Here is a 72089-nt window from a genome sequence, read left to right as displayed (position 1 = left end):
CAAACAAAAATACGATTTGCGAAAAGACAACTGCACTAAAAATAGTAATTCATTTGTGAAAATGGTAAAAAGAAATAACCAATTATAATCTATTGATCTTTGTTTTTCGGTGGATACACGGCGCTTTAAAGTTTAGGTGATCGTGATTATAACTATGACATTGGCAATGATGATAAAAATGATAATGGCGATGATTATGGTGTTGATTATTATTAAAATTAGTTATTATTATTATTATTAGTGGTATTATTATTATTATTATTATTATTATTATTATTATTATTATTATCAACATGTTTATAATGATTATGATTATGATGAAAATAGCAATTATAGGGTTCAAATATTCTAAAGCGCACACATTCATGGCCATGCATTAGATAGACAATATGATGTTAGAGAAAACGATGCATCGACTTTTATTTTGGTTATGAAATTAAATTACTCTAATGCAACTAGTTTGGTCAATGCTTTCTGATTCTATTTCACGATATTTTGTGTGTATTGTTAACTTTTAACATGTTTTATTGTAAGGCGTTAACATTTTGTTTGTTTCCACTAGCCAATTATGATCTTTTTGTGTGATTACTCTGAACGTTTTTTGTTATATCATGTTGAGTTTTCGATCGTTATGCTACACCCGATAGAATTGCTTATTTATTGTCCACATGAAGAAATATTATCGCTGATATCTTTCGAATATTTATGTCATAAAACATTCTTATCAAAGTTAAAAAACAACTCGTGTTTAAGAACATTGTTGACGACAAAACAGTTTGGTTATTCAACCTTCCTTATTTTTGCGATGTAAATGGAATCAAACTACATTTAGGGTTTTAGTCTATCGAAAAATATGTTTCATGCTTGAATTGTTTGTTCACCCCTTCAGCAACTGTTCACGACACTATATCGTACATCGGACAAGATTCGTTGGTGCAAAACTACGATCCGACGTCATCTAGCACACCCGTGGCATCATCCGCGGTTACTTCAGAGTTTGTGACGTCACAAGTTACGTCTGAATCTTACATTGGCGTTGTTTCAACAACTAGCTCACCAAACACCACGTTTTATTTGGACGTTTCAACCAGCGACCCTAACAGTAAATACCGTTAGATTTCTTTAGGCGGATTTAGTCATTCATACCCCCTCCAAAACCCTTAGGCCATACCCCAATAACAAGTTCTATAATAAATAAATCGGTACTTATTAAACAGTTAACACGAAATACGAACTAAAGGCAATGCATTCTATTTTGTATTTTTATTTTTTTATATTTATTTTGGTCAAATGTCCATATATTTAATAGACAGTTTATTTTAAGTTGGTGTCGTAAACACTTATAAAGTCTATAGACGATATAGTTTATGCATTATGTAGATATAAAATGAATATTTATTCAGAACATGTCATTTCATGCACCGTTGCTTCTTTAAGCACATGAAGTGCTTATGGTTTGACTTAAGGATATTGCGATATCCGTCCTACACCACTGTGTGTGTGCATGTTGGCGTCCATTTTTTTGCTCATTTAACGACATTTGCTCTTTAACCGATGAGCAGATTTGAACGAAACTTCACCGTTGTAATCAAAAGGCGACATCCTGTCACATTAATCAAAATCATTCCGGTCTGCTAGGTATGTAGGTACCGGAGCTAAACAATATTTTTATAATTAAACTTTAAAGGCTCAGGGATACAATTTTTAGTGTTCAACAATACGGATTGTTCAATTTATATCCATCGGGTGTAACAAAGTCTTCCCCAGGGACAGCCCTAATATATATAATCGTAAATATTAAAAAAGTTACTATAAAGTACGTTCCACTGAAACCCTAAAGCTCGGATGTTTTAAATTTGAATGTAACACGGTCAAGTGAAACTCTGGAAAGATTGTTCTTATAATGCCGATGGAATTGAAACTGGCTCCGAATGTCACATCATTATTATTAAGTAATGTAGTAAATATCTTTAACAATTGCCTTTAAAACCGCACAAATCAGTGGTTTAGTAGTTGTTCTTCAACATCGAGTTGTGGACTTATACTATCTTTTGATATCATGTATCTTTTGATATTGTTCAACATCGTCTTATGGACTTCTACTATCTTTTGATATCATGCCCAAAGGGTCTGTACAAAATATATTTTAACCGTGCCCCTGTGACTAAAACTGAAAACGCGGATTATTGTCATAGATTTTTGTGAAGGTTTTTTTGCAAATGAACCATATCTTTACCATCTGACTCATCGGGCGTGGCCAGGTTTCACCCCACACGTTGTTGATAGAAAGTATACATCATACTCCTGAATTACTTTCTATCGAAAAAACGTTTCTGTCGACCAGAATTTCCAATTGGAACGTATATTATTAGAAGATGACGTTTTTGTGGTATTTACACCTAATTAAATTGTTAAAATGTATGTAACATATATGTACGCATATCCAGAACAAGAGGAATCAACGGTTTGTCTTTCACAAAATTGCATTCGTTTTGCATTAAATAACACACATATATATATGTATACGAATATATTCAAAATTGACATATCCAATACGTTAAAATATTTATGAAATAGCCGAAGAAGAGGCAGAGGCGTCGTCTATTGTTACAGGGGTTGTATCAGCGCTTAGCTCATGTGTGGTCGTACTGATCTTCATCATCGCTGGTATGTGCATCAAGAGGAAACAAGGTTAGTAACATTTCATACTTGTTTATATGCAGATCTTTTACTAAAAATATCTTATAAAACATGCTGCCAACACAATATGATTCGATGGGATCAACTATTTTAATTTACAAAGAGACTTCTTCATTACAAAGAATCCTTATAATTAATATGTTTAATGATGTTCAAACTATGTATGTTATTTCGTTTGGTCTAGTAACGACACATGTTTTTTCTCCAAATACAGGGAACAACACTAGAATTATCTTTCAACAGTAAGTATATGCGTATTATACGTATTATAAATATTCCATTTAGCAACATTTAGACTTTTAATTTAATAAGTCTCACCATAAACTGGTTTAAATGATTTGAAATCAACTTTATTAATACCATTGTGCATATCAAATGATATTGTTTCTTTTCAGGAACGAGCTTGTACAGCCCTCGATAGTTCCGCAGGGTGTGTTTTTTTATATAATTTCATTTATACTGTATATGCTGTAAACAGAAACAAAGACGGCATGTCTTAAATACATAATACTAAAACGTTATGTATGTCCGTATTTTGCAGTAATGTGCAGTTTATTCGCATACAAAACACGAAATAAATCCAACTTTATTCACACTGTTTTTAAATAAACCAAACGTATTAACACGTGTAACGTGTTGTAAACTGTTTAAGGCATTCACAATCATTGTAGTAGATTGTTGTCTGTTTGCAGAAGTTAATGACGACAACAGCGTTCATGTTGATGTAATTTCCGACAATATAGCGGGACGTGAGGCAACACCGTACACCTCGCTCCAGGTTTGTTGAGATTCTTCTAGTTTGCTGGCTTTATGTAAGAATGTACCTATGGCGCCATTCAAGTTTGATACAATACATGTCTGGTTGAATATTTGAACTGCAAATGTCACGAATAACTGAAGATGATATTTGACCTAGACAGACAGAACTTGCAACCACAAGTTGATTTGATCTTTCTTTTATTAACAAATGTATATTATAACTACAAATATTGAACATGTCACGCCCGGTAACCGGGTTTGACCCTTGTTATGATAAATGCATTTGCTCGTAATTCAAAGCAGTGTTTCATCTAATCACGCTTCTGTATTAATGTTTGTTTCGATCGCTGCTTAATACCGCAGTTGAATGTATCATAACATTACAGCTAAAGCAATGTTTTACAACAATGTGAAAAGCAATCAATTTTAAACTTACAAACATACAGTTGTAACTTAGCTTGAGAAATGTATGCTGTGTAATCTGTTTTCAGCCTCAACTGATTCAATTGCTGTGACAAAGGCATCTTAGCAAGTTGTAATCAATTTATTTGTTGTGTTTTGTTTTTGTTACTTTTATGTGTGGTTCAGGCAAATTATAATTTGCCATGAATAGGTGAACAAAATGTTTCCTCTAGTGGCGCCTCTGGAGTATTAATATTCCGATAATTCCTTTGAATTAATCCACAGATGACAGAAAAGCATCTGTACACTGCCTTGGTGGGACCCAGCTTCATGTCAACAGAAACGTCTTCTGTAATTGGTCGAATAGCCAATAGGGACTTTCACGTTGAGACAGAGTTTGAAATGTCAGAACGACAAGAGAACAATTACGACGAACCTGAAAATGACGATCCAGGGGACACAAACTACGATGATGTCGAAGTGTTCGAAAAAGACATACCAGGACAGACAAACACCGAATCCGAGGCCACAACGTCGTATTCGTTTGTTAAATAAGGTACACATTTAATCAATTCTTCCAAACAGGCATAAATTGTTTTTAGTTAAAGCTTAAACTATGTAGGAATAATATTTTGAAATGCACAACACCAAATTAAACATATATTTGAAAATATCAAAATATATAAGGCAATTTGATTCTAAACAATATTGTTAAACTCGTTCACAAAGTTTGTAACTACAGTTTAATTTCCCCAGACGTGTTTAATGTAGAGTGCGTGCAACCAGCAGCTCGGATAGCTCAATTGTTGTATCGTCACTGTTGGGTCCCGGCGTTAAGTAGATAGAAACCGCATCGGAATAGTCAATTGTTATATTTCATTTAATAATAATTAAATGATTACATATTGCGAACGCTTTGACACTGCGTATAAATTGTTTTTAGACTTGGTGTTTAAATTTGTAGTTTATGCAGCTTCTTTCTACCAGTAAAATGAAACATTTATTTTTAAAATGTAATCAATAATATTTACCCCATCTAGTTAAAAAAATAAATGGTACATACAAACTATTTTGGTTCAAGCATATGATTTATATTTATTCTTTCCAAACGTGTATGTAGAACGAATGACGTGTGTAACAAATAAAACCGGTTTAAACCCCCAATGTTTTGCATAGACCGTTCCAAGGCGGTGTCCCCAGCTTTATTCTTCTATGTGTGTATGTTGTTTTGTATTGTGCTGTTTCGTACTGTTCTGGCAATCGGTCACTTGCCTTAAATAAAGGACCAACCGATTGTTTCTTATGAGAATGCAATACTGCTCCAGAAGCTGGAGTTTAACTTCTTTATATTTCATCGCATGCAACGATCTAATTTTTCGTTTTCAAATATGATGAACTACTAATGTGTACTCATGTATCGGTGTAATCATGACCACATGACATGTTTTATAGCTGGTTCAGTATCACATAACGTTTTGTTTTCGTGATAGGTTGGAACGAACTACGCTAAGAAAGGTCAAACTTACCCGGATGTAATCCAGCGCAGCTCATTCCCGATTACGGTGACTCATCCTCTTAAGATTCGACCTCCTCAATCCCTAAAAACAAATCTGAAATCGATCACATAACGGAAATACGACACACACACGCATTGGCAAAATGATAACGCAGGTTTGAATAGTCGTGAGATTTATGCTACACACTACCTACTCCTACGTTAAATATTAACTTAGAACCAAAAATGGAAATGAGTATAGTGTACTAAGAATTTAATTTCGAATAAAACGTCAACAAATTAAAAAAAATGTTTTAACAACATGTGTGAAATAACTATGTAAATATGTGAACAATGTAACTTAAAAACACAAATTCCATGTAATAATGTACGTAAATTATGATATAACAAACGTGTTGAGCTATTAAAATCACACAAATTGTAATTTTCTAATTGGTGTAGTTGTGTTTTTTGTTTTGTTTTTTTCCTTTGTTTTTCCCTCATTAAATTATCCTAAATAGTTAATTGTTGCATATACAAACCTTAAGTATGTGTTTTGTAAATATAACTAAAAGATATCTTTGGGTTTATTTTCTAATACAGATTTCTTTGTTACATTGTAGTGTCACTGCCATGTTTCACCCTAAACATCATAATAATGTAAATAATAAATAAACATTTTGAAACAGGCATTATACGAAAATGGTATATTATTCATTTTCTTGATCATGTAAAACCTAATTTTTTTTTACCTAAAATATTTACTTCATTAATATATGTGATATGTAACATGTATAAATCATTATTAGTCAGTCATATAATGTGTGTGTTTTGTAAATATTCAAAATATATATATGTTTGTTTTCATTTCCTCATACTTATTTTTGTATTCTATTTTAATAGCCAAGTTCCTCCTGAAACATGATAAAAAAGTAAATAAAATAAAAATTCTGAAACGAGCATTATACGTAAATGCTATATTATTTATTCACTTGACCATGTTATCTTAAATACTTACTCCATCAATACATGTGATATATAACATGTATTAATTATTATTAGCCGGGTATATAATGTATGTGTTATGTGTATATTGAAAGCATGGGAAAATATTGCCTTTTGTTCCTCACATAAGATCTATCTATCTTTCATGCTGTCGACAACAAACAACTTTCCGACTTAGTTCATACTATGATTAAGATCAGTTGAAACTTAGACAAAGACCATATAATGTAGTGTCTAAAATAGGGGAAAATACAGGTTTCCTCCGTGCATATAAACATTAGCTTGTATGTACGCTTATTTTATAACTACAATTAAGTTGGAAAATTAAAACTATTTTACTAAGTTTTTTTTCTAAAATTACTTGGACGGCTTTGATTTCAAGTAATCAGCACCGTTTATAATGTAATCGAGAAGCATTTTGACAAAAAAATAGGTAAGGCTTTCGAAACGTTTAACATTGAAATTATTATCATAATTGAGAAATACGTCAACGCTATTGTATTACTTCTTCTTTAATTAAAGATCCACTAGATTAGTAAACTATCCTTATTTTATCTGTTTACTAGTATGGTGCATGCACATTTTTATCAAGAGTTCGTTTCTGTTGTTAGTTTTAATTTGTAAATACTATTAATGATTTTTCACCTGCAATTGCAAATTAGATTGTTACTATTTATTTTGAAATTATAACCTTAAACTTAAAGTTTAACCTTAAATACCTACAAAGACTATTTTAATACTTTGCGTATTTGTTGTTCACAGATTCCAACAATGAAAATATGATATTTATAATAACGATCTAATGGACACTGCAATAGAACATTATATACACACTAAGTGCATTCTTTTTAATTATTTTTTTATATTATTTGTTGAATTTGAATTATTGTCACATCTTAATATCATTTTACAGACATTGTGTTTTTTTCATCCAATGATTAGTTAACAAGAAACATTTTATTTATTGTCTTATAAATAAAGTCACAAGTTTTGTGTATTTGTGTAATGTCATTTTTAACGTTGTCCAGATTTGGCAAATTGTAATTTGCACCACAGTTCTAGTTTAGTCCCTAATACTTAATTTATCTATGTTCTGTCTGATTGCACTGGTCGAAATCCAGTAGTTTTATCGTCAAATGTTACCATTGGAGTTCATTTCGTTTGATCTTTATCGCTTTTTGGAATTTCGAAAGGTTTACTAAAAATCTTTATGAAGCTTCGGAGGTCATAAAAATGTTTTTGAAAAAAGAAAAAAAATACCCATATTAAGAGCAAATTATGCATTCACTCCCAAGCCAGTCGTCGTCACGGTTATGCTTAAAAGAATAATTGTGTCCAACACAAAGACCAAACGCTAAAAAATAACAATAAACACAAACTGTATATTAAGTAATCTTACACGTCAGCATGTTTACGTCCCAAATGTGTATATGAGTATAATTAAGTAATGCTTATAATCCAGGTGTCTGTTGATTTATAATTTAATGAACGTATTTCTGAAAATATGACTATTTAATTAAAGGTTTAACATCAAACATGTATTTTGTTTAGATTACTTTGTTTGCATGTGTTTGTTGTTGTTGTTGATTTCAAAACACTTTGTCAGCGTTATATTCTGATATGAAAGTAAAAATACAATGTGTCATATGTTATTTCTTTCAATCTTTGATATATACATTTAAAAAAAACATACTTGTGCTGTTTTTGCAATTGGTCACTTGCAAATAAAGGACCAACTAACTGTGTACAATGAGAATTCAATACTGCTCCAGCAGCTGGAGTTTCACTTCTTTATATTGTAAATACAAAAATCTACGGAGGAGATATTTGTTGTAAACAACGAGGAATGTAGCGAACAGGACACGTGTTATGCTTATAATTTTATGATTGTTTCTTTTAATAGAAACGTCCTTTCGCTGCACAAAGGATATATCAACACATTGTGTTAAGCAAGATATGTGAATAACATACTGTGTTAAATGTGTTTACAGGCATACGTATAACCCGACTTTAATTGTCTTTTTACCGGTGATAAATGTTTTCAGTTGGTGTTTAGATCTGTGAAACTTGTAAATACATATATGATATTCTTAATTTATTGTTTTCTTTGGTTTGTGTTTTAAAAATAGATTGTTCTAAATTTTTTTCAAGCTGTAGTTCAATCAACGACAACGTTAGTTTCCGACGTAATTAGTGATGGCACAAACTCTAAGATACTCGCTGATGATTTCACGGGTGTGGATGGTGTCACGGGTGTGCTCGGTAACGTCGGCTCTTAGTTTGGCCTATTCGATTCGTGTCTGCCGTATTGTATAGTGACGTGAACAGTTGCTGTAAGGGTGAACGAACAAATTGAACATCATATTCGCTGATCTTCATCAACAAAAACAACAACAACATGATTATCATCTTATGCCCATTCTTCATCTTCAAAATCATAAGCGTCGACAGCAGAAACAACAGCAGCAGTATCAGACGCAAAATAAGCATCACTATCATCATAATCATAATCATAATCAAAATTACACGCATAATCATCTTTGAAATCATTATTACAAAATGCATAACCTATGATTCCAGTCATTAAAAAATCTCCATTCAAAAACGCGATTAAACTGTAATTCCTATCTCAACTCAAACTCGTTGTGGTTAATTCGATAAACACCGTTTAATCAAACATTATGTGTTATTTCTACTTTCAGTTTACGCACACGGACGTATAGTGTTTGGTTCAGTTGTCTTTTCGCAACACGCCATGTAGGTTGAGCACAATGAGGTATATCCCTAGCAAAACGAAGGGACAATATAAACAATATAGCTTGAAGGGACCTTTCACAGATCGTGTCATGCATTGAAGTTTGTCATTTAATGCTTTAAATTGATAAATGTAAACATTTGAAATAAATAGCTACAGTGAAAAACCAAGACTAAAATTTAAACAACAAAAAAATCCTCAACTGGGATCAAACCACAGACCCTTGGAATAAAAGTCTAATATGTAAACCACTCTGTCATCCGTGCTCATACAGTGAGAGGTGTGTTTTATACTTTATTAAACATCGTAGTATCAAACAATATAACGATAACATCTGAACTCTCCAAATGATTCAATCGTTTTGAGTCTGTAACACTTTATTATTTTCATGTTTTTAAATTATCAAATCGTCAAATGATATTCATTGTAGACAATTGATAGTTTAGGTTTGGTAAATGTTCAGTTTTACTGTTTCTTCGCAACTATCATAACTGCAACGATAATGTGCGAATCTGAAACATTTTCTTTTAGTTTTTCAATTGACCAAAACATGAAAAGGCCCCTTTTAAGTGGTTGATGCGTATACATAGAATGGTACAATTATGTGAAGTGCAACTCACGATCTCCATTCTATACACATTCTTAGAGCGGTTTATGACCATTTTATTTAAATGCCCCATCGGAAATATGCGCTCGGAATTTCGTGTACTGTCTTAAGTTAAGAGTTTCAAAAATGACTGCATAACATTGATTGCTTATTTGAAAACAGTTTACTTGCGTTCTCTATATTTATCCGTTATGCCATGATATAGATAAAAACAATCTGTCTTACATGTTCAACATGACAACTGTCAAAATGTCTCCTCAAATGTTCCAAACATAAATTGTCGCATATAATATACATATGTATTTATGTTTTCACATGAGCTCTTTACGTGTACATGTTATAAATTATAACAAATAGTTGGAAACAAAAATGTCGAAAACACATATAATATAGTAAGTATAGAAATGTACAAGCACTCAAATGAACAAAAGACAAAGAAAAGAAACACCTCATATTTAAAACTGCTTTTAAGGGACATGTGCGCGTTTTCGTCAATTGACACAATTAAAAATAAAATAATTAATGCTTAACAGTTATCATGCTCTAAAATATCCATTATATGCATATTTTGACGATTTAAAAACCTGAAAATTATTAACCGTTGCAACGCGAAACGATTGAAATCATTGGGCGAGTTCTGTTGCTGTCGTTATATGTTGTGACACTACGAGGATTGCTTATAAAAAGTATAAAACACATCACTAATTGTATTAGCACGGATGGCCGATTGGTCGAAGCGTTATACGTTTACTCCAGGAGCCAGTGGTTCGAGCCCAGATAAGGGCTACTTTTTTCTTTCTTTAATTTAATTCTTGTTTTCTAACTGGAGCTTTTCAGATCCAATGTTTACATTTATCAATATAAAGTATTTAATGACACACTTCAATATCTGCCAAAATCTGTGAAAAGGTCCCTTGAAAGTGATAGGGGAGGTAAATAAGATGTTAACCTCGTGATAATTTTATAACAATATAATGTAATAATGTGATATCTGAAACGTGTTTTAAGACGCTGTTAAAACTTGCTTAAAATGATGTGCTGAAATTAATCAACCAATAAGTTTTAGAATTTCAGAATGTGCCAACAATGTTACTTCACGAATTTATATTCAATACTATATTGTGTTCATGGACCAGAAACATTTTCGTCGTTTTTGTCATGTTCTCAATAGCTGAAGTAGCAATTTTAAAAGGTGCAAATGAGGATGACAAGAAAATTAGCCATGTTTTTCAGTGCATGTATAAACGCATATAAAATAGGCAGCGAATCAATACCAAGGATATATGTTAGTATCGATTAGTTATTTTTGACTCGGGTACTACTTAAATGTACCCCGGCTACCCTTAAGTATACCTAAATGTCTTGGGTACGGAAAATATACTAAAACGTACCGATATAGACTGTACCCGAGTTTTATTCCCGGTCAAAATCCGATGTCACGGGATATGAAACAAACATTGCTTTGAACAAAATCGACCTCAATATTCGTTTTAATTAAGAGTTTCGATGACATAGAAGCCCTTTTACAAAATTATAAAATTGATTTGAACATAATTAGTTTGGAAACAAATCCGACAACGACCAATTAAGCTTAAGAATTCCCGGGGACGCTTTACTAAATTTTCCGTTCCCGGGGTACAGTCAAGTAAACTTAAACGTACACGGGGTACATTAAGGTCGCCGTGGCTTAGCGGATATGGTGTCCGCCTAGCGATCGGGATGTCAAGGGTTCGAATGGCAACGTTCTTTAGATCTCCCAAAAAATGCACCAAGTACTGGTAAGGGAAACGGACTCGAGAGCGTTTCAAATCGAGTTTAAATTATTATGTTTAAACTTAACTAAATGAAGTAGTACCTGCGCCGACAATGGCCACTCGAGCCCTTCGTGCAATGTATACAAAGATACATGCAATATGGAAATTAGTTAAATGTTGATGATCAGTATTCATTTACACAACGATATTCACAACAATAAAAATGTCTAAACCAGTGATTACAATATAGTTTACCTTTATGATTGCGTGCTTTTCGATGAGTATTAGAAAGAAAATGTAGATCTTTAATTGCGTATTTTTGTTTACAAGTTCCGAAGTTTGTAGTATGTATATATGTGGACTTTCCTGTGATTAAACCCTGAACCTGTCGCACCCAACGAGCCTGGCTTATGACAACGCCTACAAATTTACTAAATAATAAATATATCAAAGGCATAGCTTGTCATTATTTTACTAAATGAACTTATGCAAATACAATATTGGGCTCGTCCGGGATTTGAACCCGGGACATCTCGCACCCTAAGAAAGACATCTCGCACCCTAAGCGAGAATCATACCCCTAGACAAACTAGCCATACATATGTATCTACCTCTCTATATTCTACCCCGCCGCGGTTTTTTTATATTTCTTAAAACGGTCCCAAACATGCTCGGCTTAGACCGATGTATCATTTTCGTTTTTCAAAAATATTTTTTGGCAAGTGTGGTAGATGTGTCGGTTCAATTTATCAGCCAAATTTATCAATGGTTGAATAAAATGCACATACATTATTGTTGAACTTTGTTATGCCATATTTTCATAATATAATATATAATATTATAATATAATATTACGATCATTAACATCTTTAACACATGAATATGCTCTGGCGTATCGTACCAACTGCGAAATGTAAATAACATAGGAAGGACCTTTAGGGATGTTACCATCTAGGAAAGGAAAATTCACAATTTTAAAGTTAAAGACGTCCCGTTTGTCGTATAAACTTGTTTTGGTCATATTTTTTTATTAAAAGTAAGATGTAAGTCTTAATATGCAGCATCTGTATCGGATTGACACGATTTATTCAAGACTAGTTCTTTTGGTAGTTTTTTGTGAATATATTGTTCAAAGTATGGGTTATCTAAGTTCTGTTTGTAACCAACGTATATACTTGTAAGGTAAAAACGTTGATTCAAATATAGTTATTTACTTTTCAATTATTCTATCATAAAATCCCTTTCATACTAATATAAAAATAGATCAGATAAAAGCGGCGAACAATTAGCTCCCATTGGAACACCGATAATATGTTTAAATAGTATACCATTAAATATAACAAACAAGTTATCCAGAAGAAAAGTTAGTGCTGCATAAAAGTCAAGACGAGTCCAGATGATGTATTTATCCAGCCCTTAAAGAATAATACCGTTCAATAAATAGCGGTAAGGCTGTATGGGTACTGTATGGATTGTGCAAAGATTGTTAGGCAGTCACACAATCTTATAGCATTTTGCCTACAATAATTGCTTTCCTGAGAACGTGTCTGGAGTGTTATCTTCCATATAAAGTACATTCAATAGCGAGAACCAACTGGATTTTAAATGTAAGATTCACTACTTAGTTCCAGCCATGTTAAGTTCAATTTACCAAGACCAAAAATATAATGTATTTTCATATGAAACGAATATATGATTGTTGTTACATATGTATGCTTAATCATTGAATGGTATAAATGTTGTTTTTTGTTGATCGTAGTTTGTGTTATTTTAATTTGTATTGTAAGTAAAATGAGTTACGTACGTGCAAAGACATGAAACCAAACCTACCGTATGGTTATTTAATAAGTGCACATAATTTAGTCAATTGAACACATGAGCTATGCATTTCGTTTGCGTGCAGTTATGCATTCTCTCTACATGCATGCCATTAGTTGTTCGGATAAATCAAACTTTAACCAACTTTATTTGTTCTGAAACAATTTATTGGAATGATTACAACACAAAGACAACTTTTGTGTAATAGTTGCCGTGTTAAGAGACAATTTGTCTGTTTTGTTATGGTGTCAAATAATTTAGATGAAAATTAGATGACAATTATTTAAGTGTTTACAAAATACGACTGTACACTAATAACCAATCTTTTCATTTTTTAACACAAATATGTTGTGCCTGGTTATCTTGTTTATTCTCTGTTCATATCAATATTGATTATTACTTCAACCAGACTATACAAGGTAACTATAAAGTCGGTTTAAAGTTAACTGATAATAGGCGAGATATCATTCAATATAGGGGAATCATGCTTCATTGAGCATAAGTTACAATCGTCTTTATTAATAGTGTCTGAAAAACTTATCAACTTAACTTATATGCAATGTGATATGTTATGCATATGTTTTAGCGAATAACACTCGTGCTAAATCAAACAAATTATAATTATACTACTATTGTTAAAATAATTATCATATTGATAGAAAGAAAAAGATTAAGACGAAGAAGACGAAAAAACAGAAAGGTGTTTGTGTAAGTAAAGTAAAATTCCTACCTTATTGGGTTGATCTGACTCGCTATGTATCAAAATCGTTACCGGCCATTACTTGTGTACGTGCTACCAAACATAAAGGCCGGCACTATAAATAGTGGCTTTGTCGCATCACCTCGTATGATCTCTAAACCAAGATGTCTCACTTGAAAGACTACACAGTGCTTTTCTGTTAGAAGATGAAAATATGAAACGGAATAAAATTCAAAAAAGAGATAAAGTATCCTTGTAAAACCGAATAAAGAGACAAATTATTCCAGTTTAACACTCAAAATGAAAGCAAGAAGTATTTTGTGTATTCACAAGTAACAGTCAGCCCGCAAATAATAACATCCTCGCCCATGTAATACACTATATGATGCAGATCGAATAAAATGCTTTTATCGTTTATTGTTTAAATAAATTACTTTCCATTCCCGATTTCACTTTTTTTTAGCGATGTATTATTTGGAAAGTTGGCATTACTTCCATTTAATAAAAATACTACACACTCATCGTAAAACGGCAGTGGTAACAGGGAGGTAGCCAATGGGATGAGGTTGTAATGAATTCGGATTTATACTGGCGTTCTGAAAATGGCATGGCTATAACATTAGTCGTATGTGTAACTTATGTCATCATCATCTAATCCTTATTCTGAAATAATTTGTTTCGTAATTTTCAAATTAACGTTACCATATCAAATCTTGGCGGATTTCTACGGTGGAACAGATGTGTCATGTGCATGATTTTACTTATTACATTCCATGAGTTAGTTATCTCGAAGCCACGATTTAGTGGTGGCGACAAAGGAAATTCGTGGGAATGTTCTAGTGCGTGACTGCCAATCCTAGTATCGCGGGTTCGACATCTGACCTACAACATTAATTGAGGGAATGGTCATAAAATCCTTTCTACAGCAATATTCTGTATATTCCTGATTTAAGTATGGCAGTTGTCACTTACTGAGTGGGTGCTCTTAACACTGGTCAAACCAGCTTCCCCAGGAAAATTGGGAGTTGGTGAACTGAGTGTCGTGATTTGACTGAAATGCTGTTAAAACGGCGAATAATCAAAACAAACAAACAGACTGATAATATAAATGGACATCTTAGCCATCGACATTAAAAGTATCACACAAACATAACATTTTGAAATGAAACATCACATAGTTTGGGATGTCGAAAGCGGCACACGCCCTACGTGTAAATTCGTATGTACGAAAAATAGCAATGCTCAATTGTGATTGAAAATATAAGATAATTTCATGGACATACTAATAGATTAGTCACATGATATATTTTGGTGCGAAAAACGCTTCAAAAATAGATTGTATAATACAAATAAAACTTGTTGATGCTACTACTGACTTGGAATAAATCTTAGAAGAACGCTAAATATAAAACGTATTCGATGATTTGTTCCTGTGATTTTCATTTTTGATTGATTGGTGAAAAACATATCGAAACTAAAAACACATCGTGCTATAAGGAAGTAACAAGAAAACAATATATCACACGCTTTTGTCATTTGAAAGGAACATATTTATTTAACTTATTTTCCTCAATAAATTTAAATCCACTTGTGGTTTAAGACGTTTCTTTTTTTTAAATCAATGTTGTCTCTCAATTGTACTGTTATTTTGTTAATTCTAACCTGCCCACATCGAGGAATTTTATATGAAATATTAACAAGGGTTGATTCAACCATATATTAATTAAATTGATTTAAAATAATGCATTTGCATTTACTTAATTGCTGGAAACTACAAACACATATTACCCTCATCACCACACACTACGACCACCATCAATCCCACCATCACCACCACCACCACCACCACTACAACCACCACAACCGCCACCACCACCACCAATACCACAACTACCATCATCACCATTACCAGCACCAGCACCACAACCACCACCACCGCCACATCCACTACCACAACCACCATCATCACCATCACCACCACCACCACCACCATTACCACCACCACCAACACCACACACGTTCGTGTCAGAATGTCTGCGATAAGTTCTCTTTAATACACCCTTTCATATATATCAGTGTGCGTGGTGGCTAAAGCTATCTCCAAGGGAATGGAGCTGAAACTGACAGTGCAGCGGAATGTAATACTCAAAGGAGACGTCACAAGTGAGTTCACCATAATCTTTGTTTTCTATGTAATATAGATATAATAATCAACGTCATCGTAAGTATAATCGTCGTTTACCACAACGTAATCATTAGCATGGTCATCACCAATATAATGACCACCATTATCATCACCACCATCGTCTGCAACGTTATCACAAGCATAATACATTTTATAATTTTATCAATAATACTCATCATAATCATCATCTGTCCTCGTCGTTAGTAGTGCCATGAATATGATTTTGATCAGGTATATATCAGATATATATTTGTTTTCTAGTGCAAAATTTTATTCACTCCGTAAGATATTACATACAAACATAGAACATTATATACATGCATACATGTGCTATAGCAGGTCTGCCCATATATGCAGTCATGAAGACGCAAAGCGACCTGTAAATAAACTCTCAAATACACTCAAAATGACGAAATCTTATATGCTTAGATTGACCATATGTGAATAAAGATTGCATGTTTCCCGGAGGGGTTTTCCATTTAATAGTGACAACCACATTGCAATAAGACATATCATATGATAAAGATGCAACATACATGGATAAAGTTCCTTAAGATTTATTACAATCAATCAATAGTATTGGAAAATGCATTAGTCTTTTGGTCTTGTCGACGCCCCTCAAATACCTTACACTACTATAATACCGAAAAATTTTGTTTATAATACTACCAGATGCTAATAAAAAACATTTAACTGGTAAAATGCAGGGGCTCGCAAAAAACAGTGACGTCACTGTCATAGAGCGCTGCACTGAAACAGATTCGGTCATTCTCCAAATCGAGGCTGACGTTGATGATGTAATCGAGGAAGAAAACATGCTCCGATTCCTTTCAGGATATACCCGATTGTCTTGTATTTGTATTTTTCCATGACAAAGACATTCTAAACAAAAATTAGTTATGCATTTTAATAAAAAGGAATAATCACATCATAAAAAATAGATTAAATAAAGCATAATTGACATTATTCTACAATGTATAAAGTTGCTATATGCTAAAATATAATTATTTTAACATTTGTGATTGTAAAAATTGGTGGCATATCAACTATAGAAACTTTGTTTAATAAATGATAATATATGGTTAACAATGTCTCTATCAACATTTAAGTTCGTAAATCTCAAATTTCATTTGTTGTTATCTTTAAAAAAAAGCAGTTCCTTTGTTAGTAATTCAAATTATTTTCTCTGTGATTAATTGAGATGTTATGTTTCTTTCCATAAAGCTCTTTTTATGCTGTTAGTATGTGTTAGTTGAAACCTTAATGCGTGTATACAATAGCGCATCGTCTTGCAAGTTTTGATATTTGTTGGTGTGTTTTATCATTGGCGCAAATGAAACAGTTTAAATGTTTCCGAATTGACTCGTTTATTGTGTATATCTAAGGGCATTGTGATTTGCTTAACACGCGTGTAAAAACTGCATATATAAAAGGAAACTATATAAACAGTATAAGCAGGGTCACAAGTCTAGTTATAAAATCGTTAACAACACTGTATAAAGAGAACATTAAGTACGAAAGTTAATACTAAGTAAAATATCAATTCAACTTAACGTTCGTTGATCACCCGTTGTTTCTCAAGAACTTGATACATGAAATAAAAGGAACATTAACTCTTGCAGCATATCATACGTATGCATAGTACGTATGCATATTTACAATGAAATTAGTCATTTAAGGTTTAACTGATCACGTGCCCTTTGTGCGAAAACATGTGACTTTCAAGTTTAAACTTTATTGTTTTCGGTCAAAAAATCGGAAATTAATTAATTAAACACGAAGACTCGGAAGTTTTATTTCATTTGACTTTGCGAAACCGATTGTGTATAACCAACAGCTGTTTACAAAGAACATGCTCATTTGCGGAGGGGATCGCACAGGACAGATATGAAAGGTTTTTAAGTTGATTTCTACGAGTGTCTCTGAAATGTGCTCATATATGCAGCTTTATTTTAGCTTTTTGATAATAGCTTAAATATACTACTGCAGAGCATTCAACGAGTACTTAAATATACTAATGCAGGATAATTGCGAATCTTTCTTTATTTCTATGAACACTCTTTAAAATATAAGGAGTTTTGGTTTTAATGAAAGGCAAATATTTTACTCGAGTAAATTTCAACAATATTACCGTTATAATAATAATATTATGCGGATATTGTAAAGCTTTACTTCATTTAGGAGCTAGTATGTATATGCTAAATTATTTCGAAAGATAGGAGATTCATATCAAAAATATAAGTTTTTATAAACGGTTTTGCTAAAAGTATGGCTTAACACACCTAGAAAACAATTTTATGTCTTTCTCTAACTCGTAAATATTACTGAGGATACAATATTTTGGATTTGTAGGAATGTCGGGTTGTAGTTGTAGATATAGTTGTTATTTAATTCTATTGGTGAACGTTCTGTTTTATTTTTGTTAGGTGCGGTAATACCTTCAAAAGATTGTTTTAGTTTGGTAAAATTCAATATGAATTGTTGTACTTAAGCTGACAAATTACATTCACAAAAGAAGAACATAAATTTGCAGGTTTTGGCAAGTTAATAATGTTGTACATAATCGGCCGCCATTTAAACAAAACGAGTGTAGTGAAGATCGTGCACAGATTCAAAGATTTCCAAAATTTCATTTTTACATAAAAAAGTAAATTATACACAACGAATATAACATACTGCGGAAACTCATGTATTATTATCCTTGTTTGATTGACAAGGAAGTAAATCGTTCCTTAAACGGAAGAGAATAACGAGGTCATATATAGTCAAGTGATATAAACACTATCCCATGTGTTAAAATTGTCGTATATCACCGGATGATCGAATCAAATGTTACACATGTTTTCAAGGCCCCGCTGGAGTGAAATCGCAGACTTATAAACTATGAGGCCGTTGGCGCTGTTATTGTTTCTGTACTTTGTTGCGGAGGCGAGAGTGCAAACAAGGAGTATCACTTCCGTTGAACCGCAGGTTGAGTCCCAGGATGATGACGTCATAGGTAAATCAACATTTTACTCGTTATTAATGGTAAAAACCTACATTTGCTTATTTATTATACCGCGATATTTTTTATTTCATCAAATATGTTAAAACATAGACATGTTCTTGATCACATATGTATTCCATCGTACATGTATATGCCACAAAGCTTTCATGCACTTGTACCGTTATCACGCAAATGCACTTGTATTTTTACTTTACTCTCAGAAATAATAACAAAATGGCGATAAAATGTCATTATTTTGTAAATACTTTTTAGCTTTAATAAAACTTTAAAGCCCCTTTACTGCTCAAAATCTACGAAATGTTCGTGCAATATGTCATAAAATAAAGCTTAACAATAAAAAAGCAGTGTTCCATATAGCAATTCCCGAACTTTCAACGCCAGATGTGGTCTAGTAACATATATGTTTGTAGATATAAAATGCACGTTTTTATCTTTTTGTGACACAATTAATTCCATTTTAATTTCCCGCACTTATATCTATTCATACGACACATGAACTCTAGCATGGTACCATTTTAGTGTTTTTGTGTCGTATGAATAAATATATTTGCGGGAAAACAAAATGGAATTAATTTTGTCACAAAAAAATAAACCGTGCATTTTATATCTACAAACAACTATGTTACCAGACCACACCTGGCGTTGAAATTTCAGCATTTGCTATAAGGAACACTGATGTTTATATTTGTTACTTTATTTGACGAAATATTGTACGAAATTTTATTTGATTTTTTTTGTATTTATGGGTCTTTAAATGCAATTAAAATGGTATATTTATACACAATAATATTCAAAACACATATAAAGGCGCACTAAGGTAAAAGGCAAATATTGTGTTAGCACGTGGATTAAGGTAAAATCAATCATGATACGATGACAAAAAATGGTACATGTATATTTAACTTACACTCGTTACTCGAAAAACATTGCTACGAGTAATGCTATTACACGCATGCCGTCCAAACAGTAAAATAACGATGGACATGACCATTGCTTAAACAAAATATTGAAAAACTAATGAAACAGAAGAGCCAAGTAATTGTACAAACGTATATTGACAGTTCAGCCAACACACCACCAAACAGCTTGTATGTAGCTTCGTTCTTTTCAAACATGACTTTAAAGTAGTTAAAATACAAGTAAAATATGTTAGACATTGTTTAAAATGAGGAACATGTCTATGTGCATGAGCATTTGAAATGTATGATTGTACATTTGCCTTTTAACATTGTTTTAAACACTCAAACAATGGTTATCATCCTTCTTGACATTAAGGTTTTTATCATGATGATGACACTTTCGACTTCGCCATCGAAGACTATGACGTCACTGGCGATGATGACGTCACTGGCGATGATGACGTCACAGTTGTGGATGACGGAAAAATGATATGCCACAGGGATATGTGTAAAATATGCCACCATTACCGGAAAATGAAAGGTAGAATAGCAATATAAGCTGTATAAAACCATTAATACAATCGCAGTGATCGATTGTCACCAAGCAGCAAACAATCCAGATTTTCATACATGTTTTTGGCGTATAATATCTTATGACATCTTTTGGTATTGACACTATAAACAAGTTTTTCGTTTAAAAATGATACACAGACGCTTATATACACACACTACAAATATTTACATTTCAGCCTGTGTGGTTGCAAAGGCAACCAGGAGAGGGATGGGTCTCGGGCTGGTTGTCAACCACCACATCCTCCTGAAGGAAAGACTGAGAAATGGTAAGTGTAAACATCACTTGTTATACATGGATACATTAAATAATAATATTATTACACGCTGTACTTATCGCACATGCTACCCACAGGTATAAGTAACGTACCCAGGATAGTATTTTTTAGGAGCCCAATATATTCAAATAAATATATAAAATCATGCTTAATGAGAAAAAAAATTGACAAAGAGCCTTGCAAAAAAATCCCCACCCTCTGATTTTGGAATCATAACAAGGTCATTAACTAGAATTTATCATAGACCTGTCGTTGCGGGCCGCAAAAAATGTCAAAAAACATCACACTGATTATATTTCTTTACAAGAATACGAAAGTTTTTGTAATTTTCTATCAGGTTCGAGACCGGAAGTTCAACCGCTCTGTGGGCGGCTTCAGAATCCCACAAGACGACATCGACGCACTCCCGGAACTCCAAAGCTTGTTCAGTGCGTTCATGCAGGGCTTTGGCATTTCTGGTGACCGAACATCCGGTGGTGGCGCCATTACTGACGACAGGACAAGCGGAAAAGATGAAACGTTACGGTTCGGGGGAAAATTAACGATCAGATGCGTTAAGATTGACAGTGTGCTTCATGCAGAATGATTTGGCCACATTTTTGACTTCTAATATGGCTGTCTGACAGAAATAAAGTGAACGCGACACATATTTAATAATAACAAATCAATGAATGTTCACTTTGTATTCATCCCCAGTAAGTGGAAAATTTGAATAATCTAAATCCTGAAATCTATTTTTGATTTATTTATAAAAAAGAACACGATAGATCTTACAACCAGCCTAAATTAAATTAAACAGCGTATAATTCATATTTTATTAATACGCAAAGTGGAACCTTTTTCACAACAAAACCAAATCATTAAAGTCTACATTCACCAAATCATTGAAGTCTACATTCACATTACCTTTAGAGGACCTATTTCTTTCAGGATTTTCTTAGTTCGTTTTTTTCCACACATAGACTGTTTGAACTATATATAATCGAGGTTTTAGAAAACATTTAAATGGATAAATACGTATAATTATAAACAAAATAATTTATAGACCGATAATACTATATTATAGTGGAATTTAATCGCCAGTACAATTATGAACATACGCTCTTAGATTATTTTTATTATTTAGATTTTTAATTTCTATGTGCAGTATCCACACTGCAAAACCAATACTATTGGGAACTCCTTAACGGAATATATATAACAACAGTGCATTTTAGTGTTAAGCGGTATGCTCGGGCGATGGTTTACAACCGAAGTCCCGAGGGTAACTTCACGTCGTCGTCGATATTCTAACCAAGTTTCATCAAGATGTTGTCATAAATATGGCTTCTATAGTGATTATCCGTTTTTATTAAGATTTAACATGCATACATAGTTGTATAGACGCACGTGGCCCACATCCAAACTCGGTCTAGAAATTGTTAAGGTAAACATTCTGACCAAGGTTAATCATTAGAAGTGTGGCCTCTAATGTGTTCACGAGCTAAAAGTCGGCATCACAATACGTTCAGAGTACGACGCGCTATGCAAGACGCACGAAGCAGGACACCAGACATAGACTGGCCACTTTATACTAGGTGAGCTACCAGTATCGCAAATTGTTCTTTGTGGTGTCATATAGGCTAACGTCACAAACTGTTTGTTCGCAATACCAACGAAGCCGGACACCAGTCATAAACTGGCCAAAATATTTGCTTTGTTTAACATTTGCACAAGGCCTATGGAAGATGGGTAGGGTTTAACTTCCTTCTTTAGTTACATGTATATATTGTTTACATTTACGGCCTCATGTTATCTGTTTGTTTATTGTTTGACTGTTCACAAGTAACCTACATGCTCATGCTAGTTGTTAATAATACGATTGATGGTGACCGTCCTCTAATTGTATAATATTATTTAAAATATGTAATTTACAATAGGATTGTTTTGATTGCATAGCCCATTCTCATTGCGGTTAATTATCATTGTTTACAATAAATATGTTTGTTTTTATGTGGAAAAGGCACTAAACCTAGAAATGCCGACAAATTCAAATAAAAGTAAACGATCATGAAATTTGTTTTATTGCTCTTCATGTTCAACAAATGCTGTGTCTAGTTGTTTCACCTATATAATTTCAAAAACATGTTTACAGAATATAGTGCCTAAAGTAGCATTAAAAACCTTCAGAATGCATGATTTCGCATCGTCATTTAAAAAAAATCCGAACCCCCTAGGAGGCCCCATTTCATGTATATGAAGCACCATTTTTCAATTCTAATTGAACAACCTGTGTTGAATCAAAGCCCTACAGACATCTTCTGATAGTAACATTGGCTCAAGACGACTCGACATTAACGGCAGCCAGATTGTCCGGGATAGCCAAAACATAGGTCCGGACAAGTCAAAACATAGTCTGCTAGTCTGACGGGACAAGTGCAACAATTCAAGGTCTTTTCTCTAATTTACTAGCAAAAATCCAGTAAGTTAGCTTGTATTAATTAACAAAACATGACGTTACAAATAAAAAGATAAAACGCGAAGTATTTAGATATACACTTATGATACTGTGCTGTTTACAAGGGAGGATAATCGCAGAGTTTATTTAACAACACTGTTGCGGTTGGTTCCCTTATATTTAATTATACAACGTTATTCTCGTGTGTGGTATTTTTTAAGTAATTTTCAATATTGTTAACAGTTGACACTCGTTCTAGTTCTAGTCAATTGTGTTTGTTTATAAATGAAAATAACTTTTATGCACAATAATTAGCTGTTAAACTATAAAGCACCTATAGCAAGTGAAACATTATAATTGCGATCTATAATGGAGTAAACTGAGTCTTCAAAATATAGTCATTTTTCATCATTGGTTTGTTTAAATTATACTTATAAATACTTATACCACAACAGTACTTTCTTCGTGTCGTACTATACTACTTTATATATATTTTACAATTACTGAAAAGTAACATTGCAAATTAATTTACATTTTAAAGTAAGAAAAAATAACTTTTTCGTCAGGACAAGTGAAATTGTATTGCACTCGTCCGATAGGGTGAAAAAAGTTGATATCCCGCCCTGGGTGTATCAAAGCGATGATAATAAATAGGTAATGCATTTTATGATTTTGATATGTTCCAATTTATCATTAAGTGATTACAAGTATTTGTAACTTGTTACTGTATTTTAAGCAATAACTGCTCTTTATATTTACTTCTTTTCGATGAAATGCAATGATGAACAGTGGCATGACATGCATTTAAACTTTATTTTAAATTACTTTCAAATTTTAACACGTAGTCCCTAGTCAGGCTAGTGAGAACATTACCAGGAATTAATTTTCCGAGACAAATTCATTATTCATCAAGTATCTATTAATTAGTATTTAGTCAATCAATAATGCATCAAGTATCTATTAATTAGTATTTAGTTTGTAAGTACAACAGAGCTCTTATATGTGTCTTGTTCTGATTAAACTGGGCGTAATGCATATGCGTAAAGTGTCTTCCCAGATTAGCCGGTACAGTCCGCACAGGAAAAATACCATAAAAGCTGAAAGTGTCGTCTCTGATAAGCCTGTGCGGACTACACAGGTTAATCTGGGACGACACTTAACGCACATGCATTATGCCCAGTTTTCTCAGAACGCAACTCTTATATGCTTTTTGAAATACATCTGTATTTTAGAATAATTCGATATATATATATATATATATATATATATATATATATATATATATATAATAATAATAATAAAACGCTTTTATTAAATTTGCCGTAGCATTCGACCTCTCGGTTTTCTTCAGCGGCGTTTATTTGTGAATAAGCATATCATCTTTAGCGGAAGTAACGTTATATTATCGCACGTTACATTGCGCGCCGATTTTAGTCTTTTGTGTTTAGTCCATATGGTTTGAACGTCCTCAGTTGTTTGCGCTTCCAAAGTTGTTCGATGGTCTTCCGGTACTCGTCGGTTCCATTTAATTTTTCGAGTCCCATGACCCGGAAGTCTGCGACGCTGTGGTCGTTTGTGTAGAAGTGCTCGGCTACCGGGTCGTTGTGTCGAGTCCGTATCCGGGACAGGTTAAGAAGATGTCGCTGGTACAGGGTATCTCCCGTTTCTCCTACTTATACGAAGGTCTTACACCGTTCGCAGTGTACAGCGTAGACTAATTGGTGGATTTGCAGGTGACCTCGTTCCGCACATTGTAGCTTTTGCCGGTGGTGTCGCTGAACTTTTCAGCCTCCATCATGTATGGACAGTAATATATATAACATTCAATAAGAAACACATTTCTATTCAATTCAGTTTTATTTATTTGATGTTTGCCATTTTACATACAAACAGACACACCAAAACGAAACTTTAGTAGGGGTATATTGCAACGTACGAAAACAATCGTTAAAAAGGCTTCTGTTGATCGCAGTGATGTAACGGATATCCGCCCAGCAATTTGGATGTAGCAAGTTTGATGCTCATTATAGGAGCGATCTCCAGATTTGCCTCAACGACATAAACTTCTAGTAGTTAACGTGGTATTCTGTAAAATGGCATAACTGAAGTGACTTTCATTCAAGAAAGCATATCCGTTCTGTTTTAATATATGTTGGACTTTGTTTTTCTTTATTAGGGGATTGTTTCGTTTTTCTCGACAACATTCGCTCTGCCGTATTGTGTTTTGATATATAACAAAGTTGAATTTAACACAAAGTTTTATTGACAATAACTCAGCAATTTATAAGTATGGCACTCAAAAAAATTCACACATCATTACATTGAATGAAAAGAAAAATATGTACTTAACAGACACAAGCATATGCTATTTCAAAAAAAACCCATGAAAATGACATGAGGAAAGTAATGTGAAAATAATAACTCACTGTCCATAAACTGTTCACATGTCCATAACTTGCAAAATTTCAGACTATTTCAAGAAAATGTAATCGGAGCATATATACATTCAAATGTTCTTGCGTGAAATACTAAAATGTTAATTTCTTATCCATATAGCAGTTTATGTTTTGAACACGTCGATCTTACAATACAAAAGTATAGAGACTAAGCATACATGTATAATATACACATTATGTTATTTTGCTCGTAGTGCTCACAAAAAAAGATTTACAGCTTACCTACTTTTTAACAGTTTCTTACTTATAAGTATTGTTTGTTGTTTGTAAAATCCTCCCCTTTTTTAACAATTTGAATGTACATTACGTCGCTGTCGTTCTCAAACCTCGTAGCTAAAAATGCCAACTTTTCAGGAGAGAGAAAAACCGTCTCATTTTTTTATAACGATATTTTTGAAATTGAAATTCTGTAAAAATACCAAACAAATGAAGCTGCAAAATATGGTATAAGCCGTAGACGCGTTAGTCATACTGATGAGTTATACTGACAGTCAGACATGGTAGCTACGATATTTTGTCACCACAGTTTTGTCATTTTTATGAGGTACGACAATTCGTCCTGATAGGAATCCTCGTAGTTGCAAATAAAAAAAATATAAAAACGTTTTTGTCAAATTTGTCCAAACAAAACGACAAACCTATAGGTGAAATGGCGTCGCTACGACTTTTCGCCGGGAAAAATGCCAACAATCATTCTACAACATTTCGTCACGTGGCTTTTTCAAGGGCTCTGATTGGCGTAGAGCTACGAGATATAGCACAAAACACGCGCCAGATTTAATATATTCGGAAAAGACGAAACAAATATTTTGAAAATTTTGGAGCTACGATGTTTGAGAACGACAGCGACGATACTGAATAGTGGTATAATGTTGATTAAGTAAGCACTTTTTTATTAAACTTATGTAAGTGACGTTTCAATGACAGTGCGTATTTTAGGGAAGTGTGTTTTATTGTTGTTGTTTTTTACCTCAGACACTTTACTGTTGTTGTATTGTAATTGCACATGAAAAACAATGTCAATGCTACAGAACACATTTTAGCAGAAACATGGAAATTATTGCTGCTTTTCTATGCCAGAAAAGGTCCTTCCATCTTGGGTGAATCATCCAGCTACTGTTTACAACTTACGATGCATTGTGAACCTTATACCGAGAATAAAGCATGTTCATGCTGTAATCTGAAATAAAATTTAACTCCTTATAATTTAGTGAAAAAAGCGATTTACACATACTAGAGTATCTTATTTAGTTACCAATCAAAACATTTGTGCAAAACATTACTTATAAAGAACGCACGTAGCTAAATACCACTTTATATACACAATTATTATTTATTGTATGGTGTGTGGCTTTTTACAGAGAAATATCAGTGACTTGCGACTGTAAATTCACTGTTTCGAAAAATGAAAAATAATGTTAATCACCGAGAATTTTCCATTTGTAGTTTGTTCAAAAAAGCATGCCAAGTCTGCGGTATACAAAACTATTGTAAACATAGAATTTCCCAATTATGAATCACGTGTGTAAAAAATATTACTCATATACAAAAGCAGCAAGTATCACTTGTATTCTCATATACAAACGCAGCAATTATCACTTGTATTCTCATATACAAACGCAGCAAGTATCAGACGAATACTTATAAAAAAGCAGTGGAATGGACATGTGAACAAATGCGTACGCCTTAAAATCTATATTTAAGTTATGTATAACATAAAAATAAACATTAAATATTTGTCGAATAAACATATCAAGTGAAATATATAATATCAAGCAATCAGACGTAAACAGCACATATTAAATTACGACATGCAATTGGTTTATTTCAGTTATACCTGACCTAACATGAATTGCCAAAATCCTATTTCATTTTATTGTGTGGTTGTCATTTGTAATATTTGTGTTTGCTTTAATTAGTGTTACAACTATTTACGTTATGTTGGTAAATACACTTTTTTGTTGTGATAGCACTCACAAAACGCGATGTTTTATGTTGTAATATGTGTTGGTTTTGTTCCAGTCTAAGAATCATCAATTTTATCATTAACTGTTTAATTATAATAATAATAATAATAATAATAATAATAATAATAATAATAATAATAATTGCTATAGTAATTATTATTATTATTAGTAGTAGTAGTAGTAGTAGTAGAAGTAGTAGTAGTAGTAGTAGTAGTAGTAGTAGTAGTAGTAGTAGTAGTAGTAGTAGTAGTAGTAGTAGTAGTAGTAGTAGTAGTAGTAGTAGTAGTAGTAATTTTATAATTATTATTATTAATTTTATAATTATTATCATTATAATTTGTATTACTATTCTATATTTAAATGTAATATTTCATTTCCGTGTGATAGAGTTCGCATTCAAGTACTATATGAAACGCGTCAAATTTTGTATTATAAATCAAACAAGGTTTAACTGAAATCTTAACTAAACATTCAACTTTGCACATCCATTGTATCCATTGTAACATTGTAACCAAGGACTCGTCGTCATTAATGTTAAATAACTAACCAACGTTATGAATAAAACATTCTGCGAATAAAATTATCAAAAGTATCGTCTTTTTTAGCTTTCTATCGAAGATTCTTTTTCAGATGAGAGCCCTCGGATACTAGCTAATCTTGAAGGTATGATTCAAACTACCCCGTTTTTATGGAACCAAGACGGCGAGCAGAACGCTTAATAGAACTACGTGCCAAACTAGAGAGGCTATGAAGCAAAATCGGTCCAACGCACAGGATACCATTTTCCAGGTAACCGGAGGTAAATGATGTATCGTTCCGTTTCCATTGGACCGACATTTACCAATTTTTCCACTGTCGTCGATCGTGTCAATCGCCGCGGTAATGATTTCGCCTTCATTCCTGTTTACTTGTATTTCATTATCGGCAGGATTCTGATGAATTTGATTACGTTTTTGCATGTACATTGCCATTACAAACAACTGGACGCATGAACATACAGGTGTGTGGTCGCTTTTCTGAAAGCAGTACAGCGACAAAACGGTAGCAATGGTTGACAGGCCGCATCCGATTAGTTGAAGACAAATGTACACGCCGAATGTCGACACCTCGTCCGATGATTCTGGGAGGGACCCATTGACAAGCGTCATGAACACCGACAGTGTTACGAATATTGAAAAGCAGAATGTTATCCGCTCTCCGCCATCCGACGGCAAAATAAAACAAAACGTGTTAAGAAACGCAATGCATATTATAGGAAGCATTATGTACACTCCGAAGAACAGTGATTTGCGCTGTAATTTGAGGGTATAGTATACGTGATCCCATGTGGAAATGCCCAGTTTGTTTTTTACTTTTACGCCTTTAAGCGTCCATTCGCCGTTTTTAAAATACTCACCATTGTTTTTTTCCGTTAAAACACCTCTTTAAACGAGTTTTGAACTCGGGTTAGTCCATGACAAAAAATCGAATACACGCGTCTGTTCGTCGAACGGGAATTGTTCAATAAATATTTGACAAGGAACAGTATGCCTTCCGTACGGCCACATGATTACACTGCCATCAGATGAAATAACCGCATGCCATCTTCGTCTATAAAGTCAGTCATTTTGTCCAGCGTTGTTCTTAAAATTATATCCGGAGTCCAGATGTCCTTGACCTTTACATTTATTGAAGTTATATTGGAATACTCCACGGGTTCCCATACCAAAAAACTGTCTGTCCAATTTACTTCTTAATATGCCGTTATGGTGATAGTTTGTCGAAACCCGTTAATTTCATCGATCGACATCAGTTAGAGCTCGATGCCGACGTGAAACGGGTTCGATGACGACGTCATACTACGTGGAATAATGTTGGTGTTATATTGCTGGAACAGTCGCTTGTGCAAATCATATTCCGTGTGTGTATCATCATCTAACTGAACGCCTAGGCTATCAAAAGCCCAGACAACCAAGAGGTAAGAAAAATACAACAACAACCGCATTCTGTATTCTTGAGTAATATGCCCGCTTTCTTTCGAACTAATTTATAGTATAGCGAATACTTATAACTTTGAAAATAGCATTGTAAACAAAGCGTCGGTTTCTCAATATCTGTTAGCTAATAGTTAAAATCCGGTCTTGTTATGTCCCCCCCCCCCTCCTTCGATGATTATAATTATAATCTTCACACATTACACAAATTGAATTAAGGTAAATTGAAAATATCATTAAACATGTAATATTATGTGTAAGCATGTACTGTCCACAAGAAATACATCAAACTACAACACGCAATGAGGCATATGTTCAGTTACCAAATCGCGTTAGTCTATGAATGGCCTAAGCGCATGATATCCAACTTGCATTGAACCCCCAATCTAATTTATGTTTCATAGTTATGGAATATTCCATGACGATTGTCTTTGGTAAAAACTAGTTCAGTTATAACCTAATAATCAGACTCACGGCAAAAGTATTGATTCTTCGAGATTAAACTAGACTGCATTAAACATTAACACAAAGCACTAAAGTAAACTTAGGAATACATTTCCAAAGAATGCAAAACCGGAATACGTCTTTTCTTTCAAGAACCTAAACAATATTTCGTGCTTATAATGTTTATGTTCCAATTGGCATCATGTGATGACCAAAATTCTATATTTATAACCATACAATTTGAGTTATATATTGCTTATATATGGCCACAAGAATAAGTTTTATGTGCATTACACAGCTTACCAATATCCCAGGCGTTGTCTTTGACGCATGTGGGCCACAAACGGTGTAGCATGGCAGGCACGTGTTATGGCATCCACGTGATGAGAAAGGTGATGAGAATGATGCTGAGAACGCTGGCCACTTTGTGATTCTGTTTCTGTTTTCAGCGATATGTGGGCGGCACTTGTCCAAGAAAATAACATGCTCATCCAGGTTGATTTTATTACTTTAACTACTAGTCATTGTGTTGGTTATGGCAGCGGCACACGTTCCATTGATTTCGCCATCAACATCTCCAAATGACATAGAACGTGTCCAAATTAAATGAAAATGAACGTATTCATACCTCCCTGTCATACGTAATACTTTGTTTTCAAGCCGCTAACTGCAACAGTGGCATTCATTTGATTGCGGGATAGCTGTTTCTTTCGTAGTGCAGTCGTATAATATATGCACATGTACACAACTATCATCTACGTCATTCGTAATAAAATGCGATCAGCGATGCGCATATTGTAAGGATAGATTACAAAGCAGAAACTGGACATAACAGTATGTTGCTGGAACTGTCCTTTTTCTTCGATAAATGGCCAGAAATGATCCATGGCGCCCAACTAAAACGATCCAGGGCAATAGCTATCCTAATGAAACATTTCTTTAGTGATTGCATTGTCCTATATACCAAGGGTCTTGAGACAGGTAAGTATCTATCGCGATTAATGACGAGAAGGTGAGCTGCTGCGTTGGTCCAAGTGTAATCCAGACGAAACCAAATAGCACACACCACAGCTCCAAACGGCCAGTTACCAATCGGCACGTACACGCTGTACACAAGGCCAATTCAACGTTTCAGCAACAGCATGACTTACAAGAAAATAGTTCCTCCTAATCTGTAGACTTCGATGCTTATTTAAGGCAATGATGAACAGACACACAAATGTAACGACGACCAATGACATTACAAAAAAACGATTTAATCAGTTTTGCAGTAGAATCCAAAGTTTCAGTCAACAAACTTGTGGTATTTACGAGGCTGTCTGACATGTTAGTCAACATTTACGGGTTTTATGTGCAACGGAAAGCGTACATTGGGCACATCCTCACGTAAGCGCTTTGTTTTTCAATAATGTTGTATACATGTCTTTGTAAAAGTTATTACTCTATATATTGGATCTCAAGAGGGAGGAAATTATTAAAAGTTGATACAGTCACTCTTTAATTACATATTTCGGCCACAGGCCTTCTTCAGTAAACGAGTATAAAGAAAATTGTCTGTATAATCGTTTACTGAAGAATGCCTGTGGCCGAAACATTTAATAAAAAAGTGACTGTATCAAGTTTTAAAAGTCATTAGTTTGAAAGCTTTACTGACGTCTAAGTGCGTTACAGGCATCCTATTTCGATTATATTAGGAATGACGATACCTTAATAATGCTGATGTTTTGTTTTAAGTTTCATGTTTTACCGGAGAATGTTACCCCCCAGGGCTTTTATACAAAAGCAATGTCATTAACATGAGCAATAATCAGACATCAATAACTCGCCTAAAACACTTACGGCGGCTATATTTATTATAAATGTCTGCAAGTTTAACAGGACCGTGCGCATAAATTTAAACAAAAATCAACCAGGACTTTAAATAAGGAAACTCTGAACGTAACGCGTTAAGAGCAAATAAAGTTCATCTTATTACATTATTATTTTAAAAACAACCTCAATACAATTCTGTACTTTATGGTATGCATTTAATAACGTCTACGTGAAAACAACTCTTAATACAAACGGAATTAACATGGAATAAATTAGAAAAAAAAAGAAATTATAGCATCCACTTGTAGGGACTCTTAATACAAACGGAATTTACACGGAATAAATTAGAAAAAAACGAAATCATACCGTCTACTTGTAAGCACTCTTAATACAAACGGTATTTACATGGAATAAAATAGAAAAAAAAGAATATTAACAAAACATTTGGTTTGGTTTTATTCACACATAATTGGTCGGCAGGGCCGTCGTCGGACTTTTCAAAGTGGTCAGGCTCTTAGTACCAGAGGCATGCGAGCGCCGAAGACGCAAAGCTACTAGGGGGATCCGGGTGCATGCTCTCCCTGAATTGTTTTGAAACATAAAGGCTAAATCGTGATATCTGGGAGGTCGCGATATTACTTAGTTACACGGCGCCGCAACAGACTCCATATTATTTGCAAATGCGATAAACTAGGGAAAATAGTTTGAAAAAAGTTTGTTAATTGCTGAGTTGCAGTGCTGTAAAACCTTTAAAATTTTCCAAATACACAGCTGCGCCTTTCTTATCGAGCAACGAACTCCTCTGCAATATGAGGTAAGTCAAGAGCGTGCGTTCATTGCTAATGAACTTGCAAAGTCATAAGGTTGTTGAGTCTAGTTTGGGACATTATGATTCTCAGATATGTCTTGATTATCCGAAGCGCAGAGAACGTCATCTCGCTTGTGGCATTTATTTCTGGCATTGTCAGTAAGATTCGTATAGGTGCCACATCATTTGAGTAGATCACCCGCAATGTAGGTGTAAGCTTGATATTTACTAGAGATACAGGTTCCACTGCTTCCAATGCTGTATCCTGTCATGTACAGGCATTTAGCAGTGTTGCATGTTGCAGAACATTCCGGGTTGGTATCGGTAAAAACTATAGCTTGTGTACATTCTGAAAATGAAACAAAATAAAAAAAAAATGTATGTACTGGTGTGTAGCTAGAGGAAGTCAGATTCATTTAAACTCCTTTTCAAAACAATAATTGCTATAAATAAAAGATCAGATGCTCTTATATTGTTTGTCTCCTGATGTGTATATGCTTATAAAGATGCGTCCTTATCAAAGGAAATTATAAGTAATTCGCAGTACTTTTTTCAGTATTTTGAAACTATAAACTGTCCGTAAACTTTCATGGCATATAGTCTAACTCTATGCATTATATCCTTTTTTTGCATTTATTTCAATTATCAACACGTGTCAATATATTGTATGTTAATAAATATAATTTCCATTACTAACAACACGTTTTTTCAAACACGATTTTCATGGTTTATGTTTTTAACATCAGTCATTACCCAATTATCTAACAACATAATACTTAATAGCGTATAATCGTAATGGAACACCAATTACATATATATACACGATCATACAAAAAAGAAACGAACGTTTTTCGCCGCAAGTAATTACTTGTTCTTCATCGACGTTTGCTCGATATATGATCAAGTTCAAAATGATGGTTTAACGTCTTTATATAAAGAGGTTAACACAAACAAATTGTCAAAGGAGGACAACTCATGTGACTTTGTTATTGTCAGAGGCACTATGAACTTATCAAACCCGATACCTTCATATATATATCCTCATTATTTTATGTTATTTATTTAGAAAGGCACGATGTTATATGTGCTCAAGAACCTACCCAGACTATTAATGGCCGTTGTGTGAGAGATATAAAACTTAAAAAAATTCTTCAAACTGTAATTGTATATTTATCAAACTATTTCATTAGAGTAAATACACAATTAACATCCAACAGTCACTTTTACCAATATGGAAAGTATACATATAAGTAAAACTTCATAAAAACGCTATAAAACGCGAAACGACGTGACACCCCAAAACAGTATTTTATTTCGAGGAGTATACAACAAGACGGGATTTATCGCCGGTATCTGAAGTTTGAACTTCTTGATTAAGTTCAGGGAATAACAATTTGAATTATTAGCTGGTTTTAATCTAACTATATGTGCTCTATAACTTTGGGTTTAAATTGTCACTCTCAAATCCGCTTTCTAGAACTAACAAGTATTCGTTGTCTTTAGAATGATCAGGAATACGCTCATGGTGGGACTCAAACTCGGGATCTCCCGGGCGCAAGGCAGACGCCTTATACATTACGCCGTTACAATATCTAATGTTAACCACACTGAAACAACAACCAACAATAGCATTTGCAGTGCATATCAAGCTTTAACTTGTTTCAAACGCAGTTTTTCTGAAATTACAAAATAAGGCGTCTTATTTTAAACTTAAAGATTGCAAACATATATTTAAACTAGTTTCACAATTTTAATGGAGGCTTATATAATTTGATTTTAAACAATACACTCAAATGAAGCATAACAAAAATCATTTCTTGAAACTCATACTTTTTCACATTCGACATCAAGGTGATGGTTTTCTTGGTTTGAATGTAATTATTAATCTATATGGTTATCGGGGTCGATCTGAACCAATGTTTTGATATTTAGGTAAGTAAAAATATATACTTATTCATAAAATGGTCAACATATTAAACTTGCTATGTAAGTGGGTTGATTAAAGAAGTTTAATCAAAGCAGCGGTTACAGTAACATTATCTTAATTTCATTGGAAAATATTGAACACATAGAGACATAATGTAGGTAAAAAAGTGGTATGGAATTAACATCATTACATGACAACGAGATAATATGTTGTTATTTATTTTTATCAGAATACATATAAAGTAGTACACTTACCACTTTAACAGCTTAACAAGTTAAAAGAAACCCACTATCTAAACCAATTACTGTACCTCATTTACCGTTAAAGTGTCGGTTAATCTATGGAGTGCGCAATAACTCAATAACACTTTTATTTAAAAATATACTTTTTATTGCCTTGACGTGGTTGTCAATTCAATTGAATCGTTAAAAAAAAACCTTAAGTTTTTATCGCACCGGACATCAACCGACTGATGCTTATGGATTGATTTCGTGTTTAACAGGTATACACAGATATGTTCCATGGTCTTGCAATGAGTGTGTATTCATCCTTATAATGATGCAAGTAAACAAACTGGGGGAAGGGGTATTATTCTGTATCATTCAACCATACGGGCGTAAACTAAAGTAACTTTCACACAATTTGTGATTCATTTTTTTAAAGACATGTTATTTCACTTAACATGAAGTAGATGTCATACATATCAACGTGTTAAGTCATCCTTTAAAGATATTAGATGAAAAAAATAAAGTACATACTAGCTTACTTTCGGCGAGACAAATTTGATTGTGTTTTGGGGTAACAAATAACTTTGCACATTTCTCCATCTAGAACAACAATCATTTTCGAATGTGTTTAATAAAATCATCATAGAATATGAGCTCCCTTAGATAAGAGTAACTGCGAACAATATGGTAAAAGACGTAGTTTGGTCATCACCACCTATTACAATACGAAATGCCCCCAACATATCGACACCAATCAAACTAAATACTTGCGAGACGTTTAATGAAAGCAATGCTGTTCAGTAATTAATCAGCCAGCACAGAAATTCAATACAGGGTTCCATAAACTGACTGGAGCTGGTTTTTGTATGTACCATGTCAAATAAAATTACATTTGTATGATCAAACGCATGTTGCTGCCAGTACTACAATCTTTTAAACAAGCCGCTGTGACCTTAACCATTCACCTGTTGACCTAGATACGAGTCTCCCTACCCTTATAACAACCAATTCAATGATTGTTGGTATAAGCGAGCTTAATATATCGTGCGGAAATGAAATGATTTACGGTCATCCGAATATCCGACCGACCGACTGAACGCCGTACATGTGCACATAAATTTATCTTATTTCTTGAAAGTGGTGTGGCATTATTTATTAAAATAGGCATATTATTTTTGTTATAAACTTAATAATTGTTTTAAGTTTGAAAAATAATTGTTCACGCCATTCCCGAGAAACAAGTTTACATAAAAAAGAGACATACATATGTATTTAATATTACAATAGGTACCAATCGGTATTTCGGATATAGTTTCGCAAAATTGCCATGAGGATGATTCAGGTTTAATTTTTTGTGGATTTTATTATCGTTGAAAACATTGTTTACGATTTGTATGAGGCGACCCTTAAGTTTTAAATGATAACATACTTGAGAAAAGCAGTTTTGTATCCACCTGCTGGTGTCTATCGTTTTAAACGATTTAAATCACTGATTTTACAAATCTCACATTACGATCCAGGTGATACTTATGCTGATAAAAATTAACACGTATGACACATATGACACAATAACTTTAGAAATGAAACAAAGAGTAACGTTTCTTGAGCACTGCACTGCCCAAAATGGGATATATTTATCTTTGTAGTTTATAGATAATACTTCTTATAGTATTAACGATATACCCTCAGTATCAATCCAACCTCCACACCACTTGAAACCAATAAACGTCAAGACTACTGTGACAAAAAATTAACCTCCCTACCGCCGCCCAGAAAACCTTGGTTGAGCTGTGTTATAATCAAAATAAATGTCTGCTAAATGCTATCCAATTCTAACTAATAAGCCATAAATCTCTCATTTGATTAAATATTGACGTTCCAAGTCGGCCGCTTGTGCCCAAATAGTGTTCGAAAGATAGAAATATCGCTAAATTCATAGTAAAAACATTCGGGGAAAATATATTGTTAAAATGTCAAGCAAACAGTTTGCTTAAGGAAAATTATTTCAAGTGTTTACACTTAAACTACCGCGTGACTGCGCTAGTTGGTCTGAGTTTACTTCCTCATTCAGTCAGTGTTAATATTTAGGAGAGTAAAGGACGAAAACAAATGTGGAGTTACCAAATTGCGTGTGTTTTTATACTGGCTGCTGTTACAGTGAACGGTAAGTACATGCAGTTTGATACGTATTTTTTGTGCACGTACTTCGCATGTCTTAACGCGAATACCGCTGTTAGTGACGATATGCTGCTTGTTTTTAAATATAAAATGATTTTTACGTCGTAGATATATGGCATACAGTTGCATCAGCAGACAAAAAACAAGCACAATCAATACGGGGTGATTTATTTTTGGTAAGTGGTAAACTGATAAACACATTAGACACGGGGCAACACACAAACAAGTTGTATTAATCAAATTAGATAAACATTTGGTGTTGAAAATAATGACATATTGATTTATAACAATCCTGACTATACAGTAGGAATAGTAAGGCCTTACACCTTCTATCCTATATTTCAAATTTAACAAGGAAGTTTGTTCAATCAGGTGGAGGGGATTTTATTATCGTTATAACGCAGCTGTTTATGACCACGCCATTAAGATTGTGTACAATTATTGCTCGTACAAAAGCAATTCAAACTTGTTTAAATATGTTTGTACATTCGCTTCAGCAAGTTTATCGATTGACGTATCGCGATCAGTGAAACTTGACCATGCGAACAGAAATACGGATGCGCAAAATCACTCGCTATCTTTAAACACTTATTGTTGATTTATCTGATTTTCTTTCTCTTAAATGTTTTCAAACTAATATGAAGATCAGTTTGTATGTAAATAAAGCATACCGAAAACGTTGGTAACTTGTGGATAACGCAGTAGCTCACGAATAGTTAATGAAGTCACACTTTATTGAATCATCATATCAATCATATCAGCAACACACTGAAACATATTTGTAAACATTTAACTTTGAAAAATTAATTTCACCTTACAAGTTTACTTATTAAATAAGCAAGCACGGTGTGGTGTTATTATTATAGGTAACGTTTCAAAGTACGTTAATTTTATTAAAATATGTTGGAAATGAATACAAAATCTGAAAATAATATCACAGTATCACGTGAGAATGGGGGATTCTCAAAGTAATTTTTGACAATAACGTACTTTTAAGTATAAAGGAACCTTTTCCATACCTTTCGATGGCAAGAGGAACCTTTAAATCTAGTTCAACATTTACACTTGTTTTAATATCCATGTCGATGTAATGCCACTTATTTTGTTCCCAAAGCGGTGTCAGGTGGCAATAAAAGCATTTCTCAGAAATGTGTATCATTGCTATGGCCTTAGGGTTACGCCCCAAGCCAAAAATATACGTTTTATTCCCTAGACATGGTTGTCAATTCAATTGAATCGTTGAAATAACCTTGTGTTTTAATCACACCGGACATCAACAGACTGATGCTTATGGATTGATTTCGTGTCCAACAGGTATACACAGAATTGTTCCATGGTCTTGCAAAGCGTTTATATTCATCCTTATTAATGATGCAGGTAAACAAACTAGGGGTTATGATTTTTTTCTGTACTATTCATATGTCATACATGTCAACTTGCTAAATCATTCTATAAAGATATTAGATGAAAAAGTACATACTAGCTTACTTTCGGCGAGACAAAGTTGATTGTGTTTTGGGGTAAAACAATAACTTTGAAAAAAAAATCACATAGAACAACACTCATTTTTGAATGTGTTTTATACAACCATTAGTAAATATAAGCTCCCTTAAATAAATGTAACTGTGAACAATGCGGTCAGAGGATAGCTCGCCCGAAGTTTAGTCATCACCATAATATGAAATGCCCTCCCTCCAACATATCGACAACATTCAAACTAGATTCTTGTGTGACGTCTAATGAAAACAATGCTTTCCAGTAATAAATCAGACAGCAAAGAAATTCAATACAGGGTTTCATAAACTGACTCGAGCTGAACCATGTCAAAGAGAATTACATTTGTATGATCTAACTCATTTTTCTGTCAGTACCACTATCTTTTAAACAAGCCGCTGTGACCTTAACCCTTCACCTGTTGACCTAGATACGAGTCTCCCTACCATCCTAACAACCAGTTCGATGATTGTATGTATATGCGTGCTTAATATATCGAGCGGAAATGAAATGATTTACGACCATCCGAATATCCGACCGACTGAACGCCTGATATGTGCATATCAAAGTATCTTATTCCTTGAAAGTGGTGTGGCATTATTAATTAAAATAGGCATGTTTTTGTTATAAACTTATTAATTGTTTAAAGTTTGAAAAAAATTGTTCACGCCATTCCCGAGAAACTAGTTAACATAAAAAAGAGACATAAAGAGACATTAATATGTATTTAATATTACAATAGGCACCAATAGGTACTTCGAATATAGTTTTGCAAAATTGCAATGAGGATTTTTCACGTTTAATTTTAAGGGAATTTTATTATAGTTGTAAAACATTTTTTTACGATTTGTATGAGGCGACCATTAAGTTGTAAATTTTTACATACTTGAGAAAAGCACTTTATTATTCCCCTGCTGGTGATTATCAATTTAAACGATTTTAATCAATGACTTTACAAATCTCACATTACGATCCAGGGGGTACTTATGCTGATACAAATTAACAGGTACGACACTTATGGCACAATAACGTAAGAAATGAAACAAAGAGTAACGTTTCATGAGCACTGCACTGCCAACAATGGGTTATATTTATTTTCGTTCTTTAAATATAATAATTATAAAAGTATTTAAAATATAACCCTGAAAATAAATCCAACCTCCAGACCACCTGACACCAATTTTCGACCAGATTACTGTAATTAAAAAGTTAGCCTCCCCTCCGCCGCCCAGAAAATCTTGGTCAGCGGGATTATAACCACAATAAAAGTCTGCTACATGCTTTTATATTTTAATTAATTAGCCATAGATCTTTCATTTTAATAAATATTTACGTTCCAAGTTGGCCGCTTGTGACCAAAGTGTTACAAAAAAAAAGAAATCTCGCTAAATTAATAGTAAGAACAGTCGGTGACATGTTTATTGCTGAATGATAGATTATTACAAATTGTTTAAACATGTTTACACATACACAGTAGTGTTTAACGTAACCTAGTTTCTATTACATTTAACAATATATTGTACAAATGTCAAGCAAACAGTTTGCTTCAGGTAAATCCTTTCAAGTGTATACGCTTAAACTACCGCGTAACTGCGCTAGATGGTCTGAGCTTACTTCCTCATTCAGTCAGTTTAAATCTTTAGGAGCGTAAAGGACGAAAACAAATGTGGAGTTACACAATTGTGTGGGTATTTATACTGGATGCGGTAACAGTGAACGGTAAATACATGCAGTTTTATATTTATTTTTATTTGCACGTACTTCGCATGTCTTAACGCGTATACTGATGTCAGTGACGATATGGTTGGTTTAAAAAAAATATTCAATGAATATTACCTCGTAGATACATGGAATGCAGTTGCATCAGCAGACAATAACAAGCACAATCAATACGGGTTGATTTATTTATGGTAAGTGGTAAATTGATAAAAACATAAGACACGGGCTAAAACACACAAACAAGTTATATTAAACAAATTAGACAACCATTTGGTGTTGACAATACTGATCTATTGATTAATAACAATCCTGACTATACAGTAGGAATAGTAAGGCCTTACATCTTCTACCTTGTATTTCAAATTTAACAAGGAAGTTTGTTCAATCAGTTGGATGGAATTTTATTATCGTTATAACGCAGCTGTTTATGACCACGCCATGTGAGATTTTGTACAATTATCGGTCGGACAAAAGCAATTCAAACTAGTTTAAATATGTGTGTGCATTCGCTTCAGCAAGTTTATTATCGATTTAAATATCGGGATCAGTTTAACTTGACAATGCGAACAGAAACACGTGTCCGCAAATTCACTGGCTATCTTTAAAAATCTTTATTGTTTAATTATCTGATTTTCTTTCTCTTAAATGTATTCAAACTAATATGAAGGTCATTTTGTATGTAAAAAATGCGTACCGAAAACGTTGCTAACTTGTGGATAACGCAATAGCTCACGAAAAGATAATGTAGTCACAGTTTATTGAATCACCACATCAATCATATCACCAACACACTGAACCATACTTGTTAACATTAAGCTTTAGAATATTAATTTCACCGTTCACGTTTACTAATATTTAATAAGCATGCACGGTTTAGTGTTATTATTATTAGTAACGTTTCAAAGTACGCTAAATTGATTACAATATGTTGGAAATGAATACAAAATCTGAAAACAGTATCACAGTATCACTTGAGAATGGGGGATTCTCAATGTAATACAATAACGCAATTTCAAGAAGAAAGGAACTTTTTCCGTATTAGTCCATTGCAAGAGGAAGCTTTACATCTATTTCAACATGTAACATTGTTTTAACCCACTTATGCATAGTGGCCTCTCCCATTCTTCAGAATTGGATCAACTTATTTTCAAAATAAGGGATGTCTAGTATATTTATTTCTGTATTTAGAATTTGTCTTACAGACAGTTATTTAAGCAAACAGCGCAGACCTTGATGAGACGCCGCATGATGCGGCGTCTAATCTGGGTCTTCGCTGTTTGCCAAGGCTTTTTGTCAAGACGCTAGGCATGAATGGGTTTATATCCATGTCGGTATTATGCCACTTTTTCCTAAAGCGGTGTCAAATAGGTGGTAATACAAAAATTCTTACATTATTAGAGATTTGCTAGTAAGTTACCCTATAACAACGCGAAAATTAATGAATACGCTCGAATGTCTTATCTTTATCAAAGGATTTTATCATACAATTCTTACATAATCTATTATGGACAACTAATTCGCAATAATTCTCAACCTGCATCGGTTATGCCATTCTGACATGTAATACGTAATCAATGTATAATAAAACATAGGAACTCGCCACTGAGATTTTGAAATTAAGTTTGGTTCTGGACTTTTATCTTTATCACAGGTATGTAATTATTGTTTGTTAAACAAAAAGTTGAACACACATCAAGAAGGCATCTCTTCGAATTGCTTCGTACTTAACATTGTACTCTCAAACAGCAAGTAAACTTACCATTCAGATTAGTACCTTAACATGAAACTAATATTGTTTCATATACTATATAACATTGGCAAAACATATATAAGCTATGTTACTACTGACATTTAAATTCCAAATAAAACAACTCTATGTGAAGACAGCATTAACCACACAATACTACGTGTTAGATGAAGCTTAAATATAAGACGGATATATACATTAATTGACATCTTGTTTTCAGCCAATTACTATGTGAGCAATGTTTCGACAAATTGGAGCATGACAAACTGCAGGCTTGCAGAACCGCAACTTGCTTACAACAATACAACATTCCACGTCAACGAATCGTTGGGGTTACAGTTCAACGACACGGACGTTTGGATAGGATATCGACTCGCTAAGATACCTTTTCTGTTTCTCGGTAATTAAATAATAGTCTAACATGACACGCGACTTGTTTTCTATAGACAATGAAGGAAATCAAGTGTAGAATGTTTTGAAATAAATTATGAGCGGAGCTTAATGTTTCGAAAAATCATTAAAATAAATAAAGAAAATATTGCAGTAAAATGCACGTGCTAAATCCCGCTCTTAAAGAAATGTAGAAAATGTAGCATGTATATAAATATAATGAAACAACATATTGTATATTAGGAAATAAATGGCATAACCACGCCTGCAAAGAGTGTTATGTGTTAAGAAACGTCATTAAGAAAACATGTATAGCATGCCAGCTTTTCAGTAGCATCAATAAACGTGACGTCATTAGGTTTTTGTTTTTTTTTGTCAATGGAAGTGACGTCATTTGCAAAATATTTATTAATGAAAACGACGTCAGATGTCTGTACAATTCAATGACGTCACTAAATTGTGAACTTTGTAGTAAGAAGGGCGGAGAACTTAATTTTTTTTATTTTACGTCCAAAAGCTTCGCAATCGTGATTTAATTCCTGCACATCTATACTCCTTACTGTGGGAACTTATTCGACAACAAACCATGATAGAAAAATAGTATTTATTAAGCATATAATGTGTGAATAGACATATTTTGTGAATAGACATGTAGCGAGTTAATCATAGCGTGTGTAACTCCACTTATTATCTCGAATGTATGGGGTTTGATAACAAACATTAATGATTACGACATCGGATTTGTTTTTCACTATGATTAACAATATTGCTATTGATTCCAACAAAGCATACAGTCTATGTAACGTTGAAAGGTCGTACGGGTCTTGACGCGTGTCATAAATTAAGTAGGCAGCAGTGAGACAAAAATGATTATATAATTCAAATTAAATGTGCACAGTTGTTGTACGAAGTTTATTGGAAGTAACCTAGTAAATTATTAACTAATTTATTCTTTCTTCACAGGCTGTGGAATATTTGAAACATGGCGAGCATACACAGTAACAAGCATCGGGTATTGTTTCAACGCATGTGGCGGGGGACGTTTCGGAATTAAACTACCTTTAGAAACTATTCTATCAAATACAGTAAGTGAGTTGAGTATGATATAAACAGTTATGCAGCTGGAATCAACATACTTAAGTTATATAACGGGTATTTATGAACTGGTGAATATTCCACATACCGTAATAATCTGAGTTTTCTGACACTCTAAATTTTAGGACGCCCCCTGTTTGGGCCAAAATAATGATTTTTTATTCAAATGTTTCGGACATACGGGTTTCGTTAATTATTTAGGGCTCTAAATTTTCAGACAGTACATTTTGCATCGCGGTTTTACAATATATTTTCTCTGTTTTCGCTTATCTGTTCACTTTCTTCATGCGTGTGTATGACTTGATTAAGGTCTTTTAACCTAGCAGGTGAATGTCTCAAGGCAATTGACTATATTACTTGTGTAATTGGTTAAATAACCATGTATGTGATTCCTCCCCAGGGAGATTACTGTGATCAATAATACAGACCCCAGAACGTAATACATCCCTATTACTATACAAACAATTGAAGGTGTTACATTAAGACTTACGAACAAACAAATAATTAATAGTTTGAAGATTTTTATTCAAGTGCAGTAGTTACAGGTTCATACTTGAGCATCGGTAGCCCATTGGTCAAACAAGAGTACATTTCTGTACGAAAAATATTTTCTAATAAAATCAACATATTCGTAAACGTAAATTAGAATATACGGTTGGTATTTAATGAGCACGTTATATAAGTAGTTAATACAATGGACGTTAACATATTGCAAACCAGCAAAGGATCGTCGATACAATATGCTTAGTTCATCTTTAAACTTTCTAACACCCGTTCTTTAAAAAGTTTTCGTATCTTAATTTTCGGAAAGAGAAACAAAACAATAATGTCCAAAATCTTTGAATAATTACGAAAATGCTATATTGAGTTTATTATTAAATCATATTATCAAATGAATGTTATATCCTAAGACAGGTCGCTCGACTTATAGATAGTTATACTTGTTCTAAATCATAAATGTAGTATTTTCCTATTTTTCATCATCAAATCAGCTGTTGCCATTCGAAATAACTGACCGTCCTATATTTTACCGCGCGTGCGACCAACACATTTCTTATTGGACAGTACGATTAAGACAGAGTATTTCCCATTTAAGATAGGGAATATTGTTCACGAAACCACACTAGCTGAGGCCATCGCGTTTCTCAAGAAATAAGCTTATATCTCACTTGATGACGTAGCGCTCGCTGTTATCAAGGACTTGACGTTGTTGTGTATATTGAATGTGAAAAATGAAAATATGACAGCGATTACCGTATGTATGTAATACTAGTATTAAACAGCTTCTTGAGCAAAACTGAACATATTTATACATGGGCACAGCTTACAGACTCACACTGGACTCACACTGGACTCGCCCAGCGACTCGTATAATATATTTAGCCATTTAATTCGTCTTAATAAACAACAGTACAACGCTTTTAAATAACATAAGAATACATGAAGTTAGCGTCTCTATTGACCCATTAAAATGGTACAATGATAGCCAACAATTACCATATGTATGTGACATTTAAGCCCATTATCTTTAGTGAATTTTGAAACGAGGTATATATTTAGTTGCATATAAACCTTATTTTCAATTTAAACTGAAATAAGTGTGCTTAATTGCATTTAAGTATAAAGGGTATTGTTAAAAAAAATAACTATAGAGATATATGTGAAGTTTCACTTAAAACACATTTAATACTTGAATATTTCTTTAAACTTCCTAACCTATTCTGAAAATTTGTAATTTAATTCAGTTATACAACGACGAATTATTTTGTTTACATTTTAGCACTGTTATAAAGTATAAATTTGAATTTACCCAGTTTGTAAAGTGTTTTTGATCCATTATTCCGCTTAATCGATACAACACACTTACGATCAGATTATATTAGAATACTAGTTATATCGTGTTTGAGTTTCATGCGTATTATAGTTATACGAAATGAACGGTTTAGATTATAACAAACATATATTTACTTAAACCAATGATAGCACTTGATGTGTACTTTTTCCATTGATTTTTTTCTAATTTCTTTATAAAGACAGCCACTGAATGTAGATGCGGGTCAAAAATAACGATGGTTTCAAATTGCCAAACGAAGACTGGTCAAGATGAGTGTAAAGATATTTCGAAGTGTTCTGCCATTTTCATTACAATAAATGGTATGTAAGATTCAAGATTATTTCATAATGCTAAACCATACAGTTTTCACGACTCTTTGTAATTTGTACATATATCGATGTAACATGGCTCAATTAGACAGCCTTTCCATTTGATCAAATATACGACAAGTCTTATTATGGTTTGTTTGGTACGTTGACGTTTACATAAACATGAAATCGACTGATGAGGATATTGTTTAACAATTGATATGTATGATATATTTTCCATAATTAAATAATTAATGACACTGCGAACGATCATAAAAAGTAAATTTAAGTAATTAAGCTATGCATTCACTATTACAAAAATACACAGGCGTATAATTATACAACTGGAAAATTAATAAAGAGTGAATTCAAAATACAAACACTGATTATATATAAGGTTTGCTTTATAAACGTGTCAAAAGATAATACAAATGCATACACAATCATTCTCACACATTCTCATTGTATTACACTTGGTCGATAATGATTGATATTTTGATTGATCGTTGTATCAATTAAACATCGTTGGTGGTACATTGCCTTATAAATATTTTATATTATTATTTAATATATTTTATATTTATTGAAAATATATCACTCTGTCAGAGAGATGTAACATGTCAACTGTTTGTGTGTATCACACGTACGAATATGAGGCTATACTATGAGCCTTGTTGCAATTTTAATTTTGGAGCAAACAAACAAACGTCATAAAGAACTTGCATTTATGTATTCATTGATGTTATAATACACAGTAGTCAAAGAAAAAGTATTTTCTTAGCATTATTGGTTTGTTTATGCCGAACCACAGTCATTTGCCCAATTACAAAACGAGAATTAGCCTAAATAAAATGAAGCGTACAAGTTTACACAGCCACCAGGCCATGGAATGTTTTGCAGTACTTAGGTTTCATTCAAATTTATAAAAACTATAAATAAATAATATAGATCACAGTTATGTTGTGCATTTTTAAGCGACAAAAAAAATTACGAATAGAAACTAAACATCTTTGCATATTTCCAGAATACCTGTTTGATGTATTTTTTATATTGTTCATAATTTTCTCTCAGCAACCGGAGATGAAACTCAAGAATTCCGCAATACGACCAATACTAGAGGTTATTGTATGCAATACTACTATCCGTATTTTGTGTGGAGGCAATGCAAAGTACAAATCCAATAACAGTTATGTGCAGCATATTGTCATATACAGGTAATTGATATTTAATAATTCAACAACCATAACGAGCACAACTAAACTTACCTGATGCATATTGAGATTAAGTTTGAACGAATGAATTTTTTTCATTATGAACCAATTATGTTTCCATTGTAAATGCGGCGTAATTTTAACTCATTTGTATCATTTTTAAAATAATATATACAATTCATAATTTTTATATTCAAGGTAGATTGCAAAGAGAACATATTCAATGCTTAGTTAAAATAGTGTGTTAAATAAACATAAAACAACTCGAGTTTGTAGCTGGTATAATTAAAAAAACATTGTTTTTTTCGATAGATACAGCTTTTTTACCGACTGCGATAATACTTGGCGTCTTTGATAGTAATTGGATAGATGGGAACAATGCATGTTTGAAGAATTCCACACATCCGTCATTTGTGAGAAGTATTAGCAACAGTGGATTCAACGAGCAACACACACAATATTACTGGACAGGCATACTCCGGTCTACCGCAATTATCAAGAGATCAATGGCTGGTAGTAAGTTAATGTAATAATAGAATGCACTACATATTACACGTTTTTTATGTAATATTAATAAAGTGTGTGATACATTACCGAGAAAAACACTACAAATACAGCACAACTATTAGGTAAGTGTGCATGTTCATTGTAATACAATCTTAAAACAATCAGAATTGAACAAAATACTCGTCAAAAAAGCCAAGTCTGTTCGTAATGGTCATGGCTCACCTATCTGCAATAATTATGTTTTAAAGACGAATCAACATATCCGGGGGAGCCGTTTGCGTTTTTGGACGGAAGTAGTTCTCTCCTGAGATTTGCAAGTTCTGTAAACAAAAAAGCGCTGTGTGTAAAAGGTAAAGGATTTTCCTTATTCTAAATAGTAATTTAAATCTGCGATCTTGTAAATTTCGCTATAAATATCTCTTGTCATATCCGTGACACAATTGGTTGTGCCCACATCGTCGCTTATGCATGAGGCAACACAAATGTAAGTTAAACAAAGTTCCGACGAATTAGGACCGATGTGGCTTGAATTGCGCTTTTCTGTGGTTGAATCCATTAGATATATATACCACGATAAAAACATAAACTTTGATCACTATGATTACTGCAATGTAGCTTTGATGCACACGCTGTAGTCCAACAGTTGCTAGTGGGTCAATGGAACTGCACTCATTTTCAACATTTCATTTGTTAAATTTCGCTTCAGTTTAGCGCATCGTTATTGAATTTACTGTGTCTTACATGATGTCGTATTGTATCAATATATGCAGAGCACAAGTCTTAAATCTTGAATAGTTAGTGACACATTTTTTTGATTGTTGGGTATAATTGAAAAACGCTTCACAGAACCCGAAACTGCTACCACAACACAAGTTACCAACACGACTGTGTATTCTACGAAACCATACACAACAGTATTGGAAACTGCATCTTCTGTGGCTAATAGTTCTACACCTGAACATTCAACATCTGAAGATACGGACAGTTAGGCATTACTTTGAAAGTATCTTATATTTATATTTTAATTGATCCGTTCGCAGGACTGAATTTCAACGTACCGATGAATATTTTGGATATTAATACTTTGGCGGCAATCCACCTTTAATGGAACGTAAAAGCCTTTTATAGATGCAATGGCAGTTTATAATTTTATACTTTAAGAGTTTTGTTTTTGACTGCTAGATATAATTGAAACGCTTATTAGAGCTTATTAACTTAAAGAACTTATTAATATATTCACAGAACCTGAAACTGCTAGCACAACACAACTTACCAATACGACTGCGTATTCTACGAAACCATCCACAACAGTATTGGAAACTTCATCTTCTGTGGTTAATAGTTCTTCACCTGAACATTCAACATCTGAAGATTCGGATAGTAAGATTTACTTTGAAAGTATCTTTTCATTTATATACTAATAGATCCGTTCGCAGGATTGTATTTCAACGTACTGATGAATACTTTTCGGACTTGATATTAATACTTTGCCGGCAATCCGCCTTTGCTGTAACGTGTAAGCCTTTTATAGATGTAATGGCAGTTTATTATTTTATACTTTCAGAATTTTGTTTTTGACTGTTAGATATAACTTAAAAACGCTTCAAATGAATTTAAAATTATTAATAAATTCACAGAACCTGAAACTTCTACCCCAACACAAGTTTCTAATACGTCTGTGTATTCTACGAAACCGCTCACAACAGTGTTCGAAACTGCATCTTCTGTGGCTGATAGTTCTTCACCTGAACATTCACCATCTGAAGATTCGGACAGTAAGGCATTACTTTGAAAGTATCTTTTATTTATATTATAATAGATCCGTTCGCAGGATTGTATTTCAACGTACTGATGAATACTTTGCCGGCAATCCACCTTTGCTGTAACGTAAAAGCCAAATATATATGCAATTGTCGTTTATACTTTTATATTTTTAGAGTTCCCAGCAGTGGGAGTCGGTATTGGCTTGTCAGTTGGAATTATGTTTGTTGTTGGATTAATAGTTGCCATCGTTGTTCTAAGAAGACGGTATGTTTGTATTTAACTAAATAGGGAATATCATAAACGAACATTTCTCGTTTAAATCGCCGTTTACAATTAATATGCGCATGTTTAAAGATGTTGCAATTAAAGTAAGAACTCAAAGAACGGCATTATGTAAAAGTCGAGTCCGGATAATTGTATCCCTTAACCTGCACTAAGTATCCAGAAAAAAAGAAATGTTGAGTACTGCTCCATAGTATACATAATTATTATTTGCACATCCGACACTTATACTGTTCAGCTCATGTTAGAAGCATTATAAGGTTTGTATGTGTTGTTATATACCATATATACATTATTACTTGTGCTATTCAGTTGAATAAACTATTTTAACAGAGTAATGTTTTCAGCGGCATATCCCCGTGTACTTTTAAAATGAATGTGGACAACGAAACCGACGGAAAGCCATCATTTGGAGACCAAATATCAGATAAAGAGAATGATGATACCGTTGATCATCATAACTATTTTATCCTTGAGAAAACCGCACAGTCAGCTTATGAAGACAACGATCATTATAACACAGCAGGAGAACCAACTGAAGACACTGATGGTAACGATCATTATAATGCCATTCAGGACACACAAGAACCCTATGAACATGTGAAGGATGTCGACGGTGATTATGACTACACAACTTATATTTTGAACATTGGAACCAGTACCAGAGAACCGGACAATGTATATAATAAACTCAATATAAACCGACCAGGTGACTATGACCACATTGGAAAACAAAACTGTAACCAGCCTAACGTTTCAGACGACGTCTACGATACAACTTCAGCTACTTCGGCGCACAGGAACGATGACTTCAGCGAATATAATCGTATCTCAACTCGTGTAAATGCAGGGCAAGGAAATATATCTATAGACCTCCAACAAGGTGACTATGATTGTATGAAGGGTAAACAGACCAAAAGCAAAGAATCCGGTTATGATCATGTTCATATTTAGATACGTGTCATTGTGTTGCTTTAAGAACATAAACTGTGTAAAATAGTTTCAAAAAGTCGCTATCGCTAACCTTCATAAGATATTTGGTTTATTTAATGTTTTTTTTGTATAATGTCTCTAGTGTTCAGACATATCATAAAACCTGTAACCATATAGAGCCTATTTGAATTCTGTATTGCTGTCGACTAAACTATACGGATATTCTCCGTTTAAAACTTCACGTGTAAATACACACGCATCAATACTCGTCTGGATAATCATACATACTATATACAAGTAATGAATAACTGCACCTCGGTACTTCACCTGGGGATATTATTCAAATCTTGACACAGTTTCAATATCTTATGGAACATATGGTGGAGTATAGAAATAAGTCGACAGTTGTGCACATAACTACTATAACTGTGCGCTTCTGTATGAATACTCTAGAGTGCAAGGTACATTTCCATATTATTTTAAAGCGTACCTTTATCTTCATGTTGGTTCTTATTACTTACCTGTTGGTGTCTAAAACTAACATTTTCCGAAACGTACCTCTACGACGATCCAACTGGTCATATCACTAATCGTCTTAATCCTCTGAGTGTACATTACCAGCAAAAATGATGTCTAACTATACGTTTCAATGACACATTTGTAATTGTATTATGTCTTGGATAATTTCTCGATCGATGTGTAATACTTTGATGAACATATACATTGTAAGGCCATATCTGTTCATAGCAGATTAAAAACCGAAGTAACATGTTATTGGGCATTTATCAAAATGTTGCAGTAACGACCATCCGGATAACAAAAATACTTTCATAAAAATCCCCCGAATTGAAACATCCATTACTTCAACAAAGATGTATCGTGATAACGCTTTAAAAGATTAAAAGTGTATCAATGTTAATTATTTGCGACGCACACACACATTCTACTGTGTAATCTTATGTTTTATAAAACTTCCTTTTCATTCATATATTGAGGACGAGGTACAACCTTTTTAAATTTGATTTGACGCGAGTTTGTATGTGTAATATTCTGCTTATCTGATAGTTAAAGGTAAATATGTGTATATGTATATGTTTATATTTCACCTAACGTTACATCCTTTTCACCAATGACGTCATATTGCTTACAAAAAGGCACACAACATATGCCCAATTTACGAATTACAAGTAAAATAGCAGCAAACAACTAGAAAATAACGCTTATTTCGAAAAGAGGAAATATCTTTATAATAAATGCATAGCATAACTAAGTTATTTGTTTCATCCATGTGATCAACGTTCCAACAATAACATTATGTAGCTTAGAGCATGTAGCCCCTTTTAATTTTACGTTAATGTTCACGACAATGCTCTGGATTGATCGATCGCAAAGAAGGTCCGCCTTTAAGTATCAAACGACACCAATGCAAGCTTCTGTATGTACATGTTAGTTACAAGTTATTAGTTTCGATCTTGTTAATGGACGAAATGCGCAATCTTGGTCATAACAATTTGCATAGATAGTGTCTATTCGACGTGTTTCGTTATTGATTATAAGGTTAATACTTGTCAATACGGTAAAGAATTACGCAAAAACAATTAAAACATTTTTGAAAAAAAAATATAAACGCATTAGCTTAATTGTAAATATCACAGCATTTGCATTATAAATGAGGATATTTAACTCATTTGATTTTATCAACAATAAACAACTTAGCATGATGTAAAAATCATACATAAAATAAATATAATCGTTACAGATTGTTTATTATATTCGTTGAGAGATTAACTCGCGATAGGTCCTAGCTGGTTGTCGTGAATAGTTCATACAAAAACATTGATAACATTTGTATACAATTATATTTTACACATCGTGCCTGATTAATCTTTTAAGACGCAACTATATATCACCTTATCGATCAGCCATAATATGTGTTTACCACATGACAACATTATATCAGCTTAAAGTGACACACTGATAGGTGTCTAGTTCAAGACTAAATATTGACTTTTTAAGATCACCTTTTTACACGAAAAGCACTATATGAAGTCAGTCCACGTTGACCTTAACGTATCAATTGTTTCAATAATACCAGTGTAGTGTATTGTGATTTACATTATCACGTGCGAAGTGAAAGGCATATTAACGAAGAAGTGATAAGTCATCGTGATAATGTAGAAATACAAAGAGTATAATGCTGTTGTCGATATGGCTGGTTTATATGGTCATTCCGATGTGTTTTACCTCAACATATAATGTTATTATTAAACAAAGATAAATAAGTCGCCCATTGATTTTATTTCGCTACACATTGTGTTGTATATTGGAACTCTATACCACATGAATCGCGGATAGCATTGAAATTGTATGAAACAACAGTACTGTTATTGTGTCCATATGTTAAGCGGTCCTTCATGTGCATTTTATATACGATAACTTTATCAATCGTATCCTCCACACGTACCCGAAAAAATATGTTGGGATAAATTTGTGTATGCGTATGATATAACACATGTTATTAAGTAATTTTTAAAATAGAGGGAAGCAACCATTGTATAACAACTTCTGAAAAAAAGAGTCTTAATTTAGAAAATATAAAAACACGCGTTAGTTGTCGATATGCATGTTTATTTATCGGCGACTGTCGTGTTACAGAATTTTACACTAACATTGAGCGTTTAGCTAGCATTCTATCATTGATCTTGTTCTGCTCATAAATGAAAATCTATGTTACATATCTTAAATTAAAATTTATAGTTAAACCCATTTTAACGTCAAAAATTATCTTAATAACTATAACGTCATAATAACATAAGGAAAATGAGAGTGTCGAAATAAAGAACATCATTTTCGTACTTGCCCATATGTGTATAGCTTTCAAGTGATAAAAACGATTTTGAAATAATTTGCTAATTATGTAGAGCGATTTTAAATATGCCGCGTACAAGCGTCAACCTTGAAGTTCATAAATGATAGCGGTTGGTGTTGAGAGGGATATATATCATTATAAATGATGACCCAATATCAATTCTTGTAGTCATATAAATAATTTATATTGTGTTTATATTGTGTTTTACCGTTTCTTTACTGAAACAGAAACTGCTTCTATCGCAGTTGATATTACTATCGGAATGGTATTCATGATCAATGGAGTGATTGTGGTTGTCTGATATGATTGTCTTTGTGTTACTTATACCTGTGCTTTTATATTACTTTTCTTCGCGTATTCATGCCGAGACAGACGTTATGAATTTAATAATGTGTACACCTTTTCTAGACTCTCGTAGAAACCCTCCTTTCATGTCGCACTATTTTGTCAATACACACTTATGCATTTTATTGTCGTTAGAACCTGGCCCAGCTTTCTAAGTCAAGTCCTTCGAAAGATTTTAAAATAACTTGTTAAAATATAATTATTAAATTTGGGCAAGTATACTTCATAAAAGGTTTTGGTAAGACTGACAGTAAAATATAAAAGTATTGTATGATTCACACATTTGTTTATCAGCGGTATCACGCGGAGACTCTAAACACTCAAATGATTTTTTATCTGGATGTTCAGTGGTATTTACCCTACCATACAATTTACCATGTTACGAAATACAACAATTCAGAAACATGTCTTAAATATATAAAACGTATCGGAATTATTAAATGTAGAAGGTATAGATATTTTTGTATCTGTTCGTCTCCTCTTTCGGTGATGTGCCATACACTCTACAAGATGGCTACTTTATTTCCTTTATTTAGAAAAAGAACACGAAACAAACATGTAGTGTTATGAAACAAACACATGCCTATAAAAAAAAATAACAAATAAGATAACATAGCGTTTTTGTCCCATGTTATCGTGACACAAAATGTTATATTTCTGGTGTTCTGGTTTGCAAGCTGTCATTAGGAAGGGACATTGTTATTAAACTTATATGATGTTTCTTTTATTGTTGTTTTGTTTTGATTGGCCTTTAATTTACGCTTTTATATTTTATTTAAAACAAGTCCGGTCAAAATTGTATGATTTGGTGCCCTGTTATCTCAGAATTACGTTATTTTAATTTATCAAGCCAGTACGATCAGGTTCATTACTTAGCATTGTTCGGGCTCACATGTACAGTAAATGGTTACTTACCTCTGATGAATCAATACCCTTGTTGAGGTGACAATAAGTCCCTGTTGGTTCAACTGAATGTGTATTCGTTTATATATTTTATGAGTTATAACATTTTTCTAGTGCATTTGAATGTGCTTAATTTTAAATTCACGAATCGTTTTTAAGGGGAACAATATCAGAAACAGAACCGAAAATTAAAAACATCTAAAAGACAAAGCTAAATTGGAAGAACAAAATAGTTACGGGGAATTCATTGAGGAGAATGTGCTAACCGTTATTATTTTATCCTAGAGAAATGTGAGCAATCTATTAAATACAGCACTGAGCATAACAATGAAGCAAGCGAAGCACATATCGCTCTTTTGGTACACAAATGTACAATATGACGTTTAAATTAGAAGGCACATGGTACCTTTTTGCACCAAGGGGGCGATATGGACGAAGATTATAATACCATAGAGGAGACAGGTGAACCTTTTGAGACGAACGGTGATTATGACTATGCAACCAATGCTTTAACATCAGGATTCAATGCCAGAACACCGGACAATATTTACAACAAACTCAAGCTTTGCCGATCAGGGGATTATGATCAAGAAGGAATACAAGGATAGGATGGAGCCAAGGCGTCAGGTGACGATTACGATACAACTTCAGCAGTATTAACCCATGGGAATGGTGACATTAGCGACTATAATCATATACGACTCACTGTTTATAGCGCAGTCGGAACAGGTGATGACATCAAAGGCAATAAAGGTGGCGATTACGATGCCGTTAATAGTATGAAGTTCAAGGTTGCCCAATCCGACTCGTCAGACTACACACTCGTTAAGTAAGATCGAATACAATTAGAATAATACAAGCAGAGTCAATCGTATATTTCGATATCTTTTGATAAATATATCATTAAATACCGTAGGCATTTGAAGGGTATAGTAAAGGTTGCAGTTGAAGGAGAGCTATATAATCCGAGGCCGAGTGCAGAAGTTGCAATTTCCATTGAAACTGTTATTCAAGGAAATTAACAGTATTACTTGCAGATTTAATTGAAACTCTAAGCGCTTATCACCATCATTTTCGCGTTTATTTTAATAAGTATTCACTAATTATTGCTTTTTTTTCTGAAAATCCGTATTATTTGTTTAACACCAACACGCAATTAACATTAAGCAGTATAGCGCGGTCGGAATATGTCAGGTTCAAAATTAATTGCATAATTAATTGAGCCCGCATATGTAGTAGGAATTTTACAATCGGAAGTTATGGATAATATAATAGCAAATGTATCCTAATTAGACTAGGCATACAACAATATTAATCGTGTTGCAGTCGATTTGAAAAAAACAAACTTAAAAATATGCGTTTAATCGTATAAGAAATATTTATATAAATGCGCAAGTTAATTCTGTCAATAGTGTTAATAAACGTAATGGTGTAAAGAAATACAACCTTGTTTTACTTGAAATTTATTCATTTGAAGGGACGAAGGCTAACGGACGTTTGTTAAAATCGAAGAATCTTTGTATATCTACTTGTTAATGTTTTAATTGGTTTTTGCCTATACGTTGTTTTTTATGTAACCTACACTGTTTTGCAAATTCTCATAACACTCAATAAAACTTATATGACACAATACATGTGTATTACTAGTTTCCAACTTATTCTTGTTGTACATATCATTAATTAATATATGTTCATATTAAATGTTTATGTTTTAGTTGTCTCTACTATGTGGACTGTCAATACATGATAGTAAAAACATGCGTATTTCACAACAACACCTCCATACACAACAAAAGAACATTATTACACAACAACAAGACCACCATACACAACAATAGGGCAATACACAACAACAAAACTACCGTACATGACATAGGAACCTACACAATAACAAGGCCTCCATACACAACAGAAAGACCCTAACCAACAACAAGACCTCCGTACACAACAATAGGGCAATACACAACAACAAAACCACTGTACACAACAAAAGGGCCCTATTACACAATAACATCACCTTACACAACAAAAAGATCGACAAGGCTATCTTTGACAAACAGGCCGAATGGACAAGTTTGTAGAGTGGGCGGCATGAAATAAGGTAATGGTAACGTATTTATTTCTTACTTTTTCTGATCAGAGCAGCACTTAAGGTATTTTTTTGAGCCGGGGGGGGGGGGCGGGCGAGCCGGGGGGGGGGGGGGGGGGGCGAGCCGAGGGGGGTGACATAAAGAAAGCTCATATTAATGTCCCAGCAAATCACTAACACATAAGCAACATTGTATAAGCCATTATGTTCGCCTGGATAGAATATTTATACAATATTTATGCTTATGCAAATATATTAAATTGTGAATCTAGCATCATATGTGATGTTGGGATTATTGTCATATCATACTGTATCATAATTATTATTCGTCGGCATTACATTTCGTGGTTATTAAAGACCTTTTCGTTGACAAGAACTTTTGTTGATTTCTGATTGTGGAGATAAGAAATATGAGGACTTTGCGTCGAGAATTGGCCAATGTGTTTGATTTGAATTCGTGGATCCGTCAACCCATCGATAAAAATATATGCCACACAATAAATTATGATTTTACAGTATCTTGCTTTAACCCTTTACCACTCAGATTCGTATATTACACATGTGTAGTCCCTTTGAAAGTTTAATTTAATTAAAGATATGTCTTACTAGATTCAAGTTTTAAAGGCTTCATGTCCAACTGACAAGCAGAAAACAGCATAAAACCTGAATAGACTGCAATACGAGTTATGCTGTTTGTTCATATCCACTTTCACTTAACTTGTTATGAGGCGAAGGGTTAAATATCACATGATTTGCCTCCCCTGGGTTAATGGTGGACGTTGTTTACATCGCGGGTCACAAAAGACAGCTATTTTATTAATTAAACTTCAAATTTTCAAATTTTATAATGGCAAACCGCTACACAGGTAAATATGCCCCTCTGTCCAGCTCAAGGGACGGGATGACACGGGACTCTAAGCGAAGGAGACATGTTACCAGTGACTCGTCGGTACCGTGCTCACCACACCCACACCAGGGTGACCTTCAGTTTTCCGCCACATCCCGTGCGCAGTTCGAACATATGGACATGGAGCATAAGTTACAATGTCTTTTTGACATGATATCAACAAATTATGATATGAACTACAAATTGGATTGTTTAAATAACAGTTTTTATCATTCAAAAGCAATCAATGACGTCACAGAGGCCCGTCTACGACTCCTTGAGTACAAAAGTCTCGACATTGAAGCCCGTTCCCTCCGTAATAACCTGATTTTCAATGGATTTCCTGAGTGTGTTGGTACCGAGGAATGTACCCAAACGATCCTAGAGTTCCTGACAAGAAAACTCAATGATATCATGGGCAGCGCAAAACTGTTGAAAAACACTCACTTCGGAATATCGCGGGACTATCCACGTGAGATAAGCGAAGCACGCAAGGAGCTGTGGCCTGAATTCAAGGCGGCTCGTGAAAAATACGGCAGCAAGAGCGTGAAAATGCTATTCCCGGCGGCACTATCTGTTAACGGCGAGGTTATCAGGAACCTGTTTCCTGATTGGCATAGTGTATTGCGCGGTTCCAGAAACTCCGACGTTGCCTCACGCGTTGATCAACGCTTCCAGAAAATCACCGCAGATTATGCCGTCAGTGCTCAACCACCGAAATTAAGCACGGAGCCCCCAAAGGAACCCATATCTGTTCGTGAGGTACAATCAGCCTCAGAAGATGAATCGGACGCAGCTGTCGATGAACCGGAGCTCCCAACCGAAACGCCACGTCGTCCCAAAGGAAAGGCTCCAGCGGCGCCCAAACAGCGCAGCAGGAAACCGTCACTCTCACCCACCAAATTGTCTTCGAGACAGCCCGGATACCTGATGGAGGTCCACCCAGTTATGTCACAAGCGACCCCGATAACATCTCCAAGACAAGCGGCCGGAAATACGGTGATCGATAACCCCACTGCGACTGTTGTCTAGGGTCACACCTGGAACGTGACATTTTGTATCAATTGTGTATTTTTGCCATGCTCCTCGTCTAAAACCCGTTGTGAACATGTTCATCAAACACTTCCGCTTTCTTCATACAGCGACACGGACTCTGCTGAAAACGCGCCACCTTGTGTACCTACAAAAACAAATTTGAATGTGAATGTGTGTTCTCATACGCCTGATAATCATGTTAATCTTTCGATAGGATCATTAAATGTATGTGGTCTGAAAACAAAATCCAATTATCCAGAATTCCAAGAATTAATTTCAAATTATGATATTTTATGCACCCAAGAAACAAAACTTGATAAATTTGACAAAATTGACATTCCTAATTATACATTTTTATCTAAGCCACGGCTTGAAAATTATAAGCGAAAATCAGGCGGCTTGGGATATTTTATAAACAATGAAATTATGAATAAACTTTCGGTAACAACACCAGAATCTAAATGCGAGTACATTTTTTGGCTAAAAATAAGCAATGGTCAAGAAAATGTCACTATCGGTAATGTGTATATACCCCCAGAACAATCAAGATTTCACAATGATGATCAACTCTTTCTACTAGAAAATGAAATCGCTAATACGTGCACTCAATTCGATAATATTCTTTTAACGGGCGACTTTAATGGCTACACATCAAATTTACCAGACTACACCGACCTCGATAACTTCTTATCTCGACACTTTCAAATTGATGGAGGTACGATGAACGCGTGTTACCCATCACAAATATTGACCCAACTAGGAATCCCACTCCAACGTAATTCACAATGTAATAAAACAAATAAAACGGGACATAAACTACTAGAAATATGCAAGTTTAATAACTTAATTATTATGAATGGTTGCTTTGGTAAGGACTCAAATATTGGGAAACATACTTTTAGAAATACCTCAGTGATTGATTATGCCCTATTATGCCCTATCGTGCATCAATTTACTTTATAAATTAAACGAGTTCGAGATAATTGACGATGACGGACTTTTATCAGATGGTCATAGCCTGTTATCTATCACAGTTAATTTACCCTTTGATGTAATCCTAACCCCGATCCCAGAAATAAACACTAAAAACACCCCCCGCCCCCCTAAATGGAATCCTAATAAACAAAACGACTTTGTTTCTAATGTAGACAATACAGAAATAAATGAAATACAGGAATTGCTGAATAATCGTCCAAATAATGACATACAAACATTCTTAAATAAAATTACCAATAAAATCTCAAATATCTTCCTACAGTCTGCGCGCAAATCGTTCCCTCACCAAATTAATAAACAAAGAAGTAAAACTTCTCATTTAAAAGCTACACCAAAACCATGGTTTGGGCCTCTATGTCACAAGGCACGAAATAAATACAATCACGCTCGTAAAGCTTACCAATTACACAAATCCACACTAAATTAACGTAACCTAGATTCGGCCAGCCGCCACTATAAACACGTGCTCAATACGTATATAAACAAACATAAATATACTGTAGAAAATAAGTTACGGTCAATGAACGCCTCAAACCCCAAAGAATATTGGAAACTTTTAAACAATATAAATAAAAGTAAAAAGGAAAGTGAAAGCCCTAATATCGAACAGTTTTTTAAATTCTTTAAAGATACTAACGCAACTATACACCCAGATATATTGCCACCAGACCCGGATGAACATGGTACACCTGATACATACAATGTCGAAGCCTTGAATACACCTATCACCTGCAACGAAATAAATAAAGTGATTATAAAATTAAAAAATGGCAAAGCGCCATCACAAATTGACAATGTTTTAAATGAATTCATTAAGAACACTTCTTTCAAAATGCTCCCAATATATTGCAGTCTTTTCAACACAATTTTAGACACCGGAATCTTACCTGAAGCTTGGTTAATCGGTGCAATAAAACCCATATTTAAAAATAAAGGATCTAAGCTTGATCCTAACAATTACAGACCGATTACAATTTTAAGTTGTTTAGGCAAGCTATTTACAGCTGTAATTAACAAACGAATAAACACTTTTCTAGAAGACAATAACTTACTTCATGAGAACCAAGCTGGATTTCGCTCAGGTTATTCGACATGCGACCATATATTTACATTAAATATGCTTATTCAAAAATTAAGGGCCGCTAAAAGAAAATTATTCTGTTCATTCATAGATTTTTTCTATCTGGAGAACAGGTCTGTGGCATAAAATACTTAAACTTGGAATTTCAAGGTAAAATATTCACCATTATCACAAATTTGTATTCTAATATTAAATCCTGTGTTTCTCTCAATGGTGAACTATCCCAAATGTTTTTTAGTACTTTAGGAGTGAGACAAGGAGAAAACCTATCTCCTATACCTTTTTCTATGTACATGAACTATCTTGATGCTTTCTTACAACAAACGTGTAATGGAATAAGTCTAGAAGTTAATATAAATGATGCCATCCACTTCCTAAAATTACTTATCTTACTATATGCAGATGACACCATAATCCTCGGTGAAAATGAAGAAGAATTCCAAAATAAACTGAATTGCTTCTATAACTACTGTACGACTTGGAAATTAAATGTCAATTATTCCAAAACTAAAGTTATGGTTTTTGGGACAACTAAAACCTCCAAATATAAATTCTACATAAATAACCAATTGCTCGAAACAGTCAAAGAATACAAATATCTAGGTGTCTTTTTCACTTCATCTGGAAGTTTTTTAAACTGTAGAAAATATCTCGTAGAACAAGCCAACAAGGCACTGTTCCACGTGTTCACAAAAATAAATAATCTTAATTTACCAATTGACCTGCAAATCAAACTATTTGACCAAACTATAGTCCCTATTTTGACATATGGTTGTGAAGTCTGGGGATATGAGAATCTAGACATAATCGAGAATGTTCATTGTTCTTTCCTACGAAGAATCACTAAAGTTAAAAAATCTACGCCAAGATATTGCTTATATGCAGAACTTGGAAGATACCCGCTGGATATAATTATAAAAACAAGAATGATAAGGTTTTGGAACAAGATAATAACAAGCAAACACACTAAATTTTCCTTTTTGATGTATAAATTTATGATAAACTCACATATAAACAATAAATGGACTAACTTTATTTCCAGCATCTTAAACTCTACTGGCCTTTCATTTTTATGGTTACAGCAAGAGAACATTTCGACAAAAAACATACATAAGCAAGTCAAGACAACTTTAACTGATCAGTTTATCCAGTGTTGGAATGCGCAGATACAATGTTCATCTAAAGGCAAAATGTATGGATTATTTAAAAATAATACCAACTTTGAACATTATCTTACAGCCTTACCTCAATCACTACGATTAAGTATGCTGCATTTCCGCGCCGGCAACCATCTATTCCCAGTTGAGTCTGGCCGCTTTTCTCAAAACGTCATACCCCATGAGAATCGAAAGTGTAACCTCTGTAATACAAACGACATTGGGGACGAAATGCATTACCTTTTATTATGTCCTCACTTCAAAGAAAAAAGAACAAAATTAATCCCTTCTAATTATACGCTCCGTCCAAACGTCATTAAATTCCATGATTTAATGTGCACTAACAATCCTGTCACACTTAAAAACACAGCTTTATTTATGAAACACTTAATCAATGCCTTTCGGCGCTCGTAATAAAATAGTTGCATACATGTACCTAAAGACACAGTATTTTCTTTTGAAAAGTATACCTCTAATACTCTAGAATTAATGACCCACATAATAATATAAAACCTACCTCGCTATGGCGCGCGAAATAATCCAATTGCCAATGTTAAAAGTTCCACTCTATTACGTTTACAAACAGTCCAACTCATCCATCAATGAAATATTACGCTACACTGTCTCATCACGTTTATATAACACTCCCGTCAATGAAATGCCAGTTATCGCTTCTATCGACAATCGACACAACGCAGGGGCACCATAGAGGGTTGTACGCTTATTACCGTTTACATTTTATGAACTGAAATTCCTGATAAACGTCTAACCGAACTATTTAATTGCTAAATAGTTCCCCGACGGTTACCCTCCCTCATTTTATTAGACGGGAGAGTACTTTATTCATACTAGGAAGACCTACCTACGTTCAACCATAAAATCACATTAAAAAATGGATATTGCAAAAATTAAAACTCACTACTCGAATGCATGTTCTTGTATGTATTAAATAAAGGAAATGTCACGTAAAAAAATAATTTAAAATAAATAAATAATAATAATAAAAAAAGGTAGAACTATGTTCCCTGTCTTATGTTAAGTGTAATCGTAATATTTGCTCTTCCTAGCTTTATAATCACCACTATCATAATCATCATGGTCATCACCATTGTCGTCATCTCGATCATCATCATGATTACTAGTATCATCATTATCAGTATTACTATCATTATTAGCGTCGTTGTTGTTGTTGTTACTATTATTAGAAGTTTTATTATAACTAACGTTGTTGTTGTAAATCATTAATCCTACTCTTTAATATGGAGTGTATCCACATAAATATTCCACCACTAACTGTTAACTATTTAATGTTGTTGTTGGTGTTACTTTTGTAGAAGTACTATTATAACAAATGTGGATGTTGGTGATCACTATACATTATTTTGTAATTAGAACGAATTCACATACGTACTTAACTATTAATTATCCAACACCTACGGGCTCGAAACCCATTTTTTTTTTGTAGACAAAATATTGTTTAAATAACCATTATGTTACTGACTCTCTACTGGAGAATTCTCACATGACAACCACTTTCCCAATTGATCTACTATGATTTATCGTATATAATACTGTTTGTTTGATATTTGTGTAATTATCTTATACATATGCTCACATGTTATTACAAAATGTCAGTGTTTTGTAACCTGTGAAAACAAATAAAGTTCTGTTCTGTTCTGTTCTGGTAAACAGGAATGAATTCTCTTTAATATTCTTGACTTCTTACAATTAACATATAAGACTACGTTGTTTTGCGAGTATCATGATATTTATTAATAATGCATTTGTCCGTACCAGTTTAGCAAAAGGGGAATACAGGATAATCCCCTTTAAGTCCGTTTGTCCATGAGCACGTTTGTCCGTGTGTTCGTCTGAATCTATAACCTGCTATAATTGACAAAATACTAAAGATAACTGGATATAACTTGTAATAAGGATGGAGGGCCATATATGGAATATACACGTTATTTCAGTTGGGTTTTCAAACAAACAAATACACTCGCTATGGATTCTGAAATTACTAAAAATTGAAATCTAGATCATGCTATAACGAAACTTTTACTCGAGTTTGTTTGATAAAATGTGGTTTGTAGATTGTGGTTCATATAAATAGTACAGTTTTTGTCGTCACACAAATTTTGGTTGCATTGGCTACAGATGCTATGGTTAAATCAATAACTGAAGACTAGAATCTTGATCCTAAAATGTATATGAACTTAATTACACTTTGTGTTTGGACACACTACTTTTCGGAATTATAAACATTATATATATATATATATATATATTGCCTGACCGCCCGTCCGTCATTCACTTTAAATACTCTGTAAAAAATATGACTCCTGCAACAACTTATGAAACTCCGGATGTTGATAGAGGGCTATATAGTTGGTATGCACATTGTTTTAGAAGTTCGTCGGACCAATATTGAAGGTTCGTTGGTTACAGCAATTGGTTAAAACGTAAATCTGTATCTTGCGTCCAGTTTAAAAGCGCTTAAGCTGCGGTTGACGAAACTTTGTACTTGATAGAAGTCTATGTGGGAAGAATGCACATTTTTTCAGTTGTGTCTTTGTGACCGTCTGTCTAAATGAACGTCTGGAAAATCTGGACCTTTCGATAACTCAATCTTTATTTGTGATGAAACTCACTCAGAGTGGGGATGGAGAGACGTTAAGAGAATATGCACAATATTTCAAATATTTTGTCAGACACCAATCATGATAGCAATTGTTTACAGGAATAAGTGAACACAATAATTTTCATTCTTCTTTGAAAAGTACTTAAGCTATATTAATGGTATTTAGTTTGTGCATAGAGGTCCATATGCTTAATAGGCACTTTTGTTTGTGTCAGACCAAAATAGTGGTTGCTATTGTTATAGAACACTTTTAAACTAAACTCCATATCCTGCCATTATTTAAAAAAAGCATGAGGTAGGTTAATGTAAATTATGGAGATCGAGTTCTTATTCCGAAACCAGTAGCGAGGAGCGAAACGAAATGTTTTGTCTCTGAAAAATATATTATTTTTTATTTAATTAAGCTTGCGTTGAGTAGAATACTTTGCTATGTAACAATATCATTGACAAATAAATCCAGAAGATGGTTATAAACTAATAATTTTCGTACCTGCCTCCAGACTGTTCTTTATATTAGTTAACACATAATGTATGTCGAGCGCATACATTAGTATGAATATCCTGAATTATAACACGTATTACTAAGTTTTTCTTCATCTTGATTATAGACTGTATTGTTCTAAACAATTAACATTCTGCAAAATTATTAACATCTGTAATAATATGATTGTGTGTGTTGTTTTTTTCAAAAACATTTTAATTTTTCGTGAAAACAAAAATGTGTTTTTTTTAATTTTCGAAAAACAAAAAGATTTCGTCATTTGGTGTTTGTGTAAACTTTGTGAATCGTTGAGCCAACGAAATCAACGAAAATAATATGTTTCACGTTTAGTAATGATTTTACAATTGTTTTCACAGGTGAAGCCGTTCCGAATGAGGACCCCTGTCAGGATTGCGTTTGTTTGAAAGGCCGGGTGACTTACGAGCCTGTGGTTTGCATTAAATGCTTGGGGCCAATACCTAAAGGAGAATGCTGTCCCGTTTGCGACTCTGGAAGAAGAGTCGGTTAGAACGGCAACACTTCGTGTGTATATAAAGAATTAAGGACAACAAAAACATTCAATGGCTGTCCTGAACGTTTATAAATGATAATAATATATAAACAAATGTTGTCTTTTATCTATTGTGAACATGATCCCTCAACGCAACAACGCAACAATCAAACAATGGTCATCATTTATTAAATACAATACCAATAGACGTTTGAATCGCGTGGTCCACATTTGTCCGTAGAGGGGTAGTAAGTCCAAGGGTTATCTACATCCTCATTCAGACAACGTCTCCTTCTTTGTTGTTGTGTACACTAACAATGTCCTTATTTGGGCAACGAATCCTCATATGGTGATGTGCACACTAACACATACCCTCATTTGTGCAACGAGTCAATATGCATGCCAGTTTCTGGCATAGGTATGTGTTATGTATATCCAATTTGTATTTGAAAAACAGCTAACTCGGGAAAAGTGTGGTTTATTTTACTGACCGCCATAGTGGGATTGAAATACAGTTGTAATCGGAACAAAATTAAGCAAAACTAAATAAATTGTTTACTTGTTAATTCTAAATTTAACCATTTTAATCTTAATCGGGGCTTTATTATTACCCCGTTCTTAGATTATTGGACCTACTCTAAAACGCTGGGCCTCTAAACTGTTATAATAAAGAAATTGTTTTAGGTTTTTATCATTATAGATAAAAAACGTAATGGTGTAAAGAATAAAAATAAACACGGCATAGTTACAGAGAAGAAAAGAAGAGTGATGTGAAATAGAATTGTTGAATATTGTCACGTTGTGACAAGGGAGGTTACCGTGTTATTGGACGAGGCATGGATTGTTTCTCAATTCTTGATTTAAACTATTACATATTGTACTGCGATAATGATTTATTATGTTAGCATTAACAGAACCCAATGTCTGCTAAAATCTATGGCTACACAATTTCAGACAATATTTTACAATTTAGCCGATTAAAACTCTTTCTTAGACTAAATGCTTGGGAATAACAGTCAATACAATTTGCTACTTATTCCGATTTCAATTACAAGTGCTAATTGGATATTAGGATTTTACAACTGCCCTTCTTGAATAAGAGGTACTTAGTATAGGTAGAAAGGCTTTCGGTTAGAATATCAAGAACAATTATGACTTGCGATTCTAAAAATACAACACTGTCATTAAGTAGCATGCTTCGTATGAATTTATGTCGCATTTCAGGTTAACATGTCTATGTATGTGTCGTGCAAACGGATATTATAATTCACATAACTTAAAAATTAGCCCTAAGCAATTGATAAAGCGTATGTGTCGAAAACCGGCTGTTGACGTTGCTATCTATCAAAATGGTTTCCCTTTTATTATTGTTTAATTTGAGTTGCAATGCTATGAGGTTTAATTTTATCTACACTTACATGTATCATGAATATTGCTGGGCCAAGTGTGAGGTTGAGCGCTCTTAAACTGGTTTAAACTCCATATGCTTTGCATTGACCGTTCCAAGGCGGTGACACAAGCTTTATTCTTATGTGTGTTTATGTTGTTTTGTAATGTGCTGTTTTGTACTGTTTTGGCAATTAGTCACTTGCCTTAAATAAAGGACCAACTAATTGTATATAATGAGAATGCAATACTTCCCCAGCAGCTGGAGTTTCACTTATTTAAATCTTTGTTTCAAATCGGATAGACAGAGAACATTAAAACAGTTGCTTCTTTTTTGTCACAATATTTCAATTTGGTTATTTATATTCAAAGTTGCATAAGCGATAATAATGGACATGAAACATTCACCATCAGTTTCTCATAAAAACACTTGTTGAACATCCTGAATCGTGATCTAAAAGTAAGTAAAGAAGCATATGCTGGTAAGATTCATAATAATCTAAGTGTCGCACTTATCCTGAATGACTTGACAATTAACATCAATTTAAATTGTCTTGCTTGTCTTCATATATATTCAATTCAAGTATACTTAAAGTTTTAGACCAAATTGCTGGGTACTTCATATTACTGTTTTAATAGCAATAAATATAAACTCTTACCTAGGAAGAAATCAAATGTAAAGTGCTACAACTTACGATCTATAAAGATATCCATCATTGAAAGATGATAGTATCACCTTCAATGTGACTGAAATGTTTAAAATCTATTCCCTCTCCCCCATTGGTCGCACATTTATATTTGGTAAACCTAATGTTGATATGTCTAGCTTCACAGACCTTATAGGATTATTATGATAACGTTTCAATCTGTTTTGGAATTGATCTTGGAACCTTAAATGACAAGAAAATAGTAATAGTTTATAGAAGAAAAAAATAGTGTACCGGACAGTTAGTGATAATATATTGATAATAACAAGTGACCCTATATACTTTCAATGCTATAAACATGTTGTTTGTAACTATGTTTTTTTATGCAAAAATGTCACATTTTGTTTTAAAAATAAACATTTAAACATATATTATGTATTTACAGTAGATACTTATGGACTTGATTAAATTAGTTTGTTAAATCCTCGCTTTTATAACAAATTTGTCTCGAAGCACTATGCTAAAAAAAAAAATTAATATGCAAATGTTTTACAATCAGTATTATTGTATCCGTTTGATTCAACGTCAAATGCTTGTATAAACTAAGTTATAATAACTTATCTTTAGAAATGATTGTTTAACCTTTAAGTGGTATATTTTCTATCAACATTCATTTTTATTAAATATAGACAAAAACTGGAAACGTAATGCCATCTCCTAAAGGTTTGTTTTAATAACTAAGACATTTCATTTAAAAGTTAAAAGGTGTACGTGCATCGTTTATTACCGCCCCAGAATCCATTTATTTGATAAATGTATACTCATAAATGGTTTATTTCAATCGACAACGTGAATACCAAACTTTAATTACTGAATTTTCATTCGTTGATTGACCTATTATCATTGGATCGTCTCACAATATTGAAGGACGTTAACAAAAAACGGATTGATAACCAAGAGGCATTATTAGTAATCCGCGTTAAGTTGTATAGCGAAGAAATTTTATCTTGACGGACATAAGGAAACAAAACGTTTTTGAAGTTGTTTTGTGTCGCTATGTATAGAAGTAAATAGTTTTCGAAAATTCACATTGTATACATGTACATTTTTTGGTTACTTTTCGAGCATGCTCGGATAAATGACGTAAATCCTATATTCTGAAGATGGCACACGAGTGAAATTCACACGTTAAATCCTTGGTGGTCTATTCCAACTGTGGTCGTTGTTCGTCGCTGATTTCCATTCATATGACAAGTATATGGTAAAATGTGTATTAAAAAGGAAAATTAAATATTAATTGCCATTGTTATTTAGTAGTTAAAACGACATTTTTAGGCTACATCCAGTCGTTTATTTACGATAAATTTACTATAGATTTTTCATGAGAATGCACTCATGTACGCGACAGCAATATGAGTACATGCACATCAATTTTACTTGCGTGTACAGGGGTTCTGAAATATTTTAAGAGTCTACTTGTCCACGGAAAAGCTGGGCCCACAAATTCACTTGTCCGTACCAAAGAAGTACTTGTCCGTACTTTAAGATGGGTAAAGAAAATATCATTACTAATTAAGCAAATAATACAAACATAATTGTATCTGCTAATTAAGGAAACTCCTTACACAGTTTACGTTTACACACACCGGCAACGTTTTCAAGGGAAATTATTTAGCCAAGACTTAACAAATTCTCGTTTCCGCTTGGCGTCACAGGCTTTATCATATTCATACTTGTTTTTTCTCGTCTTCTCCGACGCCGAACTGATTTTATCATTGGTCTGATTTGCGTCATTTTATAAAAAAAAAACATCTAATGTTCGCTGCATGTCGGTAGAACATGTATCAGGCCATTTGCAATTTACAAAAAATGTTATCTGATGCGTGATTGGCTGTTGCTATAGACATGTGCGCTGTTTTCTCTACTGAAAATGTTATCTTATGCGTGATTGGCTGTTGCTATATACGCGTAGACTGGTTTACTACATTAAATAATTATTATCGGAAAATTACCTACCTTGCAGTTGAAAACGTGTGCCAGTCCGCAGATTAATCATTAGCTATTTATATAAACTTTCGTTTTTGATTTTTGGAAAATGGAGTAGTTACGTTCTCAAAAAATGTTTACCATTGAAAAACTGCATGTCCGGAAGGGGAAATGGACGACTCGGACAACTCGAACAGCTTATTTCAGAACCCCTGGTGTATAGATTAGAAGTTGAATTATAAGTGTATTAAGTGTATTAAGTGTGTAGGTTCTCTATTATATACAGGTATGTCAAATAATGCATGCATATGCAACCACTTACCCCTAAAAACTAATTCCAAAAGTTTATATTTTCTTTGCAACAACTGTTTAAAGTCTAAATTTGATTTACTTGAAAACGAAAGTAGCTATCGCTCTTGAACCCGGCTTACCAGTGAATTACACTGACAGAGCCAGGCACAGAAAAATCCAATCAACAACAACAACGACGTTTTGAGAAATGTAAATAAATGAAAAATACTTATCATTCTGATTGTATTGGAATTAGTTTTTAGGGGTTAGTGGTTGCATATGCATGCATTATTTATCACGCCTCGTTGTTTTAAATGAATAGGATGCGAGCTATCGATTTAGGGGCAAAAACTAAAAAATATTGTTTGAAAGTCTGTCGAAGATTTATTCGGTTTGACAAACGGACTGGAAATATTGCTTGGTTATCGACCGACTGTGAGTTAACGGCTGGACAGATTTCATTGAAGTGAACTTTTTTTTAAAGTTTGTCCAAATGCCCATAGGAGGATCAAGGGATGCTTTGGATTAAAGCTATTTTTGACATTTTTGCGGCCCACGATGACAGGTCTATGATAAATTCTAGTTAATGACCTTGTTATGATTCCAATATCAGAGGGTGGGGATTTTTTTTTTCATTGCTCTTTGTCAATTTTTTTTCTCATTAAACATGATTTTGTATATTTATTTGAATATATTGGGCTCCTAAAAAAATACTATCCTGGGTACGTTACTTCCACCTGTGTGGCAAAAATATAGATTTAGTGATAAAGCTTCCTTTATGTATAACATGTGATAAGAAAAAACATACAGTATATATCAAAGAATGAGAAAAAAGTAAACGAGCCACAACTATACAACCACTCACGACACATACTGGGTATTAGTTTAATAAAATTAACTTTGTATAACACGAAACAACAGTAATTAAACAATGCAAAAGTAGCATCAGTATTTATAGCAGCAAATAATTTAGCATGACATTGCATTTTCAACATTTGTTAACAAAAATAGAGCAGAACAAGCATTCGAAATCATCTTTTCATTCAATACTGAAAACATTGAAATATAAAAAAGTTATCCATGTTACAAAATAACAAAACAGTATATATACACAAGTTGCATATATCAAATGATGTTCACTTTTCATAAAGATACAAGATGTTTAAAATTTTTAAGAAGTACAAAATAATCATTCACTATACAGCTTATATGTAATGTTTCATTGGCAAAAAGCCGCAACATTAGTTCTTCATACCGGTTTCTTGGACAGTACTGTAATCCCCAGCGGTATTTCGGCTTTGTAGGTCTTCGTACGTTTTAGTAGCAACGTAAGAATGCATCAATGAATTCATCCTACAGCTCCGTTTCAGGCACACTCCCAGTACAATGACAGTAATTATTGCAAAACCAGAAATCAAAGCCAAGAGGATAATGATTGTCTGATTGCACATATCACGTCTTTTGGCGTCTGATTCAGTTGATTCTGACGTAATAGTTTCCTCATCAAAATACGTGCTTGACGTCTCCTTGGGATAATAATCAAAGGTGTGTTCAGTGTTGCACAAATATCGTCTTTTTGCCGCGCAATCTTCCGGCTCAAGCCATAATTCGTTTCTGACGCGGGTTACAGCTAAACATGGGAATGCGGCACGTTGTGCTTGCTTAGGAATCGGCGTGAAAGTTCGGAACATTCCCATGGTATAGGATATATTTGCTTCCATGAGGAACATCATATGTTCGTTAGAATATGACAAAAGAATTCCTCCAGCAGAAAAGCATTTGTCTCTGTGCTCGACCCAGCTTACAGATTCGTTAAATATACAAAATAAATGGAAATGCGTACTCCAGGCAGGGCAGTTCAGCAACTGTCTATCATCAATCCAATTTTCACAAAGTCCATGCATTTTCCTTGAGCATTTATCAGTGCTTACTGTGTTGAATTGTTTTTTAAGTGTGCATTGAAATGTATCGTTTTGTACAAACAAATTGGGAAAGCCGATGCGGTAAACATGAGTACCATTAGTATATTGCCTATTTCTACAAAAGTCATTATTGAACAAATACTCACGCAAACAAAAACATCTATTGCCATCCATAACCATATATGTAAAACCAGCACAGACTTTCCAGCATGAGAACAAATCATTGTGTTCTATGTAAGTGTATGTTACGTTTCTATTGAAAGATTTCCAACACGAAACATATGATATAAACTCACTGTAGTTTGCTCTGCCGGATACCCAGACGGATTCACCTTCTTCTATCTGCACATGATTTATAATTTGGTTCAGATAGTCCGGCACCGTTTTATTTGGTTCACGTTGAAGGTGACTGGTGC

The 72089-nt window shown here is 33.6% G+C and overlaps 2 protein-coding genes and 1 long non-coding RNA gene across 3 annotated transcripts; 2 read left to right on the top strand and 1 right to left on the bottom strand.

Moving 5' to 3' along the window:
• Positions 1-17936: 17936 nt before the first annotated feature.
• Positions 17937-22989, top strand: LOC127860216 (uncharacterized). The gene is made up of 5 exons (XM_052398135.1): positions 17937-18074; positions 19030-19178; positions 20463-20627; positions 20836-20925; positions 21272-22989. The coding sequence occupies exons 2-5, from the start codon at positions 19064-19066 to the stop codon at positions 21394-21396; spliced, it is 495 nt and encodes a 164-aa protein (XP_052254095.1). The 5' UTR covers positions 17937-18074; positions 19030-19063; the 3' UTR covers positions 21397-22989.
• A 24571-nt stretch (positions 22990-47560) lies between these two features.
• On the top strand, positions 47561-51221 carry LOC127860872 (uncharacterized). Its single transcript, XM_052399175.1, has 7 exons — positions 47561-47590; positions 47717-47818; positions 48315-48452; positions 48711-48848; positions 49106-49243; positions 49406-49496; positions 49862-51221. Exons 6-7 carry the CDS (start codon positions 49450-49452, stop codon positions 50466-50468), a joined length of 654 nt encoding a protein of 217 aa, XP_052255135.1. The 5' UTR covers positions 47561-47590; positions 47717-47818; positions 48315-48452; positions 48711-48848; positions 49106-49243; positions 49406-49449; the 3' UTR covers positions 50469-51221.
• A 7379-nt stretch (positions 51222-58600) lies between these two features.
• LOC127859292 (uncharacterized) lies at positions 58601-61979 on the bottom strand. The gene is made up of 3 exons (XR_008039295.1): positions 61897-61979; positions 60208-60299; positions 58601-58719 (listed from the first exon to the last, which is right to left on the bottom strand). It is a non-coding gene; the product is annotated as an uncharacterized LOC127859292 (long non-coding RNA).
• Positions 61980-72089: the final 10110 nt, after the last annotated feature.

The sequence above is a fragment of the Dreissena polymorpha genome, chromosome 15 (assembly GCF_020536995.1).
Source record: "Dreissena polymorpha isolate Duluth1 chromosome 15, UMN_Dpol_1.0, whole genome shotgun sequence".
Classification (NCBI taxonomy): domain Eukaryota; kingdom Metazoa; phylum Mollusca; class Bivalvia; order Myida; family Dreissenidae; genus Dreissena; species Dreissena polymorpha.
The sequence above is the reverse complement of the archived record's forward strand: the minus strand, read 5'-3'. Positions and strand labels throughout refer to the sequence as shown.

Coding starts and splice junctions, on each gene's coding strand:
- LOC127860216 (XM_052398135.1), top strand. CDS start 19,064: ATGAGGCCGTTGGCGCTGTTATTGTTTCTGTACTTTGTTGCGGAGGCG. Junction 20,628..20,835: donor CCATTACCGGAAAATGAAAG/GTAGAATAGCAA, acceptor TTTACATTTCAG/CCTGTGTGGTTGCAAAGGCA. Junction 20,926..21,271: donor GAAGGAAAGACTGAGAAATG/GTAAGTGTAAAC, acceptor ATTTTCTATCAG/GTTCGAGACCGGAAGTTCAA.
- LOC127860872 (XM_052399175.1), top strand. CDS start 49,450: ATGTTTGTTGTTGGATTAATAGTTGCCATCGTTGTTCTAAGAAGACG. Junction 49,497..49,861: donor ATCGTTGTTCTAAGAAGACG/GTATGTTTGTAT, acceptor TAATGTTTTCAG/CGGCATATCCCCGTGTACTT.